Here is a 72,089-nt window from a genome sequence, read left to right as displayed (position 1 = left end):
CCCTAATCCCTCAACGGTATGCGTGCATATGTCAGTGGTGCCGTGTGGGGCCCCTGGGCCAGACTACCGCCGGTATTTAGCACGTGTCGTGGCCCTACTTCCCAGTTTATAACAATATATACAGTACACTTATAGTGTCACTAGCAATGTACCCAGGCTATGTGGTACATTGGAAAACAAAACCAAAAACGTCCTTAAAGGACCAATGAAGGTTACTATTTCTAATCATAAAGAAATATTCTAATGTAATGTATTAAAAATCAAACCCGCTTTTGCACCAACCTAAAATTGAAACAATCTACCAGTGCTTTTTGACCTATTCAGTCATATCTTTGTTTCCTGGAATTAAAATGCTCCAATGCAAAAGACTGTAGCATGGCCCCCAGTACAGTACACACTGCAATGCTCTGATCGCTATACCTAACCAATTGATTATTGTAGACTGTTAACAAATATAAAATTTAATAGCTTAAGAAATAGGTAACAACCTCTCCTAAGTGATTTTTTCCGTAGTGCCCATCATGTTCATGTAATTGGTATTTTTACTCCTACAAATTTACAGGGAAAAAAAAAAACCTCTTTATTTAAAAACCATTATTGAGTCATACTGCATATTTTGCTCAGGAAATACAAAAAAAAAAGTTTTTAAATTTTTTAAATTTTACCAAGTACACAATAAGAATAATGTTTGCAGGATTCATGTTTGTGGAGTCCTACAAGAAGCTGTTGTACATCATAGTGAATGGTTGGCTGTGTTACTTTTACATGTTTAACTTTGGGCGATTAGTGCAGTGTTGTCAGTTTAGCAAGTACGGTGCTGCAATATCGGACACTGAGTGGTGCATGTTGCGAAGGAAATTCACATTTATGCACTACTTGTTACACTCCAGACCACCTCAGCTAGCTCAAAAATTTGGCCTGGAGTGGAAATACATGTTTCATGAACAATTGCAGAACTAAAATGGGTGACGAAAAAATATATGTTACAAAATAAATGTTATCATCGACGATTGGTTGTTGAAATGACATCTCTCGGACACAAACGGAGCATACTCCTTTTTATTGTCCTTTACCAAAAATTCACATTAACACAATGGCCGCCATATTACGACCACAAGAACAAGTACATGTACAATCTACAAACAACGCGCACATAACCTCTTCAATGATTGCAGAATAAACAAGTTTACTGTTCATAAGTACCGAAGGATGAATATTTAAAGATAATTCGTAGTTAAGTCCTGTGGTTAAACATGATCCACGGTACAAGCAGATGGACTACGTCCTTGGAACAAAGATAAATTCACTCGATCGTTGTTATGGGCTATTACCGACGAATGTCGACACAAATTTCTAAAATATCAACACGGGCACATAGCAACAGCCACCTGACACACTCCAAGGTTCTTACTCACTCATTCTTACGCAACAGGCCAGACTATTGCATCAGCTTAACTTCAGACAAAGAATCTTGGTGAGAAAAAAAATCAGAAGAAAATTACGTTAACACGTCATTTACAAACAAAGCAAACACAAGCAATGTTTAAATATTTGAATACACAGAAAAACCTAACTGTACACATAAGTAAAATTAAAGCATAGGGGCATTTTTCACCATAAAGAAAAAAAACCTTCAAAACACCTTAAAAAACATGAAACACCTTAAAAAACATGAAACAATATAAATTATGATCATAAAATTTATGGCAAACACACAAATACTTCTTAAAAGGAATAACCAGCTGTTATTTCAAGGATATCAGAAAACTTAACCAATGTACTGAACATGATGAGACTCCATACTAAATTGTTAATTAAATCATATACCAAGTGGGGAGGGCAGTAGTCTGGGTTGTTACATACTGTTCAGGTGTATAACTTTGCATTTGCAGGGTTGCTTTTCCAGACATACATATGTTCATTTATGAGAATTTCTTTCTTAGCATTTCTTGCAAACCATTAAATTTATGCCCCAGTGTTCGCTAACACCCTGTACGTATATTTGGCTTCTTATAATTGCTAATGTGAGCCCATGCATTGGCATTGCTAAGCAGCAATGGTGATTGATACATTTTCATCTCGCTCACAATTTTTTTTGTACCTGGTGAACGAGGTAACTGTGGAACTTACAGCGATATTGATTGAGTGACGAACCTTGAACCATAATTGGGAATGTATTGTATTTAAAATGACAATAATGTTTCAGAAAAGAATAAATCAAAAACCATGTTTAAAAGTTAACTCATTTAATTCAGTATAAAACACATTTAATTTAATAAAATCTTCACATTTTTCATTGAGTAAGAAAATAGTAAGAAAATAATACCCTCTTTTATCACATAATAGTCGCACTCGCATAATCGTCGCACCTATATTTTTGGCCGTCAAAATTGGGATAAAAAAACTTCTCGCATAAACTACGTATGATGTTTTTAATCCCGCTATTACATGCCGAGCGCTTTGTGTAGGTATCTTTTCCGTATAAAACAATGTATTTTAAAGTAGAAATCTAATATTTATTTGGAAATTACCACTTACTTATTTAATTAACGGAAAAATGAAGTTGTCTGACATGTAAATATTCTTTTAAACACTTTTTAAACGTTATTTTCTTTATCTGAATGTCTGTGTCGCCGCGGTGTACTGTTTATAAACATGTAGCCAGTGCTAGTTGGCATCATTCATGTTTGCTTATGTTGCTTCCCGTATAGAGCGGGCGCACGTAGTCAAATATCGATATATTGCCGATTGCATGCAACAAGGCGCTCTGTGTCGAGAGCCGAGTTAACTACATTTATTTGATGGCTCACATTCTTTCGTGGTAAATGTGTACTACGGCAATAGCTACGTGTTGGTTCACGTCACAGATTCAAGTGGCTTGCGTTCGCGTTACAGTTTGGTTTTTCTGTTTAAAGTTGAAGAAAGGTTTTTGTTTAATGAGTTATTAATATGAATTGTTTGGCGTGCTCTTGTATACTCCACCTTTTTTTAAAATAAATGTACGTTCCATGAATGGGTTTTGTTTTTATGAATAACTTTACCTAACAAAAAAATTTTTTTTCCGCATAATCATCGCACCTTTACTTTTCAAACTTGATTTTAGAATAAAATGTGCGACGATTATGCGAGAAAACACGGTACTAATTTAAAAATTTGGAAGATACCGTCTTCTATCTGCAGCATTAAAGAGTTATGAATTATTACAGTGTTGTGTAGTGTCACGTCTGGCCTACTACACTTGTAATAGTGTAAGTGTATGTAATATTAGAATATCTTTCTGAGGAAACTTTGCTATGCGTACTAAACATTTAAATGATTTCTCATCAATATTGGTACACATACATTAATTCAACTGAGGTTCCTAAAGAAATTCTGCATTACACACTTAACAATAAAATGGTTTCTCACCTGCAAGTGTATGTATATGTAAACTTAATTGAGGTTTCTGAGAAAATTTAGCAGTGCATAATAAATAAAAAAAAAAAACCTTTTCACTTGTGTATGTACACATATGTAATTTACTTGTGTATGTAATTTAAAGTAACCTTTCAGAAAACATTGTAAACTGCAAACAGAACACAAAATGGTTTCTTATCTGTATGTGAGTGCATTATGTAAAGATAAGTGATGTTTTTGAATTTTTTAAACTACCTACATACTAAACGGGAAAATAGTTTATTAATCGCATGTGTTCTCATAATGTGATTTTAAGTTACCTTACACAGAAATTTTTTACTGCATCCTGTGCAAGAAAATGTTTTCTCACCTGTGTGTGCACGCAAGCATACAATTAAAGAAGTTTTGAGAGAAAATTTTTCACTGTATTCTAAACAGGAAAAAGGTTTTTCAATTGTGTTTACGCATATGTTTTTTCAGGCTATGTTTATGAGCAAATTTTCCACCGCATAATGAGCAGGAAAATGGTTTCTCACCGGTATGTGTTCGCATATGTGTTTTCAAGTTACCTTTCTGAGAAAATTTTTTACTGCATTCTGAACAGGAAAATGGTTTCTTACCTGTGTGTGTACGCATATGTATTTTAAGCTGTGATTCCCGAGGAAATTTTATACTGCATACTGAACACTGAAATGGTTTCCGACCTTTATGTGCTCGCATATGTGAATTAATGTGTGATTTTTGAGAAAATTTGGCACTGCATACTGAACAAGAAAATGTTTTCTCACTTGTGTAACCTTTACGAGAAATAATTTCACCACATTCTGATAACGAAAAAGAATCTTTAACTGTATGTGCCCACATGTGTATTCTAAGACTAGACTTAGTAAAAAATGTTTTGAGACACAATGCGCATGAAACATGTTTACTCTTTGCCCTGTTATGAACAAGCCTCTTCTTACAAACTTTACCAGGAATATTTGCATCGCGTGTGTGGGTGATTATATGTTGTTTCAGTGTGCAAGTATTATAAAAACTAGCTTTACACATGTTACAAGAAAAAGACTTAATAGCTTGGTTAAACACACCCACTTCAGTGGAGCAAGTTAAATACAAGGAACTGATCTTACTGGTCTGGATAAGATTGTGGTGCATGTTTGCACTTTTTTCATTTTGATGATGCACTTGATCAATTATCCCTGAAAGGTCACCATAATGGTTCAGCATTTTTTGTTCCAAGTGACTTCTTGACTGCACACCTGCTGCATATCCTGTGCCAGAAGTACTTTTCCCCAAATCAATTGTTGCCTTCGCACAGGTAACACTGTCAGTCTTGAAGTTTTTACTGCCATATGGGGCTGCTAGCAAAACTGGAACAGAATGAAATTTTAAAATATAGATATAAATTCAAAAAATTGTTTTGAAGGTAATGGATTATAGGATTATACATATTTACGACTGTGACGTACAATTACAGTTTCCATTATCTTAAGAAGGTAAATGATAAGTTTTGCTACATGAAATTATGCACAGAAAGGTTTAAGGGTCAAAAAAATTCCAAGATTATAGAAGTTGATACATAGAAGTAGATACAATAAACTATCGTGCAGACTGTAAGTATTCAATGAAGAATCCGGCGTTAGTTAGTGGACAAACCATTGTTCCATACACCTTCATAGTGTGAAAGGTTACTACTCTGCTCACAAGAACCCACAGACTTTCTCAGAACTGCATTAGGAAAATATAAGCATATCCCTAATTGAGATAGATGGTTTTTCAGAAAGGATAGCAGAGGATTCAGTAATGCCACTGTAGTACAGAAACAAATTTCAAGTGTTAACTTTAGATGTACGAGACCGACTGGTAAGAAGCACAAATTTAATGGTTACATCTGAAATATCTTCTTTGTATAAAAATTAATATAAATTTTTCTTAGTACTTTTTAAATGCTTATACATTATAAGAGTGCAGAAAACCAACAATTTACTACGTTTTATCATACTTAACTGAACTAGCCCTTTAATTTTATACAATCACAAGAAAACACTGGTTGTTTATTCGACAGGTAGTTTCGGCAACAGCGTTGTTTACTGTAGCTGATTGTGCCATCTTTGCTTGTTCTGCTCCCGCTGAAGGAACTGTACTCAAATCAAACTACAAATTACAATCTTAAGAATTGCATAGTGATACTTCACTCAGATTTTCACTGTTCAAAATCATAATAGGTACTTTCCTTCAAAGCTCAATGATGCAAAAGAGCTGTGGATTTCATTCCATTAGGAAGCTGAGCATGTGCATATGCATATGCAGGTTTGGCTTCAATTAGATCCACTTCATCTGCAAGAGGCTCATAGTGGAAATTGATGTTTTACTGTAAGACTGTCTAAGTTATGTAACACAGACATTCATAAGGTGTAGCATTTGTGTCAGTGAACAGTGCCATTGTACCTTTCAGTTTGACCATAACCTTGATCATTGTAGCCACATGTATGGTCAGCAGGAACCCCTCGTTAATGTAAAAAGGCTTTTCATCCAAACAACATCAATGATGGACCTTGTTCAGAATGGATACCGTGTTTTATCACATAATCGTCGCACATTTAATACTAAAATCAAGTTTGAAAAGTAGGGGTGTAATTTTTATGTGAAAAAAGCATTTTTTTTGTGGTAAAATTATTCATAAAAACAAAACATATTTATTGAAAGTACATTTATTTATGAATTAGAGTATACAAAAGCATGAAAAACATTTAAAATTAGTAAGTCATGCAAAAAAAATTTGTTAAACATTAAATAGAAAAATGAAAACAGTGACCTGAATGTGAGCCGGAAGGAACGCATAACTATCGTTGTAATGCGCACTAACCACGAAAGAGAGCGGGCTATCAAATGTAGTTTACTCGGGACTAACGGAACGTGCGTATTGCATGCTATCGGAGAGCTATTGAAATTGATATTTGACCGAACGATTAGATCGTCATATAAATATAAATACGGCTTATGATAATTCAAAGGATAGTAATTGAAAAGGGAAATAAAAAATATAAGCCATCTGAATTTCTCTTGAATACGAGTCCTCACCTACACAATGTAAATATAAATATAACACTAATATTAATGTCCAATTTACAATGCAACAACAGTATTATACAAATGCACTTCTTAACTGTGCGCACCAAAGAACTAGTGCGAATAAGATATATAATTACCAATAAATATTAAAATATAAATATATTATCAAGCCACCGTGCGTGTTCAGAGTCAGTGTTCAACAGTTACATCTATCTGTAAGACTTTAAGGCCACCACTCGGTTCTAGTGGTAGTGAATCTCATCGTAGCTTGCCTTGGTTTCTGCTGCGCTGCGGCCGAGTTCCCCCTCGCTGGCGCCGGCTCCAGTAGTGTCGCCCTCAACTCGCTCCAGACCGAGGCGTTCGAACCACTTGTACACCGACACCGAGCTGCCGGATGATCTCTCGGCACCAGGTCTTCCGAGCGCTTAGCAGGCAGTTGAAACAGTCATTCATTTCTGCGCAAGAGTTGACGCACAGATCAGGCGCACTACCACTTGTGTGCTGCTAGTCTTTGTCCCTTGACTGAAGACTGCCACTGCGTACCCGCTGCCGTTAATAAATGCGCTGTCTCTTTACAAGTGCGCGACTATCTTATGTAACTTAAATGTGAATCCACTTTAGGCACTTACAAAAAAGCACCTTGGACAATCATTTTTCATGAATGCCCTGCCATACTGAGTTTGAATCTGCATAATGACTTTCCTTTTACGCAAGCGTAACACCTCTAACGTAACTCATGTAAGAACACGTAAGCACATTAATCTCATCCAGGAAATTAAGTCCAATCTATAAAAGTCTCCACCACTACTATGAACGCTGACCAGCTCTACGACTCCAACCATAATCGTCACCAGCCATTAAGTCCAGAAGTATGTCTCCAACAAACTCTGCAGTTAACAGCAATGTCTTCCCAAAATGGCTAATTCCAATCTTGTCTTAGAATATTTCCAACCTCTTCCTCTTTCACTTCAGAAATATTCTGTCGCCTCAGGCTCGGTACTTATTCTATCACTTAATTACGACTTTGCATTTTGTTGCCCTACCTAGAGGTGTGTAGTTCCAGTGGTGTTCGGGTAGCGTGATGGCGTCTACAGAGTTGGAGCATCGGCAGGCGTAGTGATGTTCTCAATACGGCAGGCACCAGCGGATTCTATCTGTTATCTGGCCTCCAAGGGGTTTCTATACCTGAAGCACTGTCGATCGGCCCAGAAGAGAAAGTCCTAGAACACTCTTCTATGTGGTCGTGACAATGGCCGCCTTCTGGTATGACGTTATCCCTGGATGTTGACAATAGGAACTTTTTTTTCTTCTCCTTGGGACACTTCTTTTCTTAGCAGAACCACTGCTCCCCTGGCTGTAGACTGCTCACTTGGCATGCAAGCATTGCGAGTAGCAAACCCCACAGGCGTCGTGTTAGAGATCTTACTACATTATTACAAGTGCTAGAAGGAAAGGGCCGGCAAAATCACTAATCCAGCTTTTTCTGTAGTCCCCTACATTTTAGATTAAAGATTTTCTTCTATTTATTGGAACTTTGTCTGTAATTATCACTTTTAAGAAAGACATTTCAGTTACGGTATTTAGTTTGTTCATACAAACTATGTGTACGTAAAAAATTTTGTATTCTGCAAAAAATTTTTTGTCTTTCGGCACACACAAATTAAATGAATTTTTTTTTATTATTTTATTTATGTTAACATGTTCTGCAATTCATATGGTACACTTCATTACTGTAACCTACCGGAACATTACATGTTATTTTAAATTTTATACTGCATGATGATATTAAATTAGTCTTTTTAGAGTTTAAATAATATTGCTTTAAAATGGCTGCATCTTTATTTCTGCTACTAAACATATTTTTTTTAAGAATATTGAAGATTTTATGGAAAAAAAAAAGAACAATTTACAGGATGATTTTAAACCAAAATGTTATTTATGCCATTATTACTGTGGTTGTATACAATATTCTGCACATTTTATCATTTTATTTTATTATTAGTATTTATATATAGTTTCACATAATGTAATGACTTGTTGTAAGTATAAAGTATAATGTATTTCTGTATTTTGTGTTCTGAATTATATTTTTATATATTATATTTATGTATCATTTTATATATCCAACATGTATCATTTGTTGCAAAATCTATATATACATATGTATGTATGTGTGTGTGTGTAATATGTATTTGACGTGTATCATACCCCAGAAATGGGGTTAAACGATATGAAAATAAATGAATACAAAAATACTTATAAGACTTATGCTCTTATGTTATAAATTAGAAAACTCTGATATTATTATGAACATATATTTTTAACTATAAAGAATGAACTGCGACTTGACATACAAATGCTTCCTAAATGGGTTTCTTTAACAGTAATAATTCCTTCCAAGATAAGTGTGACTGCTATATCATTCAATCCCAAACCCAACATTGCAAGTTTTATTTGACAGTAAAACCAAGTAAGTTTGAGTTACATGTGGTTAAAGTCAGTTAAACATAAGTGTAGGTTAGGAGTAAATTTTTATACTTACTGTTACTTTTTTCTAATGGATCATAAACAATTTGTTCTTCACTGATTGCCATTTCTTCATATTCCTTTTTCTCAGCTACCTACATTTGGAATAGGAAAACACAGAAACATGACAGGAACCAACACTTATCACTCCTTGAATTACCATAATTTGTTTTTAGAAGGTAAAGTCATTAAGTCACAAACATATGATATGTTTTATGAGACTAATTTCATATTGACTAGGTAGCATTTACATGCATGGGAAACTGATACAAATGAATTTGTGCATAAATATTACGAGAGATATGTTTGGAAATAAAAATATTTTTGAAATGATACTCACTGTTGGTTATTTTTTAACTTTTTATGACCTACATAACGTGTTTAATTTTAAGTTTCACTCACAAAAATTACCAGAGAAATACTAGCATACACTGGAAGTTTGCTTCTACGAATAGTTTTTAAACCTAAAGTGGCTTTTTCACTCCTTATTTCTGTGACAATCGGCTATACAATCTTTACTGAGAGCTTCTGAGAGGAAAAAAATTTCTTTAATTTTTTAATTCAGATCCCTTTTTAATGTCTGGAAGTTTAGGAGCCAGACTCAAAATATAGGAGCCAGTCTTACAAGCTTCCGCTTGTTTAGATTATTTATCACACCTCACTCAGCAGACAAAAAAAAAACAGCAGAGTGCCAATGCAATGCTGTGCCCGCCATGCTTGTCTGTTCTCGGTTGCACTGTTGTCTAGTTTGACGTCATCCAGGGCTACGCCCTCCCGTAAGCCCGATGTGCCGTGTCCACTGCAGGCCCCTTCTCCTCCCACCATCACCCTCTGTTTCAAACTATGTGTGCGTGTGTTGGTCTGCCATGCTGGGGGCGTGTTATAGTGTCTGTACCATGCACCTCTAACATATATTACGTAATTTAATTAATATATTTGTTCTATTCCCTTTCAGCTCCAAGTGTATATGTCTTTCAGTTATCTTATGAGGACGGAGCAGTGCCATGCACAGCCCACTTCCGAACTAACCCGATGAGGGTAGGCAATATATTTGATTTTAAGAAATAGACAAGTAATCTTTTTGTAGTAAAATTTCTTAATAATGGATTGTAATTTGTTGTTAACTTCACAGGGGATTTTTTTTATATTACTTTTAACTCCCTAAGTTTGTGAGAGACCTTACGGTAATTCAGTAGCTTCCTGCTGCCACGACACTCTGACCACAGCCCGGTCTCTTCCGATCACCACCCGGGGTAGGACGCGTCTCAAGCACCTCATCGACTTCACCGTGAGTTTACCTGATCGTTTAGCATCCGCCATGTAAATTATTTTTTTTTTAAACCTTTTTGTTTCTCTCTTCGGGGCCTACTCCAGGTAGAAAGCTGTTTCACGTAATTATTTAAGTTCTCCGGAACATTTGAACTAAAACTACGAGATTTTTTATTGGTGAGGTCACGAGCGGTCCTGCTCCACATTATAGAAAAAATGGCAGCTGAACCACCTGCACTGAGAGATACTTCAGTCAGACATACCATATTGGTTTATCATTTTATTGTAGTAGCTGTTTTAAGGTGTTTTTCCTGCAAATTCATTATATCTCGCACACTTTAATATCACAGTATTACTGAGTAAAGAAACTGTGTATACGTGGTTTGTTTATGAACGTCATACCGTACTTTGTCTTCAGTCGTTCTAACGAAGCATCCAAAATCAGGAATCATGGGAAAAAGAACGTTTCGGACCGCTTGTCCTGGTGGAGTGTTCCTTCAGAAGTTTCTGACGGAAGCGAATTTTACCGTTTAAATTGCATGTGTGGGCACTATTGTATTATAGTGTCGGTCCGCAAAAGTACCTGAACAAGTGTGTAATAAATTATCGCAATCGTCTACCGTGAACACATTTTGTGCATGGTCCAGAGACAGCATCAGTTAGGGCGTAGTGGGAAAATTCGTTGGTCACAAATTTTAGTGACACCTACCAGATTTAGGCCTATTTACACTATCAGTCAAGTGTAATTTAATGTTTATTGTGCAGCCTAAAGTACAAGCTACTGTGTGCCAACTTTGTTTTTGTGCCCTGAGGCTAAAATTTATTAAAAACATACATACATTCAGACGAGCACTGACAGCCATAGGCCAGTAGTCCTGTGAGTAGTGTCTTTTGAACTACCGATTTGAACTAGTCATAAATTCTAAAGTAAAAACCCTGATATGTGTTATATAACTATAAAATTTATAAAGTGAAATATATAATCTTTTGGTGTAACTTGTGCCTAACGTATTTGGAGATATTAACTATTTTATTTTATTTTATTTGCCAAGTTTATTTCTCTGAATATGTTGCAGATTGGTCTTTGGTCAATATAAATAATATTTTTAAAATATCAGACAATAAAATTTTGCAATTATTTCAATATTTTACATTTGTTGTTATAGTATGTTTATCTACCCCTTGCACAGTCACATCGTACAGGTTACTTATTTCCATGTTCACAGTTTATTTTATTAATTGCCCAATCTTAAGTTCTGTGTGTTTCCTGTACTCTATACAGCCGCGGTTCCTAAAAGGTGTTCCTCCGAACCCAGGGGTTCCGTGAGTCAGGACGAATGTCATATAAAGCAGGCACTGTTATTGTCAACTTTCTTTGAAAGTGTTGGGGTTCCGCCAAAAGAAAAGCCAATCGTAGGGTTCCCTGGCCGAAAAAAAATTGGGAACCGCTGCTCTAAAGAGTATAATTGCAGAAATAATATTTCATAGAAGTGTGAACCAAGTGGTGCCAATTAAGATAGGGCATAGCTATTCTGTGTAAGGCATTATTTGACAGCCAGACTGTGGGGCTCATAGGGTGTTCAGTTTAAAATATTTGCTGAGTTATGAATAGCAGTAAAAATGTCACACAAGTGTTTAGATTAATGATCAGTGCTGTGACATTTTATACTAAAAAATAAAGTTCTGTTAACATTTGGTGACAAAATTAGTTTTATACCACAAACTCAAAATACAGATTGTGATAATCTACAGGAATAGCCATTCTACCAAATAATTAAAAAATAAAAAAAACCTGAAATAACGTGATATTATTGGCATAACATATGTTCAGTACTTGACAGAAAATTATAATTCACACATTTATCTTACCTCTGTTTTAACGTTAACAAACGTGAAACCACAAGTTGCCATGGATGAATCAGAGCTGGGAACAATGACACTTCCATTACTTGTATCTTCACGACTGCAGTCATCTTTATTAACAACACTATCATCTTCATACTTAAAGTCGTTCTGAACATTATTTTTAACTTCATGGCTATAATTATCTTCCTGAAAATCAATACAAAAAACCATTTAATAGTACTAAATTAAGAATTTTAAGGATATGGTTATTAATTCCACAACACTAGTGCCAAAGGGATGACCATGCAAGGCTACTACTCCATGAAGCTGATGGTCCACACCATATTGACGGCACCCAATACATTCGTTCACTTGTAGTGTTTGGATTGTGGAAACAGTCCATAAAGGACTGTATTTTATGGAAGTGAATGTGTTTAAGAACGAAAATCTCATTCATACTTATTGACCTTCATCAGACATGAACAAGAAAGATTTTACAAAGTTTTGGATGTTGCGAAGGTAAGGTAAAATGCAACATCAACTACACCATCTCCTAACTAGTGTAGCAGTAATAAAAAAATTTAAAGTACATGTTAGACTGTCCTAGCCAGAATGTTAGGCACAAACCAATTTTCTACGCACACAGTTTCACACATACACAGTACAAAAACAGCGTGACGAAGTGGACACACGTCAATCCCGGAGCAAGTTCAAGGAGTGGATGGAAGCATCCCACAACCCGACAACAAACAACTGAGAATAAAATACATAAACTTTCTCCTAAAGTTGAAATGAAAGTAACTCTTTAAGTGTCATTGATTTCATAGCTAAACAGTTCCAAATTAATTTTTTGACGTGACAACGTCTAATAAATCGATGAACGCCGGCTGCACGCACGAAAAAGTGTCCCACTACGGATGTTCCTGTTTGCTCATTGTACGCATGCGTGGCATCTCTCTTCCACTCGAATGGAACGACCATCGATTTGACTTTTCAATCATATTTTCGTCGTTTGAATTATTAATATTATGTAATTTAACGATCGTCCACCGATTTTCAGCACAATCTGTACGGTTATTTAAAAGTAATGTTGAATATTCAAATACGTTTTGAACCAACAATGGTGTTTTACAGTTACACATAATAATTCAAATTACAACCGGGATCTTTTGCTCAATGTTTTAAAAAATATTGTAACACCTTATAAATAAGTTTGGTGTATTTGGGATGCGTATTTGTTATAAAATAGAGTTATTAAAACGAAATAATATTATTCCCCTACCGTGAACAAAATTTTTATAAAGGTATATATAACATCTGAAACTATCAATTATCAAATTTGGCCTAGTGGCTGAGCGGTCAGCGGCGCTATCTTCTAATGGTAAGGTTGTCGGTTTGAATCCCGGCAGGTGCGAATTTTTTTTTTGAACTTGTAAAAATAAATACGGCGCACGTAACATTTCAAAAGTAATAAATATATTTGAATTAATGAATGCAAATAAAAGTAAATTTATTAATTAAATTGTACATTTCATTTCACTCCTTTGTATCCATACAAAAAAAGTGATAATTCAATAAAAATGATTCAATTTTATTCATAAAAGTATGGAGAGGTAGATTTTATCATACAAAAAATAGAAAAATTAAAAAAAAATTCTTCCTCAAAGAATATAATATTTTTAATGCCTAAATGGTTTGGTTGCAAAAACCTATTACGGCTCAGTCTCAGGCCGAATATGATATTTCCTTTTCTTCTGGATCAATCATTTCATCAATGTTTTGTTATGACGTCACGTTAAACTATCGTCCGTAAACCAACTTTACAGACAACCAATTTTGTTTTTATTTTGCACATTTGTTTTCCTTATATATTTCTTATCATTTTACAATCATAAGTTTTATAATTTCAAATTTTCTGATATAGACTATAGGTATATTTATTTTGCTTTCCTAATATTTATGCTTTTTTTTTCTTTCTTTAAACATTCATTACGTGTTGGTTTTTTAGTCCAAAAACATTTCTACTATGGCTTACAACACATTGTAACATTACAATATCAAGAAATATTCTTATTTCATTCTCTGTCGTTGCATGCCACTGAAAACTGCTAGAAAGTGGCTTAGTTTCACTTGTAAACATTGTTCAGCATTCAGATTTGTTTCTCTTTTATCAAACCAATAAAATTTTAGTAAAAAAAAAAACAGTACTGAAAACTACAGAATATCTGCAACAGGATCAATTTCAAATTTTATTTTCTATTTAGAAAGGATAATCTTGGCAGTGAAGGTGATGACCACATTTTGTAACTATTTAGGACACTGCCACGTATTAGCCAAAGCTCTGTCTGCATATAAATAATCCTCACTTATGCTAGAAAATTATAATTTGCTGCCAGAAACACTTGCGTCAATATCTTTACAATCACTGTCACTTTCCATTGTTTTTCACCCATATATTGCATTATTTACCAGAAAAAAAAACCTCTTTACAGAACTGAAACTTCAACAAACAAGACCAAAGATTTTTTGCACCAAACACTTTAATGGGAATTTATAAATTGACAGTGGGTGTACAGTGGCGGTAGGTATAGCAAGTTCAATAGTTGAAGAGTGAAGACATCAGTTTATTGCAATTCACATCTCACTAACATATTTTTATGAGAAAATTGAGAAAACAATGATCAAAAATTACTGTCAAGTTTTCTTTTATTTTGTACACGATTAGTCATTCAATAATACAGAAAGTATAAATATTACAGCACCACGACTATTCTTAAGCCAAAAATTAAGATGCATTCATCTATCCTTCAGCAAACAAAAATTAAATTTTCCCATTGCGAAGAAAGAACTTCAGTGCTGATATCTAGGAGCCATTTATTGTACCACATTGTAATGTAGGCGCTGCTTTACAGTTTTTCTTAATTAACTATGTCTTCAACAAAAGATATGCACAAATTATTTCTGGCAAAAAAATATTATACATGCTACCTCTTCATCCTGCCCAAAATATCTTGGGTAAATAATTGTTGGAAATATCTGGCACCCCAAAATATTTCAGGCAAATGTATTAATGGGTTAATGACAGCAAAATGTTTTATCACAAATAAAATACTATACCTGCCCCTCAAAGTAAAGCAGTTTGATTAGTGTTGTTTTTAAGAACGTAACAATGTCAATAAATTACGGCATGATTTGAAGTAGTGCCATCATAGATTCTAAGTGGTGCTGTTTTCTTTTACATGAATTTTTATTTCCATGTGCGCACAACGGCAATAGCACTAGCGTAGCATCACACGCAGTGCAATTATTCAACAAACAATAGTTTGCTCTTTCCTTGATAGCTTTCCGCTTCCTTCATTGCATATTTATCTCCCACAACACCCAGTGTTCAGCCAACGTTTATACCACGCCATCCCACATGTCAGCAGCACCTCTGGGGAGTAAAGCTAGGAAAGCTTTCAGGACTACTTGCCCGGATTACCCCGGTATTTTGGGTTATCCGTGCTTAAATGTAGTTTATTTATTAGTTTGTTACATTCTGAAGCTGTAGGAAAAAAAGATAATAAATACTAGTTTAAAAAACTAAAAAACACGCTTTATATAGAAAACCAAACTAAAAAATAGAAAATAAATTTTAATAAATTTGATTTAAGAATAGTGTAAAATTTTTAAATAAATATAAATTAATAATATTGTATACAAGAAAAAAATGTATTTTATTAAAAAAAAAAAGTGTGGGGTGCTTTTTAAGATATTATCGAAATGATAATCCTTCTACTCATGTAAGTCAATGAAATATTTATAACCATTGACACCATGCACCCCACTTTTTTTTTAAATAAAATACATTTTTTTCTTATATACACTATTATTAATTTATATTTATTAAAATTTTTTACACTATTCTTAAATCAAATTTATTAAAATTTATTTTCTATTTTTTAGTTTGGTTTTCTATATAAAGTGTTTTTTTAGTTTTTTAAACTATTATTTATTTCCTACTTTTTAGTTTGGTTTATTTATAATTTAAAGTGATACTTCTTTATCAACGTATGCAAGACATTTTATAACAATAAAAAACTTGATAGTTATTACATCAGTTTACTATTAAAGTAGGTTTTGAATAGATATTGGCTGCAGTTAAAATAAAATCGATAAATATTGTTTTATCTCAGAAGTGTCTCTAGATGTGGCTCATTTTTTTGTTTATTACATGACTTTGCTATTAAAGTGAATTTGAGTAGATATTGGCTGCTTCTAAAATATATATCCAATATAGCGTGTTGAAGGACTATAGTACTCAATAATTTCAATATCCTGCTATGAAAATCAATATTTTCGGGAAGTCATTGATGTTTATTCTAATTCAGCATATCTGATGGGTGACCATCCTTTGTTTGCAAATGTCTCACTAAAAGTTTTCTCCCATTTGTTCTAGTCGGATTCCACTGTAAGTTTCATTTGCATGCAGTTGTACCAAACTACACTGGAGTATTCTAAGAAATGTTTTAAAATTTCTATTTTCTTTTTGTCTTCTTTGATTAGGAAACGTTCACATTCTTTGTTAAAATCTTTAATCCACTGGTAAGCATTTGAGTTTCTGCCCGTGAATTTCTCAATCATGAAATCATTTGCAATTTTCCCTAAATTTTGAGTTTCAGATATAGTTTTTTTTCCTTCAAGAAATTTTTCTAACAATTTTTCCAATTTTTTATTTGATCCACTAGCTATAGATTTAGCACTTTTTTTCCCTTCAATTTCTTCCAGGTAAAAATCCTTAAACTGTAAGTTTTGCTCTCTATCCAAATATGTTTTTGATATATCATCTGTCAAACTTAGCCATATTTTCAGTGTTTTATGTATTTTATTTAATGATTTACTGACCTTGGCATAGTTTGGAGTATTTGTAACTGCTTGGTGTAGATTTGCAGGTTGGTGTTCGAGTGGAATTTGAAAAATCTGCCCATCAGGTGTAGCTAATGAGGTTATGCATATGGTGTTTGATTTCCCATCTGCTGTTGGTTTCACAGCAAAATCAAACCTCAATTTTTCCATGTTTCGTGAAATATTTGCAGAAAATGTTGTTTTATAATAATGTTTCACTCTTGGTTAATTGGTAAAATGAAACAAAGACGTAATTGTGTTTCTCTATTTAACGAAAGAAACAACATTTAAAACCCTTATTTCAGGTTTTTTTTCTTCATATTTTTACAATTATAGATAATATTCTCTTCAAGAAAGTATATTGCTCACAATAAACATAACCCATTCTCACTTTTCATTTAATTAAATGTCACAATATTTAGTAGGCTTTGTTTATATCGCGCCAAAGACAAACTGAAAGAAAAGAGTTCGCACATTGTAAAGAAAACCATTTTGCTCATGTGCGAACTCTTTCTTGTGAAATTATATAAATTGACAAAAATTTTATTTTGCAAATTGAATAATGGAATAATCTTATCAAATTAGTGTATAGTCATCGGTCCTCGATAAATCTACAAAGTTTGAATGAAATCTGGCCGTTTGAAGTGTGTCAAAATCGCACCCAAAGGAGTCGGTTACAAACATACAAATAAACATACAGGTGAAGCTAATATAAAGTGTGTAAAAATGGCATCGCTTTGGCGCACTTCTTCGCTTGCTGTTCTATATTTTTAACCACCTTGTTACTGTGTTGGTCAGACGCATCCCTCTGTGTTGCCCACCCCCTCAGTTGTAACATGTCACACTACAACCCAAGGGGGATGCCGCGACTGCTGTTTTATTCTTCAGTCTCAGTCTCACTTGCCGCCCGCCCAACGGCCCGACAGGCGCCCGGCGAGCGGCACGGCCGACTGGCTTTCCGATGGACGAAGGCACACAGAAAGAATCTAAAAACAAACTGGGCTGAATATTGTGTGTGCACAGTTTGCATTAACTTTATCTAGTCTGCTGTCGCAAATAACCGTGGACTAGCAACGCATGTGAAGGCAATCTTCACGTGTCTATCACGACAGGTTTCCATGATGCCAACAACACAGTGCTATTTATTTCCCACGCTTTAACCTGCGAAATTTTCATGACGAACACTGCAGCCACTTTCCTGTGTTAGGTCTGTGGAAAGCAAACCTCAAAGAAATGGTGTATTAAAATGCTTCTAATATATTCCTCCGACCTAGCACAAGTTTCTCTGCGTGCTAGTTTTATGAAAGGACAAGGAACTGAGAAGAAGAAAAAAGAGGGGTAGACAAATCAAATACAGGAAGAGAACAGGGAGGGGGAAGGGTGTGACTGCCACCTCTACAGCAGACAGAGAAATACCGCATGGCGACACAGTGCGTATTGTTTATGTTCCAATAAGTTGAGACAGTGCACAAAGACTTCACCTGTCAGAAGAATTCTACTGAAGACAAATATATGGTGCAATCCAAATTCAAGGGTGGCCCTTACAATGAAACGGATTATCTTTTTTTTTTTTACAAGATTTCAATTATCTTGGCTTCAGTACGTTTCAATTAACATTGATAATCTGGAGTTTACTGTATTTCGACATATATTAGTACTGTAAATAAATTTTAACAGAAGCAATGTCTTTATTAAAATATTAGTCAACAACACTCTTACCTGGTTGGAAAACTAAACATTTTGATTAATATACCCATTTATGGGAAAAAATTTATTTGGGTAGCACTGTTTTGGATCAGCGCTCTGTTTTCCTGGCAGAAATTACAGTGTTACTTCGAGGGGCGGGTGTACTATGTTTGTCAACTATAAACGAGTTGCTGCTCCTAGCATATATAACACATTTAAAAAATTAACTTTCACGTATGAAAAATCACTGGACATCACACACAACAGTTATATAGCCAAATATAGTTTAATTGCTCACATTGATTAAGGATATTAGCTATCCAAAATAGTTTTGGTTCTCACACGGACCAAACCTCCTGTGCCTAGGATGTTTTCTCCAAGGTTCTATTTTCCCCACCAATGCATTGCCATCGTTGCTCCAGTAACAAAGTTCACTACAATTCACCATTCAAGGATAGTAGAATATAGTAGATGTCATAGGAAACCAGTACGCCATGATCACAAGTAAAAAAGAAGAAGAAGAACAACAACAACAACAACAACAACAACAACAAAAACTTACCACCAGTTCGTTACTTTCTTGTTTAATGGTCGGGTAAACAGATCTGCCCGATCTTTCAAGTCCCGTACTCCAACACTCGTTGCTGAAAGCATCTTTGCTCTGGCCATCCATTATTTTTTTATAAATTGGAGCTCTTTTTTATATTTTTAGTAAAATGACAACTTTTTTTCATTTGAAGGAACACCTATGTAATGGAATCCAATTTAATTTCAACAATATAATATAAATAAAACAAAAATTAGATTAACTTATGCAGAACACATTTATCTTAATACTTGTAAAATAATAAAACAGCTTGAGTATAATTAATGATTATTTTACTATATAAAACAGCACACTATTTTTTTTTAAGCAGCATAAAGCAGGGTTGGCAAAAACCCAGGCTTTTGGAGAAAAAGACCATGTGGCCTTTTTGTGGGTTTTTTCAAGTGTTTAAAACCAGCTCCATCATCCTATCAGCCTTAAAAGTTAACGCTAGCTGTATAGCAAGCTGTAGCTAAATATTTAAAAATAAAAAAAATTGCAAACAAAGCACCATTTGGAAAATAATTCTACAATTTGCAATGAGAAATTATTTTACAAACAACAAAATATTTTTTGTAATCTATCTTTAGAAAACTATAGGCCACCTAACCAAAATGTGACAGGAAAGCTAATTATTTTTGCAAGTTATGATCACATTCCAAAAACTAGCTTCATGATAGGAAAATGAAATCATGCCCCACAACAAGCATAAGTATATAATTAAAGAACCATAATTATTTTGGCTGCCTGCCTATCAAACTATATTGCAGATCTTCATAGGAAATTATTTAATAAAAAAAATTAACAGTATGGGTTTTAGGTGCTTAACTGAAACAAAAATTAATTAGGGTCCTTTTAATGCTTCTGTATGATTTAATTTTTTTGTTTGTTATTTATATAGTTTCTTTATGACAACGTAAAAAAGGCTCAGAAATATTTTTTGTAAATAATATAAAAAGTAAAAAATACAATACATGGTATTTAAATTGTTAAAATATATTAAGTGCATTTTCATATTAATTGTTCTGCCACTATAGGATACAGTACCTACTTAAAGTTTTTTTAAAAGCGTGCTGCCAGTGAAAACAATGCACTGAAGTTGTGCTTTGTATGGATTTCAACAATGCAACACAATTTAAAATGTAATAATCAAATTAAAAATGTTTTGTTAATCTGCATAGATTAAAACAATACAACATTTAACATTTAAAATTATTAAAATTTAGTTTCATTGTTGAAATCCAAAGAAAAAGTTTTAAATACAACTTTAGACATAACTAAAAACTTAACCACTATATACAAAGTCAATGTTTGCAGCCAAACATAGAAATATAACAAGCAGAAACACGAACCCATACAATTATTTTATATAATTGATGTGCACAACATATTATAATTGTAAAACAAGGTGTACAGAATGATAAAAACTCAACGTATGTTTTTTTTCAAACCCTACAGTATGTACCATCCATTCTAAGGATTGATTTTTTTATAATTAGCTTACTCTCTAACACAATAAACCAGCTAATTTGAAATATTATTACTATTAGACCACATATATAGGTAAATTTAATTTGTTTGCCACATATAGACATTAGAAGAATATAAATTAATTATTTGATGAAAAATTTACTGAAATATCTGCCAGAACTCGATTCTAATGATTTTACAATTTTTACCTCAGGCTTATGCTGACTGTTATGTTATAACATTCACACTGTCAAAAGTATTGAATGTTCAGAAAAAAAACTAAAATATTAATTTGTCATTTTTAGTAAATTAATTTATACATAAAATTGAAAACACATATAAATTCAATTTTTAAGAGAGGCAGACGTGGTAATTAAAGTTATTAAATCTTCGCTTATTTTTACAAACAAGCTATAAGCTTTACCAAACTTATTTTACAGAAATATAAAAACAAAGTTTTCTTTGATCACATCCTATAATTTACAAATTCTTTGAAACAATCTTGTTAACAAGGCCTATTGTGCCAAAACATATAAAAATGTTTGTGACCACATCGTAAATGTTTGAAATAAACGTACTATTTGTCACAGCCACTCACAAAATACCGGATGATATTCAAGTTTTATCACAATAGAAACTACAGGGCATTTTTATAGAAAGCAATTACAAAAGCCATTTCCATTGTGCAAGTGTGAGAGCGTGCAGAACCTTAAAACATACAAGTTGATTGTGAGGAAACAGTTATATACTTATCAATATTTAGTAAACTTAGATTTGATATTTGACAACTCCATGGACATTTATTACTCTTACATTAACTAGCTAAGGTAATCAGGAATACAAAATCATTTCATAACAAAAATTGAACTAAAATATTTCATAGAACTTAAAAATACTTTGCGATGTATTTTTTTTTTAAACGATGTTTTGAAGTTTAGGGAGTGGTAACAACTGAACCATTGGCAACTATGTACCTTAATAAACGGAACCATAAAAAAAAACGTGGTTTGGTTGGTTAGGTTCTTCACAATGGCGAGTTTATTTTGCCACTGTGCACGGCTTAGTAAGCGAGAAACTAGGCTAGCCTCCTCCGCGTGACGTCAGCCAGACGCTTTGTTGGAGAGGAAACAAGAGCAGCAACCGTGAAGAGGCCGGCCTGCCATGAATGCACATACACACGCAGATGTAATTATCGGACGTCGCGACTTTTTATAAGACAGAAAAAAATTGGAAAACATGGTTTTCACACACTACACATGTCCCTAAATTTACCCTGAAGGAATGGTATCTTAATTCCTAATAGTTTGTGAAATAGAAAACTGAGCAGAAGTTAGCTCTATCCGGCCGCCCGGGACAGAGAGCTTATTGTTTACATCACTATACCAGTATCTGACGTTGTGGTTTCGTGGAGCGAACAGTAAATAAAAACAGAAAATATGTTTTTAAAGTACTAGAGACGTCCCTAAATTTACCCTGAAAATTTTGTTATCTTAATTCCACTGGTTCGTGAAACATGACAGTTTAAAGCTCACATTACAATACCTGTGCTTTCACACTATTGCCGCCAGTCATTGTTTACCCGTGATCGTGTATCTCTTTATTTGGCACAACTGTAGCCAACTATGGATGATTAAAAATATCCAAATTCTTCCATTTCATAATTGAAGTTCACCCCTGGATCCAGGAGGCGTGGACCTAATAAAGGACGTAATGAATTAAAACAGCAAGCATCATGTACCACAGGATCAAGCCAACAGAATAATGCCATCAGGATTTTTCAACGTACGTAACTAAATCAGCCAGCATCATGTACCACAGGATCAAGCCAATGGATCATGCCATCAGAATCAAGCGATCAGGATCAAGCCTTCAGGATTCAGGGATAAACTTCAATATATAAAATGGAAGAATTAGCATATTTTTAATTCTCCATAGTTGGCTACAATTATGTAGAAGTTTTGAGAGTAAAAACAGTCACACAAAAAAAAAAAAACAATTGACCAACGGATTTTGATGAAATTTTTTCTTGATGATAATTCTTGTTTTGATAAAGCATTTTGAACATATTGTATCAATATAAGTTACATCGTTCTCACAGGATACAACCTCTTTTTTTTCCTGTACTTAAAACCTTTTCCACAAATGTAGTCGCAGGCACACCAAGTATTCAATAAATCTTTAGGTTTTCGGTTTAAATGTTTCTCCTTAAAGTTTACATCAACAAATTTGTGCTTATTTGTAGTATGTTATTAATTTTACCAAAATAAATTTTAAGAAAGATGACTTTATTTTACGACAAATAATTTAGTCCGCGAAATATCAAAAATATGTATTTTGTGTCAAAATAATTATTTATTTTCATGTTCGGTTCTCGTACTAGTCATTGATTTTAATTGATAGTAAACTCTTCGGTGTTACGATTTGAATTATTGGTGGAAATAGTGGGCGCCACCACGTGAGTGGGCACATGGACCCGGCTTGATACTCTTGCTCAGGGTGTTACGTGACCCGTGTGCGGCGAGATATTAGCCCTCCTGATATTTAATTTCGCACCTATCCCTAACCGAGCCCGCTCTCAGTGTTGGGCACGCTTCTACTTAACCGCAGTGGGCTCTTAGGGCGTCCCACACGCCGCTGACTGGGTTAAGGACCCACGTGGCCCCCCCGAACACAAAGACACGTGACTCAATTAAGTTGGTTTTATTTACTTACACGTTACACGTCCTCATACAATCCGTCCTTTACACTGTTAAGAAAACGCCCGAGGCACAAATCGGTTTAGTTGAGGAGGCGGACCACACACATGGTCGCCTCAAATCCTTACTTAGAACACGGGTGTTTTTCCTAATATATATTAGTGAATTACCCAAACTTATTAAGAACAGCACAGTAACCTTGTTCGCAGATGACACAAGTCTATTAGTTGGAGGAAGTAGTTGTGAGTTGCTTAGACAAAAAATAGTTACAAATCTAACTACCTTGGAAAATTGTTTCCATATAAATAAACTGAAACTAAATGTAGAAAAAAAATTTTTTACAATTTAAAAAACACAGAAAGGAAGAACCTCAAATTCTAACAAGTTATAACAATACTGACATAGAAGATACAACTGTTGTAAAATTCTTAGGACTATATATAGACAAAAGACTGTCATGGTCAGAACATAATATATAAACAAACTTGAAAACAAACTTTCTTCAATCAGCTTTTTGTTAACGGCACTTAAATTATTGTTGGATTTGAACACAATGAAAAAAGTGTATTATGCTTATTTCCATTCTATAATGAAATATGGCATTGAATTTTGGGGTAGCTCCAAATATATAAATATAATTTTTTTAAAACAAAAAAAAAAAGCTTTACGCATAATAACTGGTGTAAGAAATAGAACCTCGTGCAAGCCTCTTTTTGTAACTCTGAAGATAAATACTGTTTACACAGAATACGCTATTCAGGTATTAAAACTTGTACATCAGAACATTGAAAGTTATATTAAAAATAAAAATTATCACGATTACAATACAAGAAATGCAGAAAAACTTAGAATAATTTAGTAGAAGCATGTTTTATATGGGCTTACAAATGTATAATAGATTACCTAAGCATGTAACTGCTGAAGTAAATTTGGAAAAATGCAACAAAAAATTTCATAATATGTTTGAAAATAAATGCTTTTATAGCATACAAGAAATATACGATTACGTGTAATTTTTTTAATTTTATTTATAAAAATAATGTTTGAATTATAGTCTTGTGTGTTTCAAGTAAAGCCTGAAACAATGTATCCTTTATGGTAAATAAGAGCTTTTAAGATTAACTTATCAATTTTTAACATTGAGGGCCTACCGGTGTTGCGTTTTATACTGATTGCGGAAATAGTGGGCGCCACCATGTGAGTGGGCACGTGGACCCGACTGGAAACTCTTACTCAGGGCATTACGTGGCCTGTGTGCGGCGAGATATTGGCCCTCCTGACTCCCGCGTCGACACCTGCACCTGTACCTAGCCCGCTCTCAGTGTCGGACACGCTCCTACCTAATCGCAGTGGGCTCTTAGGGCGTCCTACAAGCCGCTGACTGGAGGAAGGACCCACGTGGCCCCCAAACACAAAAACACATGACCTGTTTAAGTTGATTTATTTATACTTTACACGCTCTCTTACACTCCTCCCTTTACACGGTTGAAACGCCTGAGGCACGAATTGGTACAGATTGAGGAGGCGGACCACTTACGTGGCCACCCCAAAGCTTTTACGTAGAGAGAATGCTAAAAACTCCTGGGAGTTTAAAACTATTTAAGATACAGCCCCACCGACCGAGAGAGGCCCCGACGATAAGAATAAAGCAGTTTGGATTAATTAAATTTACAGAGCTACCTATCAGTGATCAACGGTGATGTCCTCGGGGTGTCTGCAGAGACGTCCGCTCTCGGCCGGCTAAAGAAGGAGACTGGGGCGAGCCAAGGCTTGCGGCGGGAAACATGGCGTCTTTCGTGCCGAACACAATTACCGTTATTATTTGTAAGACTGCGTGTCCCGGGTTATTAGAAAGAATAACATGAACCTCTTACAAAATTAATACATAAAAACCCACGCAGAGACCTTCTGTAATAATTACTTGTACATGGAAAACAGTTTAAATAAAGTTCTATTTTAGTTCCGTCGTATCCCGCTAGGGAGCGTCATTGGCCGTGCTTGCACTTACTTTACTAAAATTAACTATTTAAGAAACAAAAGAACACTCACTCGGCTGACCTGTCTTAACATTATTTAGGGGTTAAAATAAAAAGGCTTAATTTTGGTGTTTTAGTGGTACGAAGTACTAAAGCTAAGCGCCCTCTTGCGGCAGTTCGTGGCGCGCAATTCAAAAACCAACACGACTACGTACGTATCGGTATAAATGCCGGGCAGGATAGGGAGGGGAACGGAGGATGACTAGGCTCATGGGGCGAAGCCCCGGCTGACGTCAACATGTATATTGAATTGTGTTAGTTTTATCTACATTTTTTATATCATTATATATGTATTTCTACCTATGTATATGATATTGTCTATAAGTCATGTATATATTGTATATGTTTTAAGTGTTATTTACTTATTGTAATGTATATCAAACTGACAAGCCCTATATTCTGTGAACATACTGTTTAAAAATTGAATCTATTTGGTGCAAATAAAATAAATAAATACATAAATAAATAAATTAATTAATAAATAAATAAACCATATCACTTTAGTTTAGCCATAAATAAACTAGTACAAGATCAGCAGTACATGTTATTATACAATAAAAAACCCAAAACATTGATTCAACACAATTTTCGTTTTCATTTTTAGTCTAAATAAAATTATCTTAAATAATTTGTAAAGGATTAAAACGTTAGTACTATTATTTTACACTTAACTTAAATCCATTCACACATTTTGTTATTACGTGAATAATAAATAATAAACTGACTCCAGATGTTATGGTTTCAAAATCATACAAAAAAATTAATCGTATTTATTACTCTATACAGAAAATGAGAAATATATGTGGTGTGGTCCTGAACTTTTGTACATTTTTGAATCAATGTTTTACTTAAGACTTACTTAAGGTTTATTTATACATTTATTAATGAATCATTTTTTCTAGTTTTCCTTAGTACACAAGTGAATAAGGTAAGCACTGATTTGTAAACATTACAAATTCACATTTAATTCATTAACCATATGATCGTCAACAACAGATAAAAATTAATAAAAACCGATATAATTTCTTAACTAAAACGATATAAATATTTCTTACTCTGTCAGCGTTGCCAACGTGTACTCTCATGAAATCCCTAGAAAACACACAATTCCCCCCCAGATTTCAATAAACATCCCTAGATGGTAAAATACAGTAATAAAATTCAATCACATCTAAAAATGTTTAGTTATAGAATATAACATTGGTGAAAATCTAAACTATAAACCAAAAACCAAAACAACAGCTAATATTCATATGAAAATTACTAGCAAAATCTGTTAAACTTAGCCTGTTAATATCTCTAGTTAATTTATGATAATATTTACACTTATACATTTCACTATATACCTATGTATCATTAAAGCACAATATTAATCTTCACTGCTGCTGTGTTCATCGCCTTTAAACTCATACATGGACTTGCTGAACAATGCCTTATGTTCTTTTTCAAATTTGAATTCATGACAAGTTTCAATGTCTCTTTTTGCATGAAGCAAGCCAATCATCATCTTCGTGGAAAGTCTATTTCTACGATCCGACAGCAGAAGTTTGCAGGCCGAAAATACCCTCTCGACTGATGCACTTGAGTGTGGCAGAGCTAGAAGATTTTTGACGAAGGTTGTTAATTTTCTGAAAAGAGGATTTTCATCACCATAATTTATTTGTTGTACTCTTGCCCAGCATTCTTCTATTCTCAAATTTTTGCCAAACACGATTTCAGTTTTGCCTTGGTAGTCGCCATTCTTTATCTACTTCTTGGTAGAGGTGGGTCGAAAAGTATAAACCTGATACTTTTTCACTGATATGCGCCTGTATCAGGAACGGCAAACGAGTACACTTGAAAAGTATCAAGTAGGTACTTTAGTATCAGTTCAGAATTCGCCTGGAACAACACCACGGCCAATGTGCGCAGAACCCGATCGCAGATGACGGTCACTTGGGCGGAGCTTGTGAAAGGGGAGGGAGCAGGAACGACGAATAAGGGATAAAGAAGGGAAATAATGTAGGGGAGGAAGCGCAGGGGAAGGCGTTGAAGGAGAGGCGCAAAGCGAAATTGTTACGAGTCGTTTGGTTATTGTCCCACATCAAAGTACTCTCAGTGCGCAGTGCGTGCACAGTCTCGTTCAATAATAAAACTAATGAAATTTTAATATTAAAAAGTACATTAATACAAGATATAATATTTATATTTGTGCACCTAACAGCTATGAAAATGCAAATAAATTCTCAGTTGACACTAATAACAGATGTAATCAACATATGGACTTTTTTTTTCGAAAACAATTAGTAACTAGTGTTTTCATACATTAAAAGATTATGATTTTATCAAAAATTAAAAATAAAAAAAACAGATACATACATTAGTGAGCATACTATATCAATGTTTACGTTTCAAATGTTTCTTCATATTAGTCGATGATGATTTATAACTCAGTTTTTGTTTACACAAATTACAATTGCAAACTCATTTTTTTCCGTAAACAAATTCCACACAAATGAAGTCTTTTTCTTGCACTTATCCATTCCTTATTTCACTATAAAGATACTAACTACAAAGCATGACAGCCCGCAAAAACAATGTACATGGTGGTAATTAATACATGGCCAGAACGAACTGCAGTGAATGTTGAACTGATTGATACTGGCTGTATCAGGCGGGCATGAGAGTAACAGAGGTAGAGAATTACCGGGCGTGATGAATAATGTATCAGAAACGCCGATACCTTTTTACGCTGGTGATGATGGCACGGATGATGTGTACCCTGTAACGATAATGCTGATACCTTGTCGCTTCCTGGGACCGCTACTGCTCTGATACAAAAGTATCAGAGACTTGTAACTAGGTACATTACTGTATCAGTATCATGTTGGAACAGATACCGAAAATTGCTGTAACAACCCACCTCTACTTCTTGGTATTCATTCTCAGTAATAAGCTGAGGATACTGGGGGAAAATATTTGCGATGTTGGTAATTGCTTCATTAACATTTTCTGGTTTTAAAAATTCCAGTTGTTTTAAATTGCTCATGTTCTTGAAAGGAAATCTCTGATAAATTTGATGAACTCCTTCAATTAAAAATTCCAGGCATTTTAGCTTGAACTGATGTAAATCTTCTCTATTACAGGAAATGGTTTTGGCTTGACGTCGTCCGACCGAAGGCAACCCTAAAGCCCGACCTGCAATTGCCAGTAACCAACCCTGCTAACGGAACGCACCCCTAGCCATGGCCCACCCGAGTCAGGCGAGCACCGCGGAGCAAAGGTAGAATTAAAGCCCATGCCTTAATCGACCGGACAACACAATTCCAGTACGTTGTAAATTCAACATACATACATTAATGATCACATCACCTTTAACAACCCCGTGTAAAGGAAGTGCGACGTAGGAGTGCCAGGTCACCCATGTGTGGTTTTTTATTAATACATTTGTGAGTGCTCCCCTTGCAGCCTTCAGCCTAATTTAAATAAAGTAGTGTGTGACTTAATTTAAACCGCCCTAAATTTTCATGTATCTTTCGTCACTGGAGCAGTCATCAAGCAACGAACAGTCTCCAGTGTGACAGATTATTCAAACTTAATTAATGTAAACTTGTTAAATCCAATTTCCAAAATGTATATATGTATTAGGTTGGTTCTTAATTTTTAATGTGTGAATTTAGAGCCACTTACAATCTTTTGTTAATATAATATTTTACGAATAACAGAATTTAAGAAACCTTGGCGCGAGAGGATGCTCACCCCACCTCTCGCGCCAAGCCCAGATGCCAGTACAGAGCGACTCGTAGACCGGGACGGACTTGCGTCCAATGGGGAGCCTTCAACTATTGTCTACACTGATTTCATTCTGGTAATTATAGTCACGCTCCAAAACCTTTTTTTAATTAACTCCCCGTGTGCGCCCGGTCCTTTTACGGTGTAGGGCCTATCCCAGCCGCTTAAACGTAAAACTCCCCGCACAACGCATTACGCGGGGCAGTGCAGCATACGGCGCGGTCTGACTCCCGCCATAGAAGATATTGGGTTAATTGCCGAAGTGCACAGGCACCGGCCACATCTAGTTAAAGACTTTGAACTAATTTCATAGCGAGCCGCGGTCCACACAGGTGGGCCCGAGCATCGCCGCTCGCAATTTACGGGATTGGCCGACTCCAATCAAACTCTTCCCCTCAACCTTGACTGGCGTGAGGGCTTAACCTTAGTGATGGCACGTCAGAGCACCCAGTATAATCATAGTGTAATTTTGCCATCAGCCAGGGTTTAGGGTGCGATTCCCGCGGCGAGTCTAAGGAGCTGTACGTGAAAATTGGGGTGTATTCCGGGAGGGCGCCAGGCTAGCTCTGTCGTATAGTCGTGAGTGGGTCGATCGGCCCCAGCGTGTCCCCTAGACTCGGTGGCTTTACTTGGAATGTAGCGACGGCCGGGTTAATCCCTGCACCGTAGAAAAAAAACCGACCCGGAGTCGCGTGGGGAGTTGCGTTGAAAAAAGGTATTTGGTGATGACTATAGTTACCAGTCGTGAGGAATCAGAGACAAAACTTGAAGGCTCCCCATGGTACGTGCACGTTCGCTCCGGGCCGCGAGCTGATCAGAACTGCCTCAGGCGTTGCCGTGCGGAGGGGGGGGGGGGGGGGCACTCCCTCCATGCGCCAAGGTTACGCCGCTCATCTCATCTGGGTGGAGACTTGGCGAGGGGTGCGTTCCGCCAGCAGGAGCCAGTACTGCGGGCTGAGGCCGGGCTAATGGCCTTCGGTAGGTACGACGTCAAACGCCCCCCCCTGAAGAAGCCCGGCCTTGCACGCGATGAGGCTCTGCGGCGGTTTGCACCCCTAGCATGTCGTTGACTCCCCATCCTGGCGCCTGGGGTGGCTGCGGCTGGTGGGGCCGGCGCTCTGGACCTGATGGCTGCGGCTGGTGGGGCCACGTGGAGGCGTGATGAGGTAGGTGGTGGTGTGCAGTGTTGTGGTCGTGTGGTGGTGTGGTGTGGTGGCCTAGTTTTCACAGCATGTCCAGGTGGTTGGGGCTCTGGGCGGTCGCAGGTGGTAGTGCGTGTCCACCGGTGGTCGAGTTTCCTCCGTCGTGCCCTCAGGATTGCGGGGGCCGCGTTGGCCCCTCTGGGCCCTCCCGAGATCGTACTCGGCCAGGTACCCCGGGGGCCGCCTGTCCCTGGCGGATCTCATCACTTGGCGTGTGGGTGGTTCGTTGGGCGCTTCTGTTGAGTCGTGAGGCGTCTGAGTGGTGGTTGTGGTGTTGTTGTTGTGGTCTTCCGTCGGTGTTGTACGGCGGTTGCTCGTGTTGTGGTTGTTGGATGGCCCGCTAGAGTAAGGTTGCCTCCTTCATTCAGGTATACCCGGGGTTTCTCCTGCCTCGTCTTCGGGTTCCTCCACGACGGGTGTTGTGCCCTCAGGTAGGGTTGTCACCTCCTCCTCTGATGCGTGGGCGATCACTGGCCCAGCCGCACAGAGTTGTAGTTGTTGTCTGGCGGCGCCGAGTACCATGTCGTCGGGTTCGTTGATGACGGTGGCGGTGTCTCCCAATAGGCCCTCCGGATCGCTCAGTGAGACGTCAGTGATGGTCACCTGTCCATGGCGGGTCATCTGTCCTGGTTGGCGTGATGTTGTCATCTCGTGCGTGGGATCTTGTGCGTCACTTGGTGTTTCCAGGTCGTCGAAGGCCTCTTCATGCTCTCCGGTAGCCGGTTCGGGCTCGTCTGCTATCGGTTGTTCATCGTCGTGCATGTCGTCGTGTGTCTCGTCGTAGTCGGGTTCTTCCGGCATCAGCTCACCCGGTGTCGTGGCCAGTCGTAGATCATCGAGGTGGATCTTCCGGATGCGCCACCCCCCGAGTCTGACCAAATATGCGGTCCTGCCCACGCGTCTCTGGATTTTGTAAGGCCCGCTCCAGCGCGGTGCCAATCCGGCGCAGTAGTTGCAGGGGGCTGTAGACAGCGGGTGGACCCGGGTGTAGACTTGGTCTTCCGCTTGGTCTAGGGGTGGCTCCCGCGTGGTCTTGGGGGTGATATTCTGCAAGTAGGTCATTTTTCGTCGTCGTGCATCTTCATACATGTCTGTCCTGCGCTGGTCGCGTTCCTCCGTCCCATCTCCATCATGCAGCGTCCCGTGGGTGGCCCATTCGCCTGGGAGGTGCAGATTACTCCCTTGCACCATCTCGGCGGGCGTGTGGCTGGTGGCTGCATTCACACGACGGCGGATGCAGAACAGGGCATCGGCGAGGTGTTGGTCCCACTTCGAGTGGTCGTCAGTCAGTCGGAGTCGGAGTTGGATCTTCAAGTCCTGGTTCCTGCGCTAGGTGGGGTTGGCTCTGGGATGGTAAGCTGGGGTTGTGTGGTGCTGGATATGCACCTGCGCGCACCAGTCATGCCATTGCTTGCCGATGAACTGGCTGCCAATATCGGTCAAGGCCGACTGTCGGTAGCCCCACCGAGGCAGGAACTCCTGCGTCATGAGGTGGATGATGTTGCGGACACCCTGGCATTGCTGCACGGATATGCCTCTGTCCACCTTGTGAACATATCCATCACGACGAGTATGAACCTCTTACCTCTGGGTGACCTGGGGTAGGGCCCCATCAGGTCGAGTGCGATGGTCTGTAAGGCGTGGGTCGGTTGTCGTGGGTGCTGTTGCTGCTCCCCGTCGCGTCGGTGTGACTTGCGGACATGGCAGATATGCACTCCCGGACGTACTCCCTCACATCCCGCGCCACGCCGGGCCAATGGTAGTGTTGGGAGACAGTGTGTCGTGTCTGGTCCGTACCAGGGTGTCCTGCCAGGTCGTGGTCGTGGTAGAACCTCAAGACGGCCTCGCGCGCCTCGGGAGGCACGTAGGTCTTCCACGACCCAGCCGCTCCAAGTGCTCGGTGCAATATCTGGCCGTCCTGGTCTCTCCACATCGGGTGTAGTTCGTCTCCGGCTTGTTGTCGTCGTCGGGTCATTTCGGTTGATTGACATTGAGCGGTCATGACCCGTTGGTCGAAGTCAGTTGCGGTATCAGGTGGTGGGTCGGTTTGGTTGGCGTCGGTCATGATCCGTAAACAGGTGTTTAGTGGCGAGAGGTGTTCGGTGTTGGGACCGGGCGGCAGCATGTCCTCCCACTACTCCACATCGATGACCTCGTGTTGGTCGCTTGGTTGCCGCGACAGGGCATCTGGCAGCTGGTTTTCTCGCCCTGGCATGTGCTCCACCACGAAGTCGAAGGACTGGAGGAGTATAGTAGGGCCGCGACGTCTTGGCGGGTCGACTCCCTAGAGCTCAGCGACCTTGTAATCGACACGTACCGCCTTGTCTGCTCCGCTGATAGCAACGGCCTGGAAGTCTCCATGCCGTTCCGAAAACATTGGTCGAGAACAATCTCACGTACGGTGCAACACAGCGCAGACGTTAATGATACAGAGATGCGATAATGCTTTACGGTAATTTATTATTTAAAGGTAGTGCACCATTTGCTCGACTGGGCAGCTTAGTTAAACATAGTTAAACATAGCTATACAATTCTTTAAAGTTAAGAACTAAATTTGTAATTGTGGGTTGCTGTAGGAAACACAATTAATTAAGACTTGCATGTAACTCCCTCGCTGATGCTTACTTTTCCATTTGGTTTGGCTGAAATGTGAAGACGATCGACATGACACTTTCACGCACTTCAAGAACCTTAACACGGGTTGGTATTTTTTCCATAACAGCACTCTGAAAGAACCATTTTAGTAATTTCGAGGGGTCCGAAAACCATATTTATAACAAACCATCCTCGCGTATTTTATAGTCTCCTGTTGTTGTGCTTGCTTTATAAACAAGAGAGGCTCCAGGAAGGAAACCCTGCCTAGAACCAACGCTTAAAACTATCAGCCTGTGCGCTGCATTTCCTGTTGCCATTACCTACACCTTCAACGTCACCTTTCTTTTGCCAACATTTCTGAAAGGTTAAATTAGTGTCAACCCAGGATTTATCCATGTCAAATATATTCTTCCCAGTCTCCCTGCACTGTTTCATCTGAGTCAGCTACCGTTATCGCCAAGCAACAACGTCAGATCTTTCGAGAAGAAGCATTCGCTTATTTTGGCTTCTTCTCCACACAAAACCCATTTCTTTGAGTATTTTACGCAGCGATGTCTTTCCCTAACTCCATCCGAATTTTTTCTTTCAAAACTGGCAGTAGTTTCCTTGTCGTTTTTTTACTGCATAAAATTCGTGGCTAGTGTCTCTGATCACTCTTCTATCAAAGTCATCAACTGACAACAAACGTTTCCCAGGTTTTTTTTTGGCTTGAAATGAATAATTAAACATGAGAGGCTGTTTAACGGTCAAATAAAGGAGTGATATATATATGTAAATATAAACATATAAATTGTAAATAAATAATGTATTAATATAATATACATTAATATATATCATAAAATCATATATATCATAAAATATATAATGCAATATATAAAGTATATAATGTAATATAATATTATGTAATATAATGCAATATAATGTGTAGCAATATCGGCTACACTTGTAGATAAAAAATATTCTAACAAGCGGTGCAGAAAGTTTGGAAAATTGCCAAATGCAAAACAAACAAACCGCGGGTGAAATTACGGGGAATGCGTTGAAAAACTTATAATGTTGTTGTTTGTTTTTTATTTGGCGTCTCTCTGTTGTGTTTTCGGATGCGCGAAACTGATCTTTGGCTTATACCTGTGTATCGCGCAGCTCTTTCGGTTGCATTTGTTAGAGGTACTAGCGGACATATGTTGGCAGCTTCTTCATCACAACACTGGATTACACTACTTCTAATTTCCCTCTCCCCACTATGTATTACTTTATTGTATCTTGAACGTCCTGCGTCGGGCTCCATTGTTCACTTCAGACTGAGAGCGTGGCGCCTGATGTTTTTGCTATGAACCGCATAGCGGCTGATATGCGCGCGCAGCTGCTTCCCCTCTCATTTACTCTTCCCCGCTTCCCCGCAAAACGACACGCCAAGACGTCGCGGCCCTACAGTAATGCCCACTGTATGAGTTTCCCTTTTCTGCCCTGCATTGTCTGGAGCCAGGTGAGGCAGCGGTTGTTGGTCCGGAGAGTAAAGGCCCAGCCCTCGAGGTGCGTCCGGTACTTTTTTACTGCCCAGATCACCGCCAAACACTCCTGCTCATTGCTGTGGTACCTACGCTCAGCAGGCCCGAAGTTCGCGCTGGCGTACTCCACTACATGCTTGTCTCGTAGGTGGTCAACTTGAAACAGGATGGCGCCTACCCCTAAGGTGCTGGCATCTGTCTGCAGGATGATTGGGCATTCGGGGTCAATACGTGCAAGGGTGTGGCAGCGAGTGAACGCGCTCTTCACCTCCTCGAATGCGCGTTGCACATCGCTGCTCCAGTGGTAGCGCCTATGCGGTGACAGCAGGTCGGTGAGGGGTGCGATTACGCGGGAGAAATCGGGTATGTATACCCTCAGCCAATTGATCAGACCGATAAACCTTTGGAGCTGCTTCCTCGTACGTGGAGCCTCCGTGGTCTCGATCTTCTGGAGATGGCCAGTCTGAGGCTGGCTCCCCTCCGCATTGACGCGGTGCCCCAGGAATTCCACCTCCTCGGTACCCAGGTGGCATTTAGCGGGGTTCGCGGTCAGGTGGTGGGTAGCGAGTCTCTCGAGCACGAGTGCTAGGTGGCGGCAGTGGTCCTCCCATGTCTCCGAGAAGACGATAACGTCGTCTAGATACGCGAGGGCGAACTGGCCGAGGTACCCTTCTAGCACCCGCGTCATCATTGCTTGGAATGTCGCTGGTGCACACTTGAGCCCGAAAGGCATGGCCCTGTACTGGAATCGCCTGCCATCAGGGACAGTGAAGGCGGTTTTCTCCCGGTCTTGGTGTTTGATTGGTACTTGCCAGTACCCCGACTTCAGATCTAGCGTGCTGAACACGCGGGCCCTCCCGAGGCCGGATACCGCCGTCTCGACACTGATCTGCGGGGGTGGTGCGCTGATGGTTACGGCATTGAGGGGGCGAAAATCAGTACAAATATGCAGGGTACCGTCCCTTTTGGGGGCCAGAACGATACACGCGTTGTAGGGGCTGTTGGAGGGTTCGATCACCCCACTGTGCAGCATTTCAGTGACCTGCTCCAGTATGATCCTCTGCTCCTTGTAACCATAACCCCGGGGTGATTCATAGATGGGTTGGTCGGTGGTGGTCGGGATGGAGTGCTCGACTACAGTGGTGCGCCTCGTCGTTCGTGCAGGACTTTGTTGATGGCGCTACGGAACTCCGGTGGTACATCGTGGTGGAAGTCGTCTAGGGTTAAGGTTGGGCCTGATGGGCTAGGTGTTCGACCCACCGCATACACAACGAATCTCTCAGTTCGCCCCACATTGATTTTAGCTGGCCCCATCTCCAACACGTCATCGTGTTCTGCCAGCCAGGGTTGCCCTAACACAAGCTCTTCCCCCAAGTCCCCCACAACAACAGCAGTCACTGGTGTAGTTAGCTCCCGAAGGCTTACCTTCACATCCGCGTGTCCCATCATCCGGCTGGCGTGGGTGGTGGTTGCCAGCCGGAGCTTGCCCTGGTGTGGGCGGAAGGTGCCGGGAGGTACCAGCAAGGGGTGGATGAACACCTGGCTCGCCCCCGTGTCGATGAGGGCGAGGGTCGGGTGTCCATTCACCTCGACGGGTACGCGGAGCAGGTGGTCGCTGGGTTGTGCGAGTTGTCCCATCCTGGGGGGTTGTTGTAACTGGATTGGTCCGCTGTGGCCGGGCTGTTGGGCGTGGTGTATGTCGGCGCGGTGAGTGCGCTCGGCGGTTCAGCGTGGTGTGGTGCTGGGGTCGCCGGGTCCTGTCGTGAGTGTCGTGATGGGTTCTGACATGGTTGGTATACCTGGTGGTCTTCGGTAGCGAGTTGTTGTGGTAGGCGGCGCTTGTCGTGGCTCGTTGTGGTTGTCACCGGCGCTCATGTGGCATATGTCGGCATGGTGGATGCACTCGGTGGTTGAACGTGGTGTGGCGCTGGGTTCATCGCGTCCTGTCGTGAGTGTCATGGTGGGTGGTTCACGTCGTGCTGCCCTTGTCGCGAGTGGGTTTGCCGTGGTCGTGGCATCACCTGGTTCGCGTGTCGGTATTGCGGGCGGGGGGCTCCATCTGTGTCCCCCCCTTACTCGATTCCCGTCAGCTCTTGGTCGTGCGAGGTGGTGGGTGGCCGGTAGGCGGGTTGTGTCGTGCGCCGGGCGTTTGCCCCTCTAGGACAGTGGCTGTGCCAGTGGTACGTGCCCTGGGAGCATCCTAACCTGCACTGCGGTGATTGATAACTCGTGCTGGCTTCTGGCCGCGTCAGGCCGTCGGTGCCTAGCATTCTTGGCTCCCTGAGGTTGGGGCCCCTCTGTTGTGGTTGGGGTGGTGGTGCCTGGATTGCTAGCAGGTGTCGGCGGTTGGGTGGGCTGCGTTCTCGCTCGGGGCCACGTGCGCTCCTTCCCCACATCCTCTGAATATTTTGCTCCGTCGCCACCGCGAGTTGCACGTATTCCATGACGGTGTTTACGTGGGTGACGCGCATGAACGGCTGGAGCTCGTCCCTCAACAGTAGGGTGATGGTGGGGAGTGCTCTGGTGGGCTCTGCGAGTGGTGCTATGCGCTTGAAGAGCTGTAGCTTGTGTGCCATGAAGTTATCAACGGGTTCGCCGTCTCGCTGTGTGTTCCCGTAGAATTGTGCGGTGCATTGCACCATCGTCGCGCCTGCATCGAACCGTTGGCTAAAGGCCTCCGCGAACTCCTGCCACTCCATATCGAAGCGGCCCCATAGGCGCCACCATGTCAGGGCACTTCCCCACAGCTGTTCGCTGGTCCGCTCGGGCCACTCGTCGATTGGGGTTCTGCTTCGCGTGAGTCGAATTTCGCACTGGTGGAGGTATGCGCGAGGGTCCTCGTGAGGCGCACCACTGAATTCGGGTAACTTTGATGATTATAGGGCGGTTCGCACCGACTCCATGCGCGTGTTGGTGGGTCGTGTTGCTATGTCGTGCCCAATCGATTGTGCTGTGGTTTGGTATGGGGGCATGCCATAACATGTGTTTGTCTTGTTCCCGGTGACTGGCACTGTCAGTGTGGGTTGTGGTGGTATTGTTTACCCTGTCTCTAATTTTTCCTTCCAAATCTTCTCCCAGTCTATGTTCCACTGTTCGTGGTTCGCTTGGTTGGTTGGTGACGTGGTATTGGTTTGCGCTGCACATTGGCATGTGCTTTGCCAAGGCAGTGAGCCTGTCAGCAAGTCGGCGGTTCTCGGTTGCTTGCAGTGTGCGCATGTCCCATTGGATGTTTGGTGAAACATAGTTGTATTGCCACTCTTGGTGCTTTGGACAGCTGTTATCGTTACGTGCCACGTGCGCCTTAGCGGGTCCGCGGGCTGGGTGCCCGGACAACCGCACAAAGCGGAGATCGCGATTGGGAGGGTGGGTTGGTTGCGCGCGCCACTCCAGTGACCGGGAGAAGGGGGTGGTGTGGACACCTGTGTGAAGGTAGGGGCGAGAGCGCCCAGACTGCCGCACAAAGCGGAGGACCGAACAGGTGAGGTGGAGGAGGGGGAGTGCGGATAGCGATGCGCAGCGGCGGCCGAGAGCGCCCAGACAGCCGCACAAAGTGGTGGTCAAGAATGGTCGCGGCAGAGGAGGGGATGCGGATGGGCGTGCCAAGCGACGGCCGAGTGCACCCAGGCAGCCGCACAAAGCGGAGGTGAAAAACGGTCATTGCACTATTTGCCACACGCAGGGGTGCCATTTGCCATTAGCCGGGGTTTCGGGTGCGATTCCCGCGGCGAGTCTAAGGAGCTGTACGTGAAAATTGGGGTGTTTTCTGGGAGGGCGCCAGGCCAGCTCTGTCGTCTAGCCGTGAGTGGGTCGATCGGCCCCAGCGTGTCCCCTAGACTCGGTGGCTTTACTTGGAAAGTAGCGACGGCCGGGTTAATCCCTGCACCGTAGAAAAAAAACCGACCCGGAGTCGCGTGGGGAGTTGCATTGAAAAAGGTATTTGGTGATGACTATAGTTACCAGTCGTGAGAAATCAGAGACAAAACTTGAAGGCTCCCCTCGGTACGTGCACGTCCGCTCCGGGCCGCGAGCTGATCAGAACTGCCTCAGGCGTTGGCGTGCAGAGGGGGGGACACTCCCTCCATGCGCCAAGGTTACGCCGCTCATCTCATCTGGGTGGAGACTTGGCGAGGGGTGCGTTCCGCCAGCAGGAGCCAGTACTGCGGGCTGAGGCCGGGCTAATGGCCTTTGGTCGGTATGACATCAATTTGTGTAGGAAAAATGGTGTACTGTAACTGCAAGTGTAATTGCCATTGTTAATTTAACATCCACTCCGCACACTCCGTGCGCGACGTGTATATGACAGTGCAAATCAGACTCGTGTATGTTCTTTGTGAACCTCTCCCAATCCAGTTAGCGATCAGTGTGCTATGCTGTGTAGGGCCAGTAGTGCATCGGTAATCAGGGACCCCTAACATCACGACCACCACCGCCGTTCCTAGTGGGCCACGCAGGGGCATTCGTACCCAACGACCCAACTCGTGGTTAACCACCGAGTCAGCCTGGCGCCCTCCCGAACACGTTTCACGTAAAAAACCAGCCTTCCCGCTAGGAACTATGCTGGATCTCGAACACGAGAACCCGGGGCGACAGCAGGCCGAAACTATTGCAGTAACTTTTGCTCCTAAATAAAGATCATCTAATGGAAGATAGTTTGCAGGACTCCTGTACTAAATTTCTTCAACCGTACTATGTATCAAATAATCTGGTTTTATGTAACAGTCAAGGATGTTTTTATAAAGTGCTAAAATTCTGCTATACAGCAGATATAATTTGGGTTTCTCGTTTTGCATTTCCTTATTAAGGTCTGTCATGTCCTGCAATTGGCCTCGGACCCTTGTGCAAGTGCGACATGCTCCCCTCTGAAACCAACATGGCCGCCTCCCAAAGAAAGCAGTATTCTACAGGCTTCTCTACACAAGCCTTGGGGTATAGGCGACGAGTGGTGCCGCAACCCAAACATAGATGGCATCAAGAATTATTGACATTTATTACAGTGCATATGTATTTTATAATTAATGTACAATGTAAGATGCTTGTCAGTGCTAATGTATATCGCTTGTATCAGTAACCATTGTATGGAGGAGTTGAATTTAAGCTAGGTAGAAATTTACCCAGCTAGGTCGGTGGTCGTCTACCGGGGCGCGCGCATCCCTCCTGTGGACTGTTGACTAGGCAACCAAAGGCTGGTATTACCTAGCGCTACCGACTGTGTCCTGCGGGTGGTGGTCACAGGAGCCCAGCTCGAGAGTTGCAATCTCGCTAGGGTGACTGTGAATAACCACTAGCAGTCCACAGACCAATGTCTGGCCTGTGGGGTCGTTATCACAGCAATCGGGGTGAAAGGTAACCTGAATATAACTCTGCGCGTGGCAGAGAGCAGTTCCGTCGGCGAAGGCACCACAGGGGAGCTCGATGTACCATAGTAGCGAAATGTAGACAAACTGCAGGCTGGAACTTGCGGAGCTGTGGACTGCCGCGTGCGAAACGGAACTGAACAGCATCGGAACTCTGAAGGAAGAGATGACGGCGCCTTTAAGTTGAGGCCCTGTTGGAGCCAGTGGTAGCCTGGGCTGCACGACATTCAACCGACCCGGGAATTTGGGGGGTAAGAGGGTCCGACTCGCAAGATACTTCATTCGCCTGAACGACTTACCCCCACCCTGGCTTGAAAGGTAGGAAGATTAAGATGGCGCAATGTCAGGCTGCCTTTCGCTCCGTGCGCCCGCAGTTCGAGCCGGTTTACTGGCTCGTCTGCCCACTTCTGTTTTAACTGTGGCTGCCTGGGCAGCTGGGCTGGGCTGACGAGTGAAGTCGCCCGCCCCTGGGGGTGCATGCGCCCCTGGTTAATAATAACCCAGGAGTTCCCAACACTTAAATGCGGGCCGCAAGGCCCAAGCACCCAACTCCAGCATGGTTGATTTTTCAGCCCCTCCAACTCTTCTTACCTGGACCCTTCTTCCCTCTTGTCCAGTAGTTACCTGCTTGCATAATGCATGATAATTGATCCCCGCATGACCCGGCCCAGGGTTTTCCCTGTGTCTATGCAGTGTCACATTAGCTAGCTTTTAAGCTAGGCGACCAATGGGGCGTCAGTCATGGCACCAATTGCAGCCATGGCTGTACAGTAAACCCCAATAGCACACGATGCACGCACCCTTGTCCTGCATGGTTAAAAACCTGCATGGTAGAGTGTATAGGCTTCGGCCTGAAACACACTGAGGTCCTCCCCTAACCTGGACCATCCCCTACACACTTAGAATTAACTTAGGCTAGGGAAAAAAAAATCCTAGCCAGAAGTCCCTACCCCAGAGAAATCTGGGGGAAATAAAGCAGGAATTTGGAATTTGGAATTTGGCTTATTGCTTTCTGCTCGCCTCTCCTCTCCCCTCTCTCTCACTCTCTCTCTTCCTTCCTCTGGAGCGGCCTTCGGGAGCTCGCTCTAGACGCCCTTCCCCTGGAGTGGCCCTTGGGAGCCCGCTCTAGGATTCCTACCTCTCCACCCCTTGGAGTGGCCTTCGGGAGCTCGCTCTAGGGCTCCGACTGATACCCCTTCCTCGTTCCTTACCGGACCCCTCCCCTCCATAGCCACTCTCAGTATTGGGCACTACCCGCCTGCAGGAGCTGTTCGGCGACAACGTGTGAGCGCACTATGCCCAGGGGGGTCTTTCACCCACCTCATACCACTCCAGCCCTGGACCCTGTTGCCGGGACACGTCAGGTCTTCAAAATATTATTAAATAAACTCTAAAAACTGAAGGTAAAGTTTGCAAATCGTATTTCTAAGTAAAATTAAAATGTTTTGAGCAGCTGGAATTTGTTCCGAAAGAACAGCATCTTGAAAGAACAAAATTAAAGCCTGATACTGCTCTAGTATCCTCTTTACCACAGGGAGTAATGAGAGCCACCGTGTCTGTGCTGGATGAAGTAATTTATGTGGCTCTGTACCAACAAATTCTTGGTATTCGCGAAGCACTGTAAAACATTTAGGGCTGCAATAGAAATAGTTGTAGATGTCTCGCGTAAGTTGTTCAACAAAATCTGGCAGTTTCTGGCATGCCTTTGAGGCACAAAGGTGGAACGAATGACAAATGCATTTCATAATAAATAATCCATGTATCATTTCCTTGAGGCGAGAAGACAAAGAATTATTAGCTCCCATAATTACATTTGCTCCATCTCCAGCCATCCCCACTAAATTATCCTTTAGTTCGATTCCAGCTTCCTGAAATGATTGGATAACCGTATCAAACAGTACTTCAGATGTAGCACTACCCACATCAGTGATGCTGCAAAACATTTCATGCACTTTAAAGTTATCACCTACTGTCCTAACTACAATGCAAAATTGCTTTCTTCCAACACTGTCAGAGGCTTCATCAACCAAGATTGAAAATTTGTTAACCTTCAGCTTTTCACACAGATCCTCAAAGGATTTCCGCCCAATCACATTTTTGACAAGTGCTGTACATTTTGTATCACTACATGTAATGCCTCTAGCGATAACTGAATCAGGACCTATTTTTGGTATGAGTTTAGACAAGTGTGATGCAGCATTAAATGGTATATTGTGCTCAGCTATGAATGCTGCTATTAGCAACTCGGCACTTTTCACTTTATCTTCATGGCTAGAACTAGTAGCCACGGTCAAAAGTTTATCTAATTTCGGTTGAATCTTAACAGATCGAACAGAGCTCATGTGCTTATTGGTTTTGAAATGTTTTTTGATTTCTGATTTTCCACCCTTTGCATTGGTCTGGCAAGCTTTACATCGAAAAAACATTGGCCCTTTATTGCTGCCTGTTAACCATCAATTAAAAGCAGGTTAATTTTCCCAGGACAATAGATATTTCTGACTGTAGCTAAGTCTTTTCTTTTTGGGTGGAGTGGTAAGAATGGGATGTTCTCCCTCTCTTTCGTTGCTGTTACCACTCATTTTTTATAGGACATATCCCGCAGGGGAAAAAAAAATGTAATCTATAATACAGATGATCACATTAAAATGATTAAATTATTTAAAAAAAAGTATGTTAGTTGACACAAAAGCATTTACACTTCCTACAACTAAACATTGAAATGAACTAAGGAAATATTGCAGTTTGTCTTATACTTTAATAATATTGCAATCAAGAAATAGTATCTGTACTTCAAAGGGAAGGGAATATAACTTTTACGAACTACTGCAAAATTTTGAAGGCTTACTAAAATATTTGCTGGCTATCAAAAATAATTTTAAAATTAGGTGTTTTATCCTGGAAATATAATGCAGTTCTATGCCGGAATACTAGTCAATTTTTTATCATGGACTTGTAATGACTACGTCATGAACTTTGAATTCGGCGCGGTGTAGTTGTCACCCCTCCTACCCATTCCCCTTCCTCTCCCCTTTAGATACGTCACGATTCCTTCTACTTCCAACTGGTAATTGATCCCCCACCCTTCAGGTTTACTGCGCTTGCGCGGTTCCCCTTCTGGGGCGCTGTACCTATTCGAGGATTTTCGGCGCTGGGTCACCATTCCTGTTCAGCTGTAGCTACCGACAGGGTCGGGTCATTTTGCATTTTAGCAGCATGTAGTTCCTTTTGTAACTCTTTAAGTCAGTTAGGGGTACGGTGCTGGCGAGCTCTCGACATGGTAAGCTTCTTCGCAGAACTTGGGTTTGTGTGCTTGGGCACCAACAGGTTGTGGCCCTGTTATTAACGTCATGTGATCGTTATGTAGCCTTTTGAAATTTGTTCTAAATTATTTGTTTCGGCTTGCCACTTGGAAATTACGTTTGAAATTCTGCAGTAGGGTAACCATGTCAAGTAGTCTCGTAGTACGTACGGTTTTGTGGTTAAATAACTTTTCAATTCTTTTCTCTTTTTTTTTTTTTTTTTTTTTGGTTGTAACTGTATTTGGCTTTGCCGGTTCTGTATTGTTCTCTGGTCTACGTTAATAGTTTAAGCCGTCTGAGGCATGATGCGCTGTATCTATTTGACTCTTTCTCTTTTTGTCATCACAGCTGGCTAGCTTTGCTTTGCGAGAGTCCGATTGCGGGACCTGATAATGTAAAATATAATAGTTTCATGTTAGGCTTATAATTTTTGTACAAGTATTGAATGCTACAGTTACAGTATTATATGCGAATTATTCAACTATGTATTTTGAGAAAGAAACTATTAGTATCTATTTATAATGTACCTATTTACAGTTGAAAGGAGAGTAGTTAAAGCAGAGGTGCCCACACCCCCCAAACACTATGACTCATCCCCCCCCCTAACCTAATGATGGCCCCCCCCCGAAATATTTTGTTCCATTTTCTCAATGATTTACTCGATGATTTTATAATATTATACTTTTTTAGTATTATATTTTTTCACATTTTGCATTAATTAAAACTGATTTTCTAATAATAATTTTGTTCATATCAGGTAATATTTAATATTATAATTTAAGCATACTATGACATGTGACAATGTTCTTTTCAATCTGTGCTTGTTACCTTAATAGCTTAAAAATGAGATGAAATAGTATCGCAGCATCACTCACAATAGTTCAGTAGTACAATGGAAAATTTTCAAAATTCTAAATTAGACATATATTAAAAACAGTTAACATTGAGATGTATACATAATATATACATCTTAGCATAACAAACAAAAGTAATACAGATAACTGCCTGTTTGAAAATCAAGCTCAAATTGAATTTGTGTCTCCTTGCAATAACTTTCACTGGCAAAAAAAAAAAAAAAAAAAGGAAGCATGATTAAAAATTAACGCTGATCTATATCCTTGGCAAAAGTTTCTTCCTTGAGGATGTAGATCGAGAGAATATCTCAACGATTTCATCATTTGAAATGGATGCAAGCACATCTTTTCCCGAACACAGAACCATTAGATTTGACAGCCATCTGTCACCCATGCACAATCTCAGCCTGTTTTTCACTATACGTAACTTACTCATTGCTCTTTCTGCGGAACAACTTGTTACTGCCAATGAGAGTAAAGTTGCGTAAACAACTTTAATAGCTTTAAACCCATAGAAGTTATTGAGGCATCGATAAGGTTTAAGAAACCCTTGGGTTACCCACAAAACATTTTTCTTTTTATCTCCCTCATCTTCCTTTTCCTCTTCATCACCATCGATTTCTTCTGTATCTACCAGGTTTTCATTAGCCACTTCAGTCTCTTCATCTTCTTTTCTTGATGTTCTTGGGATTTCTTTTACCACATCGGATAGTGAGATATTTGGATGTGTGGCAAGGTATAGATCACTGAAGCTGTTCAATTCTTCAGCCACCGAGACACAATCCCACTTGTAGAAATCACACAACTCTTTGATTTCTTCAGATTTAAAATTATCTTTCTCTGCATTAAGAACTCCTGTGTGAGAAAAGTGGCTCATTTGCATAACCATTTTTAAGGAATGATCGGAAAATCTATCCTCGAGCTGACGATGTAGATAATCTAAGAGCTTAAAATACATTTCAATTTTAAGTCTACGATTTAGGTCTATTATGGGCTCGTCAAATCCAATCTCGTCCATTGCCCTCTTCCTAAACATTATTCTTCCAGGTACTGGTACAAGTGGATGGATGTCATGTTTTTTTTCGCAAAATCTTCCGATTTTTTTAAAAAAAATAAATATGTTTCTAATATGCGTGTTGTCTTGAAAGTACTTAAGGCACCCGCCTACCTGGGAGCGCATCCCGAACTTTCACTCGCTATCTAAGCAGCCTTCGCGTGCGACAGCGGTCGGTGCTGGAACTAGGCTGCAGCCGCGTTCCCTCGGCGGGAGTGTCATTCATTTCCCCCCTTCCAAGAATTGTCACAACCATAATAGGGTGTTTACAAACCTCCAATACTTCTGTCTTATGGCGTAAAGAAGATAATTGATACCGCGTGCAATTCTCTCTCTCTCTCTCTCTTTCTCTCTCTCCCCATCCCTCACCCCACCCCCCTTTCTTGTTGTTCCAACGCTACGTCCATCGCATACAATGCAGTGACCTAATAATTTTATTTCTGCATAGTTTGTAGAAAGGTCCAGCGCATGCCCTTATATTAGTGCCAAATACATCCCGTGAATTGTTAGTAAGATACAGAAGCCTGAAAAACCCATTTTTGGCCATTTCAGGGGTAATAAAATATTGTTTTTTATGTACAGTTCATTTTGAAAATATATTTTAGTTCTTATCTAAAGTTTGAGTTCTTTTCATACCGAATCCGATTTCTAAAATTTTCTGTAGTATTTTGTTTAAACATGTATTTTAAACACTATGTAACACTGTTCACTTGCTAGGCAGGCGAGCGCCTTAAGCAAGGGCAGTCTGAAATGTGTGTTCTTTTCGTAGATAAATGGCGTGAACACACATTTACATAGTTTCGGTATAAAAACGTGTTCTAACACGCTGCAGCGCGATTTTCTGGCATGTATACGGGCCCCGTAATAAGTGTCTGATACCGATATGTACATTTGTATTGCTTATTATATTTTACACTTACCTTTCTCGTTCTGGTTCATAAATAGTAGTAGATGTCGATGTTCCCTCAACATAAGGTTTCCACGCAGAACTATCACTGCACTTCACCTCAATTATTTTTTTCCCAATTTATAAATTGTGCTTAACTTTATAAAAATGCTTCCTCTTGCAATGGTCTGCCCACTTATCATGTCTAACAGTCCCTTCACACAAAATCTCTAAACATTTATATTTATATTGCGTTTGCTTTTTAGGCATGGCTACAATACCAGCATTATATCACGATTACACTTCAAAAAATAATTAACGAAGATGATAACAATAAGAATAACGCACAAGCACAACCCGACTTCGCACTGATACATTCAGTAATGGCAGACAATAGCTTCAGTGTGATCCAGCCAATTCTGGGCGTCGCTGCCAGCTATAACAAGCAAACCAATGAAATGAGAAAAAATGCGTGTAAAGTGATAACACTTTTCCTTTTTCTGTCTATATCTTTTTGACTTACTTGTTGTGAAGAAAGTGTGGGGAATAATCGGAAATATGGTCAGGCGGGCATGAGCTGAACAGAGGTATAGAATTTCCAAGCCTGATAGAATGCATCAGAGTCTCCTTTCAGTTGCACGGTCTGCGCAGGCGCGAAGCTTTATATATATATTTTTTTACTTTTGAGTGTGTGCGCTTATTGTCGAAGCGGTGATAGGGACCATCCTGAACCTACAGATGCCAAACTGCTTTTGTTGAGGAAAGTGCGGGGTTGCCAATTTGATTTACAAGATCCATTTCAATTATCAAAGCACCATAAACGTATTTTCACATTAGAAGCTATAAGTATGTAAATAATATATATATTTTTATCGTCTTTTAACAACCCCCCCCCCCCCCCTGAAATTTTAATGACGCAGTCTGCGTCGTTACCCCCCCTTGTGAGCACCCCTGGTTAAAGGAGACGTAAAGATAAAATTTAACTTTGCTTGTACCTACAATAACACACCTCTAGTAGCCATTCCTAATTAAGCTTAGGACTTTGTCAAATGTTTTAAGGTACATATTTTGTGAGGGTATTTTTGATAGTTTATCCATGCGTGGGTTGGAGGTTATTTGCTGATCTGCAACAAGTACCCTTCAGACTATTCACAAGCAAAGTAGTAATAATCTAAAAAAAATTAAAGCAAATCATAACATTTTAATAAAATTTATTTTACTGTTAACTTAATTAATATGAATATATTGTTACTTACCAGATTGAGTTTAGTATTAGAAACAATTAGGTCGACACTTCTCTAACCACACAAATTTACTATTCTCTTAATAGCACCAAATACCTTACTATATTAATACCAAACACACCTATCCATAAAGCATTGCTTCAACTGGTCACAAAACATGTAGCGGGAAGGTACAGTATATGGAAGCAAGACATGAGGGGGAATTCCCAAAGTGCAAAGCACGGGAGTGATAATCACATGAAAGAAGGGGAAGCACCTACTGCAGGTAAGTTTGAGAAACCACAAAAATATGTGATAGCAGTTGACAAATGAAACTTTTTTTTTTTTTTAACTATCTACAAAAAATTGACTTCATTTTTGAACACCCATGTTGTAAACTGGCAACATTCTTAATTTTCCATAGAAAAGGCCTTTTTGAAAAAAAAATTCCCTAATTCCCTAGATGACCCGTGAAATCCCCAAATCTGGGGATAAATCCCTAGGGTTGGCAACAATGTACTCTATTCAAAGCGGTAATAGATTATATAGGTAACTGAAGCTGATTATACAACCACTGGTAAAATCACATTCCATGTGTTGGAACCATAGAAAAAGAGTAGAACTGCAAAACCCTATACTCTAGGAAAAGAACAAGACTGATTAAAACACTTGAAAAAAATTGTCCCGGAGAAATAATTGTGGTTGTTAGTCTTCCACTAATAGTAGGCAAACTACTTATAGCCCTTATTATCAATACTGTTTTAGAAGCTACTCCTATGAGCCATTCCCTCTCTTAGAGGGTAGTTTCTGTCCCTAATGTAAATAGAAAAAAGTATAATAAATGAAAGGATGTTGTAGATATCACAATGTGCCTTTTAACAACTTGCTTCCGAATTCACCACAGAGTTTCCACGATATTGCCTGCAGATTATAATACTGTGTGTACTCGAATACAACTCAGTAAAATACTATTTAAAAAATTAAAAAATATTCTGAAATGGCGTGTCAGTAAAAATAAATTACCTACATAGCAAAATAAAGAAAAAAAAATGTTTAATGAGCTGAATTTATTTTAATTTTATTTCTACAGACATTGAACTATCACAGTGTTTACAAGTTCAGTTTGTCTCTGCACAAGAACATAATTCCTTATTGGACCTGATTTTGGAATACATGTAATATATTAGGCCACGTGGACTGAACAGTTTCGTGAAGACGTCGGCCTAAGGATCCACGACGAAGCCGGAGAAGACAGCGGTCTCGGTGGGCACGTGCACGATGAAGTACAGGAAAGGATGGTCCACTGTGAACGACGGCGTCTCATCCGGGTTCACAGGACCCGGTCCGTTAACGGCGGCTGGAAGCAGTCACACGGTTCCATACCTCGGCACGTCTGCTCTTATAAAGTACACGAGAGAAAAAAAAACCGTGAGTGAGTCTTTCAGTACTCGCCAGGGATGTGGTAACAGTTCACCTCGGTAACAAACAAATCCATGTGCCATGTCGCAAACACACTTATAATATTAAACTAGGACATCTAATTGAAGATAGTATTCTTTAAAAAAATGCCGATGTGATTATTATTCGAAAATGGTTTTTTCAAATACATTTATTTACGTGAATCACACAGAGATTCCGCAAACCACTCCCACCCCCTTTCCTGCTAGAATTTGCTGCCGGAGAATTTACGTCGACATTCGAATTATTCGATTTGCAGAGCGAAAGGTTAAACTATGTAATGAAACGGCTCCGATAATAGCGAAAAAATACTTGAAAAAATAATAAACCCCGGGTGGACCTTGATTTTTGATATGGAATTCTATTAAAAATTTGCCCATCTAATTACAAGTTATTAAAAAAGTGATAGTTAAATTACATTTGTGAACTTCGGTTAGTACCATCCGCCACAGATGGCAGCAACACCATGGTTACACATTTCCCTTCCATGCTACTTCACTCCCACCTAAAGCCGTATACCGAGAGCTAAGGTGTTACACGTATAAAAAAGTTAAGTCACCTCCCGTGACGGCCGCTGCCTCGGTGCCTTCTTCGTTCACCTCCAGGAAGGCCTTCTGCTTCACGGAGCTCAGATTGATGCTTTCGTCGGAGATCCTGGAGAAGTCGGCACTGCCGGAGAACGCATCTGTCACGCCGAACTGTTAGAAAAAGACAAGAGTCCGCATTACGATGCCCTTAGGCAGAAACTTTAAATATAAACTTAGGTCAAATTATGTTAGGTATTTTTGAAGTGAATGTTCCATACAAATTTATAGCTTTTTACGTGAAAACAAAATAAAAATAAAAAGGGGAAAATCACTTGTATATTATAAAATATCTTTTCTGCATGGAACTATAAAGATATAGAGCATTAAAGTAAAATGTTTAGTAAATTATTTTTTTACTAGTAGCTACATGTTTCGACATTGCCTTAGACACGACGACTTGTTAACAATCGAGTGAAGATATCAGCTCGAAGCAGCATCTTAATTGGATAAGGTGTTCTAAATTTGGGGTCTACCTTTTTAGGATTCGATAGAAGTTTCCATTGCCCAGAAGAAAGATATGTACCTATTAGACAACTTCTCACTTATCTTGTTCAGGACCAGTGTGTCAATGTTGAACACTTGAGCATCATCTCCGAATGTCTGTATCTGATGTGAGGCATTTCCTTTCACGGATGTGACAGACACACCTGAGAGGCCCTGAATCAGTCGTAAACACTTGTGTCGAGGTTAACCTAGCCTTTGACAGCACTGGCTTGCGATGAAATTAGCTTGACTACCCGAATCCAGCAACGCCCGGCACTTTTGCCTGTTACCACTAACAATACTATTATCAACAATTGTTGTTGCCAACAAAGATGGACCAGTATTGGGTAAAGCAGGCATGGAAGGTAGCTCACTATCATCAGTCAAAAGAAACATCTGTGATAGGTTCATTAATTGGGTTAAAGTTTCGGCTGGGTGGTGCTGAGACATCAAAATGTAGCAATGGATGATGTCTTGATTCACAGATTCTGCAATTGGTCTTTGAATAGCACTTTTGCGTTATGAAAATGAAACTGAACTTTATACAAACTCTCAGCTGTTTGACCATTTCTAATCTCTGCTTAGGTGAGGCTTCCACAAATTTGGAACACTGAGGCAATGGGCGAGGGTCTGCACACAACATACATTGTCGATATTTGTTCTCCCCTGAATGCCCTAGAAATGGTTGCATCGAGGGAGTCCTCTAAGATCTCCAGTTAGATTGCTATTGGCTTCGTTTGTGCACAGCCTTCAGTTTTTATCCACTCCCTAAAGATTCCAACATCCGTTGACAACCTTCCAAAAGTACTATGAACTTTTCCAGTGTTGGTATTTGTGTTGGGACTATGGTTGTCAATTCCATCTCGTCTAATAGTTGATCCAGTTTCGTTTCTAATCAATATACGAACAAAGGATCTCAAGTATTTACCGATATTCTCAATACCTTGAAGACAGCAACATTTACGTGGATTGCTAATAATAGTTGCACTAGGGTGAAATAATATTCCATGACAGATGGTGCATTTACCAATTACTCAACGTGGCGATTAACAAGCAGTCTATTATTATTAAACTGCCATAAAAGAACCTTCAATACAATCACAAAATTATCCTCTGTTAGAGGGAGGGACTGTATCATTGATAAGGGGTCTGCTTCCAATGACAGATTCAAATAAGACAATCGCTCCACATCGGTGAGTTGCTTCTGTTTAACAACTAATGTCTCACACATTTTGGGGAATGTTTGCCATGACTTTATACATATAACCACTGAATGACGGTAATTCTAATACTGGTAAATACATTCCTGGTGAATCACAAAAGGTGGATGAAGAAGCCTGCGATGAGCAGGGTAATTGTGTCTTTGCGAAGGTATTTGAAATAGATCTGTCTTATCTTATGGTACAAATAAACAAATGTACCCAACCTTTTGTAATGCTTCTCCGCATTAAAATCAGTGATTTAATCTGAACTGGTGGATATTAGGAGATGGTCCTTCTCGCACTATTCCTTAACTGATCCATGTCCCTGCACGAGGTGGCCTCCAATAGCCTTTGTTGAGATGGATCAAGAACAGCCTTCGTTGCAAGAGTTGAAGCCCTTAGCAAAATATTTTCTCATCGTGCAATCCTGAAATAAACAGTGGTCTAATCTGCCAATGTCTAGTGGTGTCATACGCCCCAAAATACCGTGACCTTAAACTCAATCGTTTCTCCCTCAGCTCTGCCACTTTCTCCCCCCCCCCCCAAACGGTTCGATGACCCATTGTGTTGCATGCTGTGTTTATCGTCGGTTCCGGGACCCGTTCGCGACAGATAATCGATTCGTTCACTTTACACCCACAATTAGCCGCGACCCGTTCACATGATGTCATTCCTCGTCCCTTTTCGAGGGAAAAGGGACTAAGGCCAAAGGACAAAGAACATTCCGGATAAAGAAAGAAGAAAAAAAGAGACAATGGTACAGGCACGCACGAAGCACGCAACGTTGATTGTTCCTTGTCCTCCGTACTATTCCATGATTCTGCGTTTACTATGCCGTGCAACAGAAAGACGTTCATTGTCTCCAACATGCTTCTTCCACAAACACGCGGGCGTTCCACGGACGTCTGCGTGCCTTCTGATCGAGGTGTATCCGAACCGACCGACTGTAATTATCATTGCACGGAAATGAAAAATTTCACCCGAACATGGGTGAAACATAGCAGCACCCAGCACAGAGTTGTACCTAGACCGCCATCTTAAATTTGAATGGCCTTTGTTGGATACACAAATGTAGGAGAAAGTTTCATCCACGTCCAAACTACAGAAATGTACAAAACAAAATACTGGGACATATCCAAGTTCCAAACACACAACACAATAAATGTGATACACATATACAAAGTCACTAAACCCTATAGCTTATGCCTGTGACAATGTAACTGTCTTTAAAATTAGCTCCTGTGAAATCCATGATCACTCATTTTCACTAAATTGTTTTCAGTTAAATCAAAATATAACTTAAGGTACTTAATATAACATAAATAATATGCAGTGTAAACCAATACTTACTGATTGGATCATCTCATCAACCATTATGCTTGAAGTGATTTTGAATTTTGGGATAAAAATGTTGTATTTCAAAGCAGAGGCTGAGCTCCCTGGCGTTGGTACATCTTTTAAATTTTGTATGGTTTTTTCCAGCCCATCAACTGCATTGGGTAGGACGATCACCATTTTCAATTCACCGCCCTGAAAGAAAATTAGAACAAACGTTTTACTGCCACTTATTTTAAATAAAATTTTTTAACGTATATACCATTTAAGAGGCCCTGCACCTCACAGTTACATTTACGTAAAATATTTTATTTCAATATTAATATAGAACAAGTCAAAAATTCTTTAAGAGGTCTTAAAATGTGATGTCAAAGAAGAGACCACCTGGCATCTTTATTTTATGCAACAAATAATTTTATTAAAAATTAATGATCTCATTCATAATAAAGGGCAAAACTGAGTACAACATGTAAACATAGCTAGCTGAAAATGAACTAATATAATTTTTTTCCCAGTAATTTATGTGTTATAGATTGTAATGGTACATTATACAGAGGTCATTTAATGTTGTTTATTGCTGTTTTAATGTGATCTTATTTACCATTGTACCGGAATATATATTTTGTTTATATTTGTGCCATCTGTCTTAAATGGCAATATTTGGTTTGTTTTTGAATGTAAACATTATCTGTTTACGTTTCCCCATAATGTTTTTAATTTTTGACGTAAATTTCATTAATATTGTAAATATCTTTTTTTTTATCATCATTTTGAATTGTCATAGTCCGATTAGCGCGGCGTTCGAAGGTTTTTCAAGCAGTTGAAGCTTTGAGCACCTTCGGCCTGTGGGATTTTGGGTAAGGCGTAACAATGAAGAAAAAATAAAGTTAAGATAGAAGCGCTCCATGGCATCATGACCGTGATGCCTAGCAGCACTGTGGTTACACATTTCCGTTCCATTCGACTTTCGTTGCATCGTCGAAATTACTCCTACCAGATGCCGTATACCGATAGCTAAGATGTTACATATTTTCACCTTCGATGCACATTATGATAGCAAATTCCTAACTTTTCTAAACACTTCAAATTTAAAAGTCGAAAATGAAAGCTTAAACGTTATACTTTAAAGGTCGGACCTAGCTTGCGGTGTTTATTTTATGTTTTTGCGTTTGAGGAAAATAACAAAAGCAATTATTGGAACAATGTATTTAAAAGAAAATTAATTTGCGCTTATAACGTAGTTTATATATCAGGACTAATTAAATTTAGCTTCTGTCGTCTTTGACAGTGATTGGATTTCGGTTTCTTTTTTATAAAAGCTTTCGCAAACTTAGAGAAGCAAACGATATCGAATGCTTTATTGTGGCATTTATTTTAAATGAATAAGAAGATGTATTGAAATTGAAGTGAAAGAGTTTCTTTAAAACGTTGAAGTCGCATTTCAACTATTGTTGAATATTTCCAGCCAAATCCTAATTATTTTTTTGTGGTTTTGTCAGGTCCAATTGAGATACACGAGACACGGTATATCTTCAGCAGGATTCTGTTGAGCGTCGCCTCACCGAGTAAGGGATATCCAGCACTTGGGCGCCCAAGGAGCTGTCCGAGTAGACGACGAAGGTCGAGGTGGTCGTCATCATGTCCACGGTGACGGTCTTCCCGCTGCTCAGGTGGAACGGCTGCTGCGACGTGAAGCTCTTTCTGAAGGAGGTCTTCCAGACGCCCTTGAAGTACACGGCGTTGGCCAGCACCAGATACGTGCTGGGGGACAGGTCTCCTGCAACCACACGCGCTTGCGCTTATCAAGTGAGACTCCACCTTTCAAAAATACGCTCTACAGTCTACACTGCAAATGCACAACCCCACCCCCCTTCCTACTAAATGGAACAGAAGTGTTAATGTGAAATCACAGATGCTTGCGAATTTTTCCATATACATGAAAAACAACTATCGTTACAAAATGGTTTTCGCAGTACTACTTGGTTCGTATCTGTACCCGGGCGTTTATGCTTCGTGTTGTCTCAGTACCTCCGATAGTTAAAGTTATTTTTAAACGGTTCCCTGATTAGCTTTCCAGTATTAACTGTGTACATTAGCAAGCAAAATAAAAACAAAATAAGTTCCAATGATGATAATATTCGGTTACTTTTCCATGTTTAAAAAAACGCCATTGTTGAATGAAACATCAATTACAAGATAAAATTATGCGCCAATTTTCCTACGAAATACTCAGTATTATCTCCAGAAACGCATTTCACAAAAGTAAAAATAATCTTAGCCATGTGTTGTACAAAGTACAATATTGTTCTTGCAGTATTACTTTTTTCCAATGGTATCTTTGTAAAATTATTAAAACTACAGAAGATTTTATTTTCTGTGTAACGAAAAAAACTAATAATTCACTTGAACAATAGAACGAAACAATAAAGTCCTCAGCAGAGGTTCACACAAGAGGTCACAAAAAAAAAAAAAAAAAAAACATGGGGATTAAACTCCAGCAAAGGGTCTTACAGTTGTCTGATTCTCTACTTCAATAAATATTTACCCTCCCCCTCTCCGATCATTTAACGACCCACCGAAGGCGTTGCACTAATCGTTACACTATGATGAGTGTTTTCTTCGACTTAGCCAACCAGCTGTAAAGAAGATTCCCTTAAAAAAAAAAAAAAAACAGAACAATAATAAACAAAACTAATCCACTGTGGCGAATGGAGCTGCCCGGGTAACACCGCTACACTGTCGGGTCGGGTTCAGGTGCACAGGGTACCTGTCTCGTACAGCTTCTGTATCTTGCCGCTCGTGTGCTCGGACACCCAGCTGTTGATCCGGGCCTCGGGAGAAGCAGAGAAGTCCACGGTCTGCACCAGGGACTGGAAGTCGCTCCGCATCATGCTCACGAAGCTGGCCTTCGGAGTGAAACCAGTGGCCACGAAGAAAGCATCGGCCATGTTCAGGGTCACGTTGGCTTTCGTCTGAAACAATTTTTTATTTCATTTCGCAGCAGTCAATGTTTTAAAAAACTTCCAGTCAATAAAGGTATTAATTAAACAGAAAGTGGGCGAGATTTTCAATACTCGCCAGTGTGTTCTCATGTTCATTTTGCAAATAAACTTAAAATACGAAAAACGGATACAAAATTTAACTTAGAATTCTTAAAAATAATCCCGAGTGTGATAAATAAACTGTCGAATAAAATAGTCGCTTTCCAAATACCAACATTTCTGAACGCAAATCACACACATTGGTTCTGCTACCACCTCTATAATTCGCTGTCTGAATCGTAAACGTTACTTATTCAGTTAAAAGAGATATTTTCTTAAGCTTCAGGCAATGTTATAATTAGTTTGGTATTCTTATTTTTGAATTTTTTTTGCTACTATTTAACGGCTTCTTGTTTCCAGCTTCTGAATATATTCGGCTTAAATGTTACATAAAGTGCATGTACATATACATGCTTATCGGCTTTATGCCAACTACCAGAAGTGACGCTCTACCTTATTGGTGATTTTGTCAACTAATTTTTTTTTACAATATCCTCTTTAACCATACAAATATGATCGATATTTTACAATAAAACTTATCAAAATTCTTATTCTGATCGAAGTCCAAATAACAGTATAAACCAACAGCGTGTTCGGTGCCGCGCCCACAAACATATATACTCGATGACAGCTGATGTAGAACTTGAAATGTTTCTTCAATACGAAGGTCATCGAGAACTGAAATGAAATGGACATGCGGCATGCGACTTTGTATACGTCAGGTGGTTGTGGGAAGTCGCTCGAGAGAAAAAAAATTGAGTTACGCAGAGAAGACAGTCTACCGTGATTGTTGTTCTATGGCACGGCGGCTACTCACGGAGGCGTCGTACGAGGCGATCATGCTGCGGTAGCCGCTCCTGATGAGGTCGTCGTCGTCGGCCAGGCCGAGGGCGGACAGCAGCTGGGCTCGGGTGTTTCCGGCGGCGCCCTCGGCCAGTCCCGCCAGCACGGTGGAGGCCGACACCGACGAGAACACCATATTTTTGTCTGGCGAGGCCTTCTTCAGGTACTGCGCACAGAGCATGTGTGGAGGTGGCCACGCCTGCATGACTGCGTGCTGACACAAGGTGAAGCCGTTTCTTTCCCTTCAGCTTATTGTTGTGCCATATTGGTAAGAAACAAAATAAATAAATCAATAAATAAATGGCTGAAGTGTAATTTTTGAGCCGTGGAAAATTTTTTTTAAAGGTGTGCATTTTATGGAATTGACTGTTTAAGGACAGATATGATAATTCGTACGTACTAACCATCATTAGAAGTTATCAAACACAATTTACACAATGTTTTGGTTGAGACACTTCCTAACACTATGTTACTATTAGAGAGTGAACATACTCTTTTTCTTCGCAGACAGTATACAAAATTACAAAAGCGGTTTTGTCATGTTTTCAAAAAACAATAAACACATCATTATTCATTAAATGAGGAGCTTATGCTATAAATAACATGTCTAAATGCTAACTTTTCTTGCAGGTATAAAAGTAATTATTATTGAAAATTAATATACAATCTGTATTAGAAGCTTGGAACTTTTTTGTTGGCATATGGCGTAGCAGCCGCGAATTTAATTTTTAGGGGTTCCTAACGTTTTATTTAGAAAATGTAACTATCAGAGGTTGAAATAAATCGTATCTTCTAGGTCTGATATCCTGTTATTCTGGTGTTACACTTACAACATATAAAATTCCGAAATAAAAAAATGATATTCTTTGCAGCAAGCACATAGAGGATTTATGCTAATTCGCTGATTACAGATAAATATGATAAAAAATGAAAAAAAAAAAATTGAGCTACTGAAAAAAATTCGGTGTGCAGCTCGGTTATAGAAACACAGAAAATTATTTTAGAATAATGGTCATGATGCAACAAGCTACATAAAATATATAATACATAATTAATTTAGGAGCCTTCATTCATTAAGGCTGCATCAGTGAGAAACTAGCTGTGAAGGGGTAATCCGAGTTCTTTCGACGCCAACACAACCTGGTGTATGAACACAGAAATACGTTTTCAGGATTTTTTTTTTTTTTGGGGGGGGGGGGGGGTATAACAAAGATTTTGTGGGATATATTCGGGTAAATTTTAATTGGTTTACTCGTTCAAGCGAGTGATATGACAGCAACAGATAAACATAAAAGTGTGTAGACATCACTTGGCTGACTAAGCACAAGGCTGTCATTGCTAAAATGTAGCATCACCAACCTCTCAAAGGGCACAAGGGAAAGCTGCACGAAAATACGCGAAAAACTCGTGGAAGTCTGCATCGGTGATAATGTGAGGTTCCTTGAAAAAATGGCTGACATCCTTTAAGATGCACTTTTCAAGCAGCCTTTGGGGTAAATGGTCCTTTAAGGAGGTACGTGGCACCATGGGCGTATATCCCCTCTGGAATCATAAAGCCCCTCTCTGAGGTGTCATCTTGCGCTTGCGTAATCGTAACTGTGAAATGTGAATGATAAAGTAATTACCCCTACCCCCTCTTGCTGGTAATCCTAGTGTGGAACATTCTATATGGTGCCACACACGCATGTTCTCAGGGAAACTACTGTAAGACGGTCACACCACGCGACTGACTCATTTTGGTCCTTACAGCGAGATCGGGACAAGGAGGTTACTTCCTCGCACGGGAGGTAGCACCCACCTGGGCGAACCTCACGGTGAAGTTGTTGCTGGCGTAAGCGACACTCCGCATGTCTTCAGTCTTCGCCGCCAGAGTTCCCGCGAGGAGCAGCACAGGTGCTGGACAGAAACCAACAACCAGTAACGCAAACAGCTTTCTAAACCCTGAACTAAAGGGATTGTCATGTCTATTTATCTTTTCCGTAGCGATTAAACGCGCAGGAAATTAATCATTTAGGCTTTAAAATTCATTAAAATTTTTTTAAGAAAACAAGTATTTGCTAAACTTCCAAACTCAGGTTTAGTTGTGGTATTAAAACTGTGTAACTGAATAAAAGTGAATGATTATTAGATAATGTGTTAGTATTTTTGTAAGTATTTGAAGGTTAATTATGTCGTAAATTTATAATGAAACTTGTTTTATTAAATAAAAAATTATTATATAAGGTATATTTGAAACGAATGGGCTAAGCATCTAGTCGTCATCTAGGTCATTAAGACTTTGGGAAGGGGGGAGGGGAGTTGCAATGTTACGTGACGGAATGAAGGGAGAAATAAATGGAAGCAGCCCGGAATAAAGCAAACCGACTTCCGGCAACGTCCGTCACATTTCCCCTCTTGCGAAAACTCCCGGTTTTACTCTGTCGGGAATTGAACCCGAATCTTATTGGTTGCCGGCAAGTGACCTGGCCAACATAAATAAATATATATGTTTAATATTGGGCTCGTTTGGAAATTGATCATCCACCACGCCAGTTAAAAATGAATCCTGTCAAAGAAAATACCGCCAAATACTATAAAGCTTACGAAACGTTTAAATGAATCGAGCCAGCCATCCAGAACAAGCGGCGGCGCACTGCAAGAATTTCCGCAGCGATTCCGTTGGGATGTTATAGATCATTCCCCCCTCCCTACCAGACTTGCCTCCGTTTGATTGCAATTCATTGAGGGGCACGAAACAGTGGCACTTGCGTCATCTTGCTTCCAAGGCAACAGCATTACTTCGCGATGCCTTACAGAGCGACTTCATCCCCAGTTGACAGTGAAATAAAGGAATTTGAAAATTTATTTACGCGATATAGCAAATGGCTCAATATGTATTGCGGTTATGTCTAAAATTAAAGTACAACCGTTAGTTTTCATAAGTGTGTAGTAAAATATTCTGTGAGTACGAGTGTGTTGTTGATCACCTAACTTATCCATTTTTTTTCGAATTACTCTTATGGTACGATCTTCTACAGTTACTCTCTAAATGCAGGAAAATCAATGCGCTGTAATAGGAACACTTGATATAGGTTATCACTGCACTTCGTTATCTTATAATACGATGCAGTGATTACTCGAATAATTTTATTATGTTTATTGAAAATGAGTGCTAGCTATTTATATTTCTCTTCCCTTTTGTATTAAGAATTGTCCTTTGTATGACATTTTGACACCTGTTTTAGAAAGTAAGTATCTTCTCACTCTATCTTATTCAATGTAAAATTAATTTGATCAAACTGCAGATTGATTTCATTTTCGTTGGTCTCAAATGATTTGTTTTAGTAACAAGTGCATAAACCACCACATTAATAATACAAATATTAAAAAGAACTGTTAAAAAACAAAGCGTGGAATTGTTAAATTTCAGTTTTTGAAGAAAAAACTTAGTCCATCCGTCTTTTACGTTATTAAGCAAATATATATTATAACTTAAGCTTAGTCCCTTAATTAATTTACATATATAAAGATAAATTAAAATCTCATCTTACCTTAAAAGTAATATATCAATATTATTAAACTCATACTGACATAAACTAGGTTTTTACGCTACAGTATGAACGAAAAAGAAAACTAAATGCTGTTTTAGAAAATTAAGTGTTCAATTAAAGACCGACAAAAAGGTACAGTATGTAAATTATTTTACATATTCAATAACATGTATATTATATAAGTATAATTTTTAATTTATATAGTACAATGATGGTTACATGCTTGGGTGTGTATTTTCATCACGTTAAAACAATTATATCTCTGGAGTACCGTTACTTCACCATAGATGTCTTGTGTATTTTAGCAGCCCAGGAAATCATATCAAAACTATAACTATTAGACTGACGAAACTATAAAAAACAAAAAAAAATATTGGAGAATTGGATGAAAATTCAATCCAAATTTATTAAATTGAGATCTCACCAAAATGACAATTTTTTTCTTCACAATTAATGATTTCAGGACGTGCATAGTAAATTGGACGGTAATGATATGCTATATATATTTCTCTATATAAAACAGTCACTTCAAAATTCCATTTTAATTCATTTGATAAGCGACTTTCGTTGGGACCCAAAAATTATCACTAGAGTATTATCTCATAAGTTAAATATCTGGCAGGTTGGTTATAAAACCACATTAATAAATCCAATAGCGGTTGAAAATCACTACCCAAATATTTTCACTTCAACCTAACTTGTAAGGTAACGTTAAAACACACAGAGAGTGCATCAACAAACTATAATATCATAATGTTGCATACCTAGTAACATCATTTTGAAGATGGCGAACGTCCTCTTAGACAGTTGTAGAAACTTCGGGACAGTAGTGCAGGTGATGGCAGGTCGACAATTTATATACGAAATCGTTATCTCTAAGAGACGAGATACTTTCTTTAGTGTGATAAGAGACATAAAGAACACGTGATGACTACTTCAGTGCCATTGTTACAAATAATTAATAGAAATAAAATTACTGGAGCGATGTTATAAATACTGTTGTTAAAGCGTAAATACAATCAAATTAAAAAAAAATTAATACTCGGTATTAAAGATTAATATAAACACGTGTAAAATATAAATTATTTAATTCAGCAAATTAATCGAGATGAATTTCGATTAGTAATGATAATCATAATATATTCTGAATTTTTATTCTAATTTATTAATTTCAGTTGTGGATCAGTATTCAATATTTGCAAATATAATTTTTATGGTATGCTGCTTTTTTATAGTATGCAGCCTTTTTTTATCATGTAAATTTTTCGTTACATGGAGCGCGCACATCGTAAACATTCACTCTCATCATTTTTTTCATAACTCGCCTAAAGAAGTATAACCTCAAAAATATATACATTTGTTTCTCGTAGCTACAGTTGAAGACCGGGCGGACGACTCTCGCTTCTCTCCCTGCCGCCTGCGCGTCAGAACTGCACGGCCGCTGGGGTCTGGGGGTGGATTACAAGTTGAGGCGGTCTCTCAATGATCCGTCACGTCCGTCTGTCCGCCGTCCGTCCGTCCGGCACCAATGATCCGCACGTCCGTCCGGCAACAATGATCAGCACGTCAGTCCGTCAACAATGATCAGCACGCCAGTCCGTCAACAATGATCAGCACGTACTTAAAATACTTTTACATTGTGATGCCGCCAACAGACTCGAAGGCATAAATAGTTTTGAATATTCCTCCTTTATAGGTGTACTTAATGAAGTACCCGTCGTTGCCCGGGCTAAACACCTCATAATATAAGGAACATTACTACTGAGCTTCTAGCCTGTAGTACATACACTTGAAAAACGGGTAAATTTGAATTTAAAGTCGCACTGATTGCACAATCTCGGTGCATCAAGGCTATGCATCAGCAAAACATGGACGCCAATCTTCAGTTTCATTTTGTGGGAAGGCAGGTAGCCTCTAGGAAAGACGTGACAGACGCACCAAACGATAAAGCATTACCAATTCAAGGCAAAACTATCTAATGACGAAGCTTTAAACTAAACTGTTATTAGCGCCTTTAGTTCGTTTACAGCCGCGAGCTTCACTAAGCGGATTGGTTTCGCCAAGGAGAAGGATATGAAGTTGGCAGACCTTACCATATTATCATGTGGCGGACATAGTGAAATGACATAAACTCACTGTTTGTGTGACTATACCTACCTTCTATAATTTTATATAAAAAATTGAAGTTACCATCTTTTCGCTCCATTAGGAATGGAATTTCATAATTACATATATGTAGTCTATGTCACTTTCCGGCCCATAAACAAACCTATATGCAAATATAATGTAAATAATTGAACTCAATTATTATTTTAACTCTGGTATTTATCAATTTCCGTCTTATTATACGCAGTTAATTAAACTTCTATGTCTCGGTCAATTTTTGGTATCAAACGCCAAACTTTAAAATGTGTTCGAACGAACAATTCTGGGAAACAGCTAAAGAAATAAAAAAAAAATTGGTTGTCTGTAAAGCCGGTTTACGGACGATATTTTAACGTGACAACGTCATAACAAAACATTGATGAAATGATTGCATACTTTTATGAATAAAATTATCATTTTTATTGAATTATCACTATTTTGTATGGATACAAAGAAGGAGTGAAATGAAATCTACAATTTAATTGAATAATTTACTTTTATTTTACTCATTAATTCAAATATGTTTATTACTTTAACGAAGAAATTATTTTAACTATATTGCTATTTAACTCCTTCCAATCTGTGTTATTCTGTTAAGGATAGGACGATGATAGGAAAAGTAGGAAACGAATGGGAGTGTTTCAAGTTTAATGTGACTCGAAAAAGTCAAATCGATGGTTGTTCCAATCGAGTGGAAGAGAGATAGATGCGGTGCAAGCGTAAACTGTGCGTAACGGGACACAGCGTAATGGTACAATGTGCGTAACGGGACACTTTTTCGTGCGTGCAGCCGGCGTTCATCGATTTATTAGACGTTGTCACGTAAAAAAAAAACGAGAAAATCTTTTAAGATAGTTAAGGTTGCCGGCAATACCTTTCTAATATTTTTGAGGTTATAATTTCATCCGTCCGTGCGTTGAAAGTTGAAGATCGGGAAGGTGTTGACGGAGGGGCAGGTTTCAGATCGTAAACTGACGAATATCAGACGGTTTCACGTGTTTGGTTTTCTAAGTTACGCTGTGACGCCTCGATACTCGCTGGCCGCCGATTGGGAGAGACAGACTGCTACTAGGCTGTAGAGGAAATCCTTCTTTTCACAGACGAGAGAGCAAAACGCCCGATCGTGCATCTTCGGTATATTTTTTGGTTCATTGTAAATAAATATGGTGGTGTTGATAAAAGGATACTAATTGTCAATTAGGTTAGGTTAGCTACCTTATAAATACTTTAAAACATTGTGGACGGCTGATTTGGTTAGGATAGCTACATTAAAGATACGGAAAAAAAAACATCGACTTCGGGGAACTTCGGGTTTTGGCTCTCTCGTCTGTGAAAAGAAGGCTTCCTGGTTGTAGGAACCTAAAAAAATCACGATCGGCAACTTTCTTTCAAACATGGCGGATTGGAAATTTGATGGCAGCAGTTACGTAACAGCAGGATAGATTTTCACACATTCACTATTAGTACCTATTATTCTTAAAGAAAATTAAAACACATACACGAATACAATTTTTTGTTGCCATTTTCTACGCCAAAGCAAACTTGCAGATACATAAAATTATAAGCTAAACATCGTACAGAGGGGAATTTTACTCTAAATTTTTCTTGTTTCGTACTAAACGAAGAAAACGACGTTTCGTTTGTAAACGGCATTTTATTAGAAATAAAATATGTTAGTCTGCATTTTTACAGTAGAGTTTGTAGAGTGTAGAGTTTATATAAATAGCTACGAAGAAATATATAATAGTAAGGATGTCCTGCGCCTGGAGTCGGAGTGAGGAGATGTAACCGGGTGTCCGCCATTTGGCAGCTTTAACGATAAGACCGTCATTTTTATTACCTTGACCTTCAAAATACGTCATTACACACCAAAATTGACCCAAAAATTGCAAACATTGACCAAAAATTCACCCAAATGACTCAAAATTGTTGTGTGCTTAGGAAATATTTTACTACCAAAATGTTTATAAAAATTTTAAAAATGATGCAAAAATGATAATTTTCGCGGAAACCATTTTAAAACAAAAATTACAAAATTTGAAATCCTAAATTCAGGATAAGTTTTTTTTAACCTTAAAAAGAATTTAATGTCTAATGCGGCATGCATTCCCCATCAACCAGCCATCAGTAACCCGCTGAAGGCCTAAAAACTGGTTTCTTGACATTAAACTTTCAAACCGGCAGCCATCTTGGATTCCATCATTAAATTTCGAAATTAATATATATAAAAAAAATCAGGAAATAATGTTAAAATTTATAATATTTTTACAATTTTAATACAATTTTAATACAGTTTTAATGAAAATACACTAATGTTAAGTACTTTGAGTCCTCAGTTCGATCTCAGTGTATCCACTTGTTAAATATAGCACACAAGTATTACAATGTTTAATTGATACAGGCTCAGTTCAAAGTTTTATTTATGGAATTTCCTTTCAGAAATTGCAGGAAAAAAATTAATTTAGAATATTGAAACAACCATTTTAAAGATTTTTCACAGCATCTGAGCAACCTAAGGTCAACAATGATGCAATAATCAAAATAAAATTTAATTATTTTTATGGATGTTTCCTTTTTTTGTGTGTGATTATCTAGCTACAGACCTCATTTTTGGCTCAAATTTTATTGCTAAAACCGGATTAGTGTTTTATCTCTAAGCAAAGTAATTTATATTTAAATTTAATACAGACGTTTTCATCATTGTTGTGATACCAGAAAACATTTTCCAAGGTAATAAAACACTAAAAATAAGTGCTGATGATGGAAACAAATTAAATTTGGACCATCTCAGCCACCAAAGACTAAAAGCCACCAAAAGTCTATGGCATAAGTTTTCCAATGTTTTAACCAAAAAATTAGAATGCACCCACCTAATAAAATATGACATCAACCTTTTGGATACTACACCAGTAAAATGTCACCCATTCCAGTTGTTAGGGCCCAAAAATTGGAAATTATGCGAAAACACATACAAAACGTTTTGGATAGCGATGTCTTCGAACCCCCTATCTAGACTTTCAGTTCACTTGCCTTTTTACTCCCTAAAGGAAAGGATCAGAGTATTGTAGTCGATTTTCGAAAAATTAACCGTCAGATAAGCATAGAGTCCACACCACTCCCAGACCTCAATTCTGTGTTCCATTGGTTCAGTAAGGCGAAATATTTCAGTGTTTTTGACTTCAATTCGGCATACCACCAAATTCCTCCAAGTAAAAATTTACAACAAATCATGGGATTTCGCGTACCGTGGAATTTATATCAGTACTAGGTCGTACCTTTTGGGTTGGCAACCGGTGCATGGGTGCTGACTCGTCTGCTCGACAAAGTTCTGGGAGATCTCAAATTTAAGTATGCTGTCAATTCATTCCTTTGAGAAAATATGCATCAACTACCATTTCAGTTTTGCAAAACTAATTCTTCCAGAATGCTGGCTTACCATCCATAATCGTCTTCGATAACAAATCCCATTTTTCCTCGAAATCATTCAAAAACACGTGTTCCTCCCATTGCATCAAACGTGTCACAACATCCCCCTACTACCTTAAACTGTCGCATGCAGAGTATTACAACCGGAATCGCGTAGCCTATCATGCGCACGCATATGATATGTGGGATACAAATTTGGTGCAGTTACAGGTGGCATTCAATTCTGCGTGCCATGAAGGAGCCATTACAACTCATGTTCAATTATCGGCTAAATACCCCTCATCCCATCTTTGGTCTCTACACGACCTTTTACCCGATGATCCGAAAGGCATACGGGAGATTTTTAAGAGAGCTTACAAAAATCTTAATCCAGCTCATGAAGTAATAGATACAAGTATAATAAGAAATGATCAAATAACTCTTAGAGAGTAAGTGACTTCTTGATGTGCAGAGCACATCCTCAGGGCAAGACAATTGACAAGAGTCATCCAAGCTCATGTATAGCTGGTTTGGTCCCTTACAGATCAATATAAATTTTATCCATAGTGCATTAGTTATTCAGTCAGCAGTTCTAAACTTTCTCCACATCGAACACTTAGCCAAAGATGAGCACTGTGCAATAGGCACAAATAATATAATTTTTTTAAAATCATAAAAATACTGTCTTATAACTTGTTCTATGGAATAATGACACATGTTAGAATTAATCATATTTACCTAACATAATCCCAGCGGGGCATTTAAACGTTTTGGTTTTTATTGTCTAAAAATTAATCTATAATTTCTTGTGATTCATTAATTATTATATAAATTATAACATAATATTTTATTAATATTATTTCAAATTGAAATATGTAAAAGTTACCATGTAGTAACATATGATTTTCAGCCTATTTTCTGCCTGTGACAACTAAAAAAAGAATAATATCTATAATAAAATGGAAACTCAGTAACCAATGAGCTCTGTGCTTATATTTGTTGGTTATACTTACGATCTAGATTAACACACCTTCCTTGCTGTGTGTGTGCCAATAATAAAATTGTATCAGCTCAACCTTAGTTTCACCTCTTAATTAGTAGTTTAACTTTGTCATTTTCTGCCTAGTCCGTTTACAGGTTTTTTCTATTGCAATAGTACAATTCTAGGGTACCTAAAACAACCAGAGTGGCATGGTAACATGAGGACAATCTGTCGGTGTCTTCCGTGGAGGAAGGATCATCACCAATGTTTTCTCTCACAGAGTTTGAACCGAGGACTCCAAGGTATAGGTGAAAGCTTTTTAATTAAAATTTTTTCTGATTTTCTGGATGAAAATTACGGATTATTAAGATGTTGGACAGTTTTCAAAAATGGTTGAAATTGTTTTTATTAAAAATGTTAAAGTTAATTTTTATATTAGTTAAATTTTCTTCCTATTTTATAGCATAATAATTACGGATTTTTAAAATAACAGACATTTTTCAAAATGATGGAGGTTTTTATATTAAAATTTTTAATTAATTACATTTTTATTAATTAAAAAATTTCAATATTTTATAGCATTTTAACTATGGATATTCAAGATGGTGACCATTACTAAATTTGCAACGTTTTACAATTCAATATTGCGGGAATGACATTATAATTGTCAAGGTCATGACCTCAGCGGCTTAGGGCGGCTTGTGGATGAGGACTTTAAACAGCTTTGAGGGCATTTTGTTTTTTCTAAGGCAAAAATCTTCTGAAGTTCATCGAATTACAAATTGTTGAATTTTTTGCGGTTTTTTTCTTTTGAAGTAGGGAACAATTTATTCTTCTGATTTTTGAGCTTTTTGTCGGAATATTTTTCCTAAAAACTGAAAATTTTGGTGATTTGTGGCGAATTTTTGACAAAGTTTGGCAAATTTTAAGTAATTTTTGGCAATTTTTTGGCAAATGTTAAGGTCAAGGTCATCCAAGATGGCCGCAGTGACGTCACAATGCAAGATGACGGTCGGCTCCACGGCTCCACACCAAAAACCCAGTAGCAGGAAATACTATTATATACATACCCTACTACTCATACTGACTTAATACAATTTGGTTATTTGTGACATACTATTTTTCCCTGCAGTTTAAATTTTCTTTGTATTATTTAATGTATACAAAATCGCTTTACTCATTAATTGTCATGTTATCACTTTTTAATTGTATGGTAAATTTGTCTATTTAAATGTTTCATGTTGTTTGTAAAGATATATTTATTATTTACATTTGTATAACGACTGTGGGAAACCTCTAATCTTAAATAACCCAACCAATAAGATACAGATTGATTTTACATTCAAAAGTGTGGTAATTCCAAAACTGAATTATTAGATAACGGGAACAAGATAATATTTACAAGCATCACATTATAATTTTCAAATGATCTTACCTAAAATGAGAGCTTATCAAAGAAAAATAGAAAGTCACATTAATTTACAAGCACTTTTGATTATAAATTGATTATTCATTTTGACGCAAAGGAACACGCTTACGATTAGATCAGAGGCTATTTTTATAACAGACATTAGATAAAAAATTTTTCTGACATTAACAGCTAATTAATACTGATTTATATCTGCGTACAAAATGATAAAAGTTAACTTTCCTGATAAAATTACTGTGCAGAGTATCATTGTATTGGACGTTTATAAAAATGTGTATTAACTTAAACATTAAAGTTTTAATTTCCTAAAATTTTTTTTAATTATATGAGTCTAAACATCCTTAAATGTTATATATTTAACAGAAGGAGCCAAACGGAGATGAAGCTAAATGCTGTTGGAGCCAAATGCAGATTGAGGCATTGTAGCCTATTTTATATTGGTGATCCTATCTTACTTATGTGATCATATTCTATTGAATGGAATGTTTGTGTGAATGTACACAAGTTACATTAAATGCGCGTAATCAAGTTTGTAGTATCATACCATACTTACGGTATCCTATCTTACCGTATCCTGTGATCGTATCTTACCAAGTTGAAATTTCGTTTTAATGTGCGTCCTTTTCGTTAAATGTGCTTCCTTTTTTAAAGTATACTTTCATATATGCTTCCTGTTTGTCAACTGTGTCTCCAAATGTGCTTCATTTTTACCGAATGTGCTTTCAAAAGAGCTTCCTTTTTGAGAATGTGCTTCCAAAATGTGCTTCCTTTTTTGAATGTTCTACCAAATTTGATTTCTCTTTGTGGATGTGCTTCCAAAAGTGCCTCATTTTTGTTGAATATTTTCCAGTTGTACTTCCTTTTTGTTGAATGTGCTTCTAAATGTTCTTCCTTTTTTGAGTGTGCTTTCAAATGTGCTAATTTTTAGAAGGTGTTTCCAAATGTGTTCCTTATTTTTAATGTGCTCCCACATGTGCTTTTGTCGAATATCCTACTAAATGAGCCTCCTTATTGTCGAATATGCTTTAAATTGGGCTTCCTTTTTTTAAAGTGCTTCCTTATGTGCTTCCTTTATGTGGGTGTGCTTCCATATGTGCATCATTTATGTCAAATGAGCTACCATATGTGCTTTCTTTTTGTCTAATATTATGCCATTTTTGCCTCTTTTTTGTCAAATGTGTGTCCAGTGTGTGTACTTTGAGACAAAGTTGTATCCTTTAGCAAATAAAAATTGGTTTAGCGTGGCCTCTGATTGGACGTGCCTGGTAAATCTACTGTCCTGGGAACTGCCCTGAGAACACATGCCAAGGCATGCAAAGGACTCGCTTCGCCTTCTAAGAAGATTGCAGAAATCGAGAAACGCTAGTAATTTGCTTGTTTGTACTTGTAAATTTGTGGTAAAAAAAATTATTTGTAGTTGTGTTTTTTTTATCGAACCTGGGATATTTTTTGGTACATTTATCTTTTATTTAATTTAATGCATATTTTTCAATAAATCGATCGAGTCAATCAGTGAATTTTAAAATGATTTTTGGAAAATTTTTCCAATTTCTAGCCGCCATAATATATGTCTTGAGTAGATGTATATAGTATGTATGAGGACAGGGGCTGGGGGCTGGGGATCGGGGATCCGATCCAGCCACCTTAAGGCTTCGCTTCATCAGCCATGTTGGATTATGTCACTTCCCTCGACCATGCACCCACGAAAAAGTGTCCCGTTACGTTCATCAGCCATGTACGCACGAAAAAATGTCCCGTTACAGTAGTTGGAAATAGGGGGTTCAAGCACAGGCGGAGGATCGAGGATCCGGCTGACCTTGAACTTTGACCTTGACCTTTAACTATGACCTTGAACATTGACCTTGAACCTAGACCTTGACCCTTGACCTTGAACCTTGACCTTGACCTTTAACTATGACCTTGACCATTGACTTTGACCTTTAATTATGACCTTGACCTTGACTTTGACCTTGACCTTGAACTTTGACCTTGAACATTGACCTTGAACTTAGACCTTGACCCTTGACCTTTAACTATGACCTTGACATTTAACTTTGACCTTGAACTTAGACCTTGACCTTGAAATTTGACCCTGACATTGAAATTCGACCCTGACCTTTAGCCTTGCGACCCTCGATGTTGCCAACCTCTTGGATGATGTCATCTAATCCATGCTAATCCATATGCCAATCTATGCTAATCTATGCTAACCTAACCTAACCTAACCTAATCCATATGCTAATCTATGCTAACCTAACCTAACCTAACCTAACCGTCATGTCCACCATCTTGGATTACGTCACTTCCGGGGTTCTATATTTAAAATAATAAGCAGTATGTAGGTATTATCATATTTATTTAAATAACCTCGAACGCTACAAAAAAACAAATTCTGGATTAAAGAAAAATACATACACATCAAACGAATCTATACAACAAAAAATGAAACCATATAGCAAAAATGGAAACTATACAACGAAAATGGAAACTATAAAACAAAAAAACGGAAACTATAAAACAAAAAACGGAAACTATAAAACAAAAAAATGGAAACTATACAACAGAAATGGAAACAATACAACAAAAATTGGGACTATACAAGAAATTGAAACTATACAACAAAAAAAACTGAAACTATTCAACAAATTGAAACAGCAACACCCAAACTATTCGCAAAAAAATATTTACATGTCATCTCCGACATACCCGTGGGGGACCGTGCGGATACCATCTTCACAGATCAGCCGTTTGTCGTCCTCCCACGTTATGGCCAGCTTATTACTGCACTCAGTATAGAGTATGTGCTGCCTCGACCGTATGGCCCTAACACCTGCCCTCCTAGTGCGGTGGTCTTGCAGGGCATCCAGGTAGTCACCGAATGTGATGCGGTTTTTGACCACACAACGCTGGATGCCCTTGGCCTTTTTCTCGACCATGCCACCACACTTGTAGGCATAGAGTTTGGCCCGCAGACTGACAAACTCGCTCATTACTTCGCCCCCACACTCGTCCTTGAATTTGCCAACAACTTTCTTGTTGATGAGGGAGAAGCATGGGTGGTCAGGAGGGTAGCAGCTGGTGTCGAACTTCCCCATCAGTATAGGGTCGGCTCTTAGATCATGGTAGAAGTCCTGTGTTTGAATCTCATACACAAAGCTGTCTGTATCCATATATACCAGATGAATGTTTTCTGCATATTTGGGTTTCATTGTGCTGTAATGGAAGTCGTACATGAGTGTTTTTGATAGATCAATTACTGCGAGTCCGGCATAAATCGGCTTGTCGAAAATTATGGTCTCATGGTTCAGGTGGACAAGAGACAAGTTTGACTCATACATCGTGCGGTCCTTGAAGGACGGACGACACACCAACTTCTTAAATCTCTTCTCAGAGCACACCAACTCCATTTTGAGCCTCCGCCTCTTGTTTTCCAACAGTTTACCAAATGTAGAGTTCACAGCTAGCTTGAAGAACTCCTCGAACTCGTTGGCTGCTGCTTTGCGCTTGTTGGTATTCAGCCGAATATAAGGCTCCAACCATGCTGACTGCTCAAACTGTAGGACTCGGTGTATCTTAGTCACTCTAAGCCCATTCGATACTGCTTGCTGTAGGTTTTTGTAGTGAACGATGTAATGCTCTTTATTTTCCAGCGTTGTCATCAGCTTTGATTGCTTTGAGCCGGGCGGACACTGATTTACTGGAATAAATGGCAGGTCTTTGTGACTTTCGTGGAGTTCGTGAGGATACTCCACGTCACACTCAATAATGTAGCCTGTAGGAGAATCATCTGGGACAGACATGACATCAATAGATGTGTCTGCCCATTGGAAATGACGAATTGGAAGCGGCAGAGACATCGCCCACCTGTACAAGTTGTTTGCATCAATGTACTCCAGGAATGTGGATGGCTTGGATGCATCATATGTCTCAGGTATGTAGGAGTTATTGGCTACACAATGACGTTTAATGCTTTGCGCTACTCCTCCCCTAATACCTGCTTCCACAAACATATACATGTCATAATCTGTGAGAAGCTCTAGCTGCACACCTGTGGTACGAAGCATCGCATCGAAAGCGAACCCAGGACAAGAAATGTAGTGAGATGGATCTAAACTATATGTCTCCAAACATATGGAACGGAAATTCTCGAATACATCTGCTAGGATCAGAACATCCGTCTTCAGGTACAAGTCAGCGTACTCTCCTAAGGTAGCACACTGAAACTTGTCCCAGACTTTCATTGCATGAGCGTAATCCGCCTCGGAAATCCCAGTATCGGTCAGACTGTTGTAGAAATCGCCAATAGGTGGAAGACTAGTATCGTCTAGTCGAGCAAAAGAATCCACAAAGTCGTAGGGGAAGACTCCCTTGCGGGTAACCAACTCCAACTCATCAGGAGCGAAAAACTCAACAGTACTTATAAACTTGTCTGCAGGC

The 72,089-nt window shown here is 39.0% G+C and overlaps 2 protein-coding genes across 6 annotated transcripts; both read right to left on the bottom strand.

The window, feature by feature from the left end:
• Positions 1 to 1,041: 1,041 nt before the first annotated feature.
• Positions 1,042 to 26,539, bottom strand: LOC134536739 (gastrula zinc finger protein XlCGF57.1-like). Of its 5 annotated transcripts, XM_063376635.1 has the most exons (6): positions 26,326 to 26,510; positions 22,314 to 22,429; positions 19,241 to 19,424; positions 12,133 to 12,315; positions 9,011 to 9,089; positions 1,042 to 4,766 (listed from the first exon to the last, which is right to left on the bottom strand). In XM_063376635.1, the coding sequence occupies exons 3-6, from the start codon at positions 19,349 to 19,351 to the stop codon at positions 3,847 to 3,849; spliced, it is 1,293 nt and encodes a 430-aa protein (XP_063232705.1). In that variant the 5' UTR covers positions 19,352 to 19,424; positions 22,314 to 22,429; positions 26,326 to 26,510; the 3' UTR covers positions 1,042 to 3,846. The 5 variants fall into 5 exon arrangements, with proteins under 5 accessions (XP_063232705.1, XP_063232701.1, XP_063232702.1 ...); XM_063376631.1 differs by lacking the exons at positions 22,314 to 22,429; positions 26,326 to 26,510 and adding an exon at positions 26,522 to 26,539; XM_063376632.1 differs by lacking the exon at positions 22,314 to 22,429 and having other exon boundaries at positions 26,326 to 26,527.
• Positions 26,540 to 48,264: 21,725 nt separating this feature from the next.
• LOC134536738 (ovalbumin-related protein X-like) lies at positions 48,265 to 60,535 on the bottom strand. Its single transcript, XM_063376630.1, has 8 exons — positions 60,456 to 60,535; positions 57,960 to 58,057; positions 56,136 to 56,327; positions 55,045 to 55,249; positions 53,840 to 54,054; positions 52,293 to 52,472; positions 49,230 to 49,368; positions 48,265 to 48,569 (listed from the first exon to the last, which is right to left on the bottom strand). The coding sequence occupies exons 1-8, from the start codon at positions 60,466 to 60,468 to the stop codon at positions 48,436 to 48,438; spliced, it is 1,176 nt and encodes a 391-aa protein (XP_063232700.1). The 5' UTR covers positions 60,469 to 60,535; the 3' UTR covers positions 48,265 to 48,435.
• Between the last annotated feature and the right edge of the window lie 11,554 nt (positions 60,536 to 72,089).

Source organism: Bacillus rossius, chromosome 11, assembly GCF_032445375.1.
Source record: "Bacillus rossius redtenbacheri isolate Brsri chromosome 11, Brsri_v3, whole genome shotgun sequence".
Lineage (NCBI taxonomy): Eukaryota > Metazoa > Arthropoda > Insecta > Phasmatodea > Bacillidae > Bacillus > Bacillus rossius.
The sequence above is the reverse complement of the archived record's forward strand: the minus strand, read 5'-3'. Positions and strand labels throughout refer to the sequence as shown.

What these genes read in the sequence shown, in the direction of transcription:
- LOC134536738 (XM_063376630.1), bottom strand. An exon ending in TCGCCTCGTACGACGCCTCC is followed by an intron (nt 55,250 to 56,135) that starts GTGAGTAGCCGC and finishes AAATTGTTTCAG; the next exon opens with ACGAAAGCCAACGTGACCCT. An exon ending in TGCTGGATATCCCTTACTCG is followed by an intron (nt 52,473 to 53,839) that starts GTGAGGCGACGC and finishes ATTTTCTTTCAG; the next exon opens with GGCGGTGAATTGAAAATGGT.
- LOC134536739 (XM_063376631.1), bottom strand. Translation starts at nt 19,351, where the DNA reads ATGGATGGCCAGAGCAAAGATGCTTTCAGCAACGAGTGTTGGAGTACG. An exon ending in AAGAAAGTAACGAACTGGTG is followed by an intron (nt 12,316 to 19,240) that starts GTAAGTTTTTGT and finishes ATTGATTTTCAG; the next exon opens with GAAGATAATTATAGCCATGA. An exon ending in TCCATTAGAAAAAAGTAACA is followed by an intron (nt 4,767 to 9,010) that starts GTAAGTATAAAA and finishes ATTCTGTTCCAG; the next exon opens with TTTTGCTAGCAGCCCCATAT.